The sequence below is a fragment of the Solea solea genome, chromosome 8 (assembly GCF_958295425.1).
Source record: "Solea solea chromosome 8, fSolSol10.1, whole genome shotgun sequence".
NCBI classification, from domain to species: domain Eukaryota; kingdom Metazoa; phylum Chordata; class Actinopteri; order Pleuronectiformes; family Soleidae; genus Solea; species Solea solea.
Genome location: NC_081141.1, coordinates 7,772,257 through 7,844,345, shown reverse-complemented (window position 1 = coordinate 7,844,345; position 72,089 = coordinate 7,772,257). Strand labels below are relative to the sequence as shown.

The 72,089-nt window shown below is 37.4% G+C and overlaps 1 protein-coding gene across 1 annotated transcript; it reads right to left on the bottom strand.

Moving 5' to 3' along the window:
• Positions 1-14,298: 14,298 nt before the first annotated feature.
• On the bottom strand, positions 14,299-68,648 carry LOC131463470 (protein Niban 2-like). The gene is made up of 6 exons (XM_058635200.1): positions 68,529-68,648; positions 64,945-65,100; positions 64,427-64,519; positions 26,767-26,922; positions 26,249-26,341; positions 14,299-14,600 (listed from the first exon to the last, which is right to left on the bottom strand). The coding sequence occupies exons 1-6, from the start codon at positions 68,544-68,546 to the stop codon at positions 14,562-14,564; spliced, it is 555 nt and encodes a 184-aa protein (XP_058491183.1). The 5' UTR covers positions 68,547-68,648; the 3' UTR covers positions 14,299-14,561.
• Between the last annotated feature and the right edge of the window lie 3,441 nt (positions 68,649-72,089).

The window sequence follows — 72,089 nt, the reverse complement described above, 5'->3', positions numbered from 1 at the left end:
AGAAAAATGAAAAAAATCCGAAAACAGCCGTATCCCTGCTGAATGCGCACAAAAACAGACACAAATAGAAAAACACATCCAAACAGTGAAATCATTATAAATTCAAACACTGAGGGTACATCAATATACCTTATAAGATGTTAACTTCATATTATAGGACAGTAGAAAAAAGATTAAAATACCCTCGATCAGCCTTAGTCCCTGATACACATACGGAAAAATCAGACACCTGGCTTAATGCCTTTAGGAATTATTACAAAAAACACACCTAAACGGCTGACCGTTGACCTTTCCGAAGGTTACACAGGTCTGAAACTCGGCACCCTAGATTAGCCTTAGTCCCTGATACACATACGGAAAAATCAGACTCCTGGCTCAATGCCTTTAGGAATTATTACAAAAAACACACCCGAACGGCTGACCATTGACCTTTCCGAAGGTTGCACAGGTCTGAAACTCGGCACCCTGGATCAGCCTTAGTCCCTGATACACACATGGGAAAATCAGACTCCTGGCTCAATGCCTTTATGAATTATTACAAAAAACACACCAGAGCGGCTGACCTTTGACCTTTCCAAAGGTTGCACAGGTCTGAAACTCGGCACCCTAGATCAGCCTTAGTCCCTGATACACATAAGGAAAACTCAGACTCCTGGCTTAATGCCTTTAGGAATTATTACAAAAAACACACCTAAACGGCTGACCTTTGACCTTTCCGAAGGTTACACAGGTCTGAAACTCGGGACCCTAGATTAACCTTAGTCCCTGATACACATACGGAAAAATCAGACTCCTGGCTCAATGCTTTTAGGAATTATTACAAAAAACACACCCGAACGGCTGACCATTGACCTTTCCGAAGGTTGCACAGGTCGAAACTCTGCACCCGGGATAAGCCTAAATCCCTGATACACATACGGAAAAATCAGACTCCTGGCTCAATGCCTTTAGGAATTATTACAAAAAACACACCCGAACGGCTGACCTTTGACCTTTACGAAGGTTGCACAGGTCTGAAACTCGGCACCCTGGATCAGCCAGGAGTCCCTGATACTCATACGGAGAAATCAGCATCCGGGCTCATTGCCTTTAGGAATTATTGAAGAAAAGACCGTTTCCCACCTGTCTTACGTTTGAATTTTACAGACTGTGTTTTGGCAGTTTTTTTTGGCCAGGGGGAAAAAAGCCCAAAGTCCTGTGTCCAAAAACCGAAAAATCAGGTCATGTCAGACTCTATACAGTCTTAGACTCTTTGGCCAGAGTGGAAGTTTTGGAGGGACTACATTTCTACAGGTGGCAGCAGTGTGAATATTTCATATGTCGTTTGGGGTCCCAAGACGAGCGGAACGACGAGGGTACATTAGTATATCTTATAAGATGTTAACTTTATTTGTGAGGTTTATGTTATGGGACAGTAGAAAATTTAAAAAAATCAGAAAACAGTCGTATTCCAGCTGAATGCGCACAAAAACAGACACGAATAGAAAAACACATTCAAACAGTGAAATCATTGCAAAATCAAACACTGAAGGTATATAACTATATCTTATAAGATTTTAACTTTATTTGTGAGGTTTATGTTATGGGACAGTAGAAAAATGAAAAAAATCCGAAAACAGCCGTATGCCTGCTGAATCCGCACAAAAACAGACACAAATAGAAAAACACATCCAAACAGTGAAATCATTATAAATTCAAACACTGAGGGTACATCAATATACCTTATAAGATGTTAACTTCATATTATAGGACAGTAGAAAAAAGATTAAAATACCCTCGATCAGCCTTAGTCCCTGATACACATACGGAAAAATCAGACTCCTGGCTCAATGCCTTTAGGAATTATTACAAAAAACACACCAGAGCGGCTGACCTTTGACCTTTCCAAAGGTTGCACCGGTCTGAAACTCGGCACCCTGGATCAGCCAGGAGTCCCTGATACACATACGGAGAAATCAGCATCCGGGCTCATTGCCTTTAGGAATTATTGAAGAAAAGACAGTTTCCCACCTTTCTTACGTTTGAATTTTACAGACTGTGTTTTTGGCAGTTTTTTTTGGCCAGGGGGAAAAAATCCCAAAGTCCTGTGTCCAAAAACTGAAAATCAGGTCATGTCAGACTCTATACAGTCTTAGACTCTTTGGCCAGAGTGAAAGTTTTGGAGGGACTACATTTCCACAGGTCGCAGGAGTGTGAATATTTCATATGTCGTTTGGGGTCCCAAGACGAGCAGAACGACGAGGGTACATTAGTATATCTTATGAGATGTTAATTTTATTTGTGAGGTTTATGTTATGGGACAATAAAAAAATGAAAAAAATCCGAAAACAGCCGTATCCCTGCTGAATGCGCACAAAAACAGAGACAAATAGAAAAACACATCCAAACAGTGACATCATTGCAAAATATAACACTGAAGGTATATAACTATATCTTATAAGATTTTAACTTTATTTGTGAGGTTTATGTTATGGGACAGTAGAAAAATGAAAAAAAATCAGAAAACAGTCGTATTCCAGCTGAATGCGCACAAAAACAGACACAAATAGAAAAACACATCCAAACAGTGAAATCATTGCAAAATCAAACACTGAGGGTACCGAAGAATATCTTATAAGATGTTAACTTTATTTGTGAGGTTTAGGTTATGGGACAGTAGAAAAATGAAAAAAATCCGAAAACAGCCGTATCCCTGCTGAATGCGCACAAAAACAGACACAAATAGAAAAACACATCCAAACAGTGAAATCATTATAAATTCAAACACTGAGGGTACATCAATATACCTTATAAGATGTTAACTTCATATTATAGGACAGTAGAAAAAAGATTAAAATACCCTCGATCAGCCTTACTCCCTGATACACATACGGAAATATCAGACTCCTGGCTTAATGCCTTTAGGAATTATTACAAAAAACACACCTAAACGGCTGACCTTTGACCTTTCCGAAGGTTGCACAGGTCTGAAACTCGGCACCCTGGATCAACCTTAGTCCCTGATACACACACGGAAAAATCAGACTCCTGGCTCAATGCCTTTAGGAATTATTACAAAAAACACACCAGAGCGGCTGACCTTTGACCCTTCCAAAGGTTGCACCATTCTGAAACTCGGCACCCTGGATCAGCCAGGAGTCCCTGATACACATACGGAGAAATCAGCATCCGGGCTCATTGCCTTTAGGAATTATTGAAGAAAAGACAGTTTCCCACCTGTCTTACGTTTGAATTTTACAGACTGTGTTTTTGGCAGTTTTTTTTGGCCAGGGGGAAAAAAGCCCAAAGTCCTGTGTCCAAAAACTGAAAATCAGGTCATGTCAGACTCTGTACAGTCTTAGACTCTTTGACCAGAGTGGAAGTTTGGAGGGACTACATTTCTACAGGTCGCAGGAGTGTGAATATTTCATATGTCGTTTGGGGTCCCAAGACGAGCGGAACGACGAGGGTACATTAGTATATCTTATAAGATGTTAACTTTATTTGTGAGGTTTATGTTATGGGACAGTAGAAAATGAAAAAAAATCAGAAAACAGTCGTATTCCAGGTGAATGCGCACAAAAACAGACAAAAATAGAAAAACACATTCAAACAGTGAAATCATTGCAAAATCAAACACTGAAGGTATATAACTATATCTCAAGAGATGTTAACTTTATTTGTGAGGTTTATGTTATGGGACAGTAGAAAAATGAAAAAAAATCAGAAAACAGCAGTATCCCTGCTGAATGCGCACAAAAACAGACACAAATAGAAAAACACATCCAAACAGTGAAATCATTGCAAAATCAAACACTGAAGGTATATAACTATATCTTATGAGATGTTAACTTTATTTGTGAGGTTTATGTTATGGGACAATAAAAAAATGAAAAAAATCAGAAAACAGCCGTATCCCTGCTGAATGCGAACAAAAACAGACACAAATAGAAAAACACATCCAAACAGTGAAATCATTATAAATTCAAACACTGAGGGTAAATCAATATACCTTATAAGATGTTAACTTCATATTATAGGACAGTAGAAAAAAGATTAAAATACCCTCGATCAGCCTTATTTCCTGATACACATACGGAAGACTCAGACTCCTGGCTTAATGCCTTTAGGAATTATTACAAAAAACACACCTAAACGGCTGACCTTTGACCTTTCCGAAGGTTACACAGGTCTGAAACTCAGCACCCTAGATTAGCCTTAGTCCCTGATACACATACGGAAAAATCAGACTCCTGGCTCAATGCCTTTAGGAATTATTACAAAAACACACCAGAGCGGCTGACCTTTGACCTTTCCAAAGGTTGCACCGGTCTGAAACTCGGCACCCTGGATCAGCCAGGAGTCCCTGATACACATACGGAGAAATCAGCATCCGGGCTCATTGCCTTTAGGAATTATTGAAGAAAAGACAGTTTCCCACCTTTCTTACGTTTGAATTTTACAGACTGTGTTTTTGGCAGTTTTTTTTGGCCAGGGGGAAAAAAGCCCAAAGTCCTGTGTCCAAAAACTGAAAAATCAGGTCATGTCAGACTCTATACAGTCTTAGACTCTTTGGCCAGAGTGGAAGTTTTGGAGGGACTACATTTCTACAGGTCGCAGGAGTGTGAATATTTCATATGTCGTTTGGGGTCCCAAGACGAGAGGAACGACGAGGGTACATCAGTATATCTTATAAGATGTTACCTTTATTTGTGAGGTTTATGTTATGGGACAGTAGAAAATTTAAAAAAATCAGAAAACAGTCGTATTCCAGCTGAATGCGCACAAAAACAGACACAAATAGAAAAACACATCCAAACAGTGAAATCATTGCAAAATCAAACACTGAGGGTACCGAAGAATATCTTATAAGATGTTAACTTTATTTGTGAGGTTTATGTTATGGGACAGTAGAAAAATGAAAAAAATCCGAAAACAGCCGTATCCCTGCTGAATGCGCACAAAAACAGACACAAATAGAAAAACACATCCAAACAGTGAAATCATTATAAATTCAAACACTGAGGGTACATCAATATACCTTATAAGATGTTAACCTCATATTATAGGATAGTAGAAAAAAGATTAAAATACCCTCGATCAGCCTTACTCCCTGATACACATACGGAAAAATCAGACTCCTGGCTTAATGCCTTTAGGAATTATTACAAAAAACAAACCTAAACGGCTGACCTTTGACCTTTCCGAAGGTTGCACAGGTCTGAAACTCGGCACCCTGGATCAACCTTAGTCCCTGATACACACATGGAAAAATCAGACTCCTGGCTCAATGCCTTTAGGAATTATTACAAAAAACACACCAGAGCGGCTGACCTTTGACCCTTCCAAAGGTTGCACCAGTCTGAAACTCGGCACCCTGGATCAGCCAGGAGTCCCTGATACACATACGGAGAAATCAGCATCCGGGCTCATTGCCTTTAGGAATTATTGAAGAAAAGACAGTTTCCCACCTGTCTTACGTTTGAATTTTACAGACTGTGTTTTTGGCAGTTTTTTTTGGCCAGGCGGAAAAAAGCCCAAAGTCCTGTGTCCAAAAACTGAAAATCAGGTCATGTCAGACTCTATACAGTCTTAGACTCTTTGGCCAGAGTGGAAGTTTTGGAGGGACTACATTTCTACAGGTCGCAGGAGTGTGAATATTTCATATGTCGTTTGGGGTCCCAAGACGAGCGGAACGACGAGGGTACATTAGTATATCTTATAAGATGTTAACTTTATTTGTGAGGTTTATGTTATGGGACAGTAGAAAATGAAAAAAAATTAGAAAACAGTCGTATTCCAGCTGAATGCGCACAAAAACAGACACAAATAGAAAAACACATCCAAACAGTGAAATCATTGCAAAATCAAACACTGAGGGTACCGAAGAATATCTTATAAGATGTTAACTTTATTTGTGAGGTTTAGGTTATGGGACAGTAGAAAAATGAAAAAAATCCGAAAACAGCCGTATCCCTGCTGAATGCGCACAAAAACAGACACAAATAGAAAAACACATCCAAACAGTGAAATCATTATAAATTCAAACACTGAGGGTACATCAATATACCTTATAAGATGTTAACTTCATATTATAGGACAGTAGAAAAAAGATTAAAATACCCTCGATCAGCCTTACTCCCTGATACACATACGGAAAAATCAGACTCCTGGCTTAATGCCTTTAGGAATTATTACAAAAAACACACCTAAACGGCTGACCTTTGACCTTTCCGAAAGTTGCACAGGTCTGAAACTCGGCACCCTGGATCAACCTTAGTCCCTGATACACACACGGAAAAATCAGACTCCTGGCTCAATGCCTTTAGGAATTATTACAAAAAACACACCAGAGCGGCTGACCTTTGACCTTTCCAAAGGTTGCACCGGTCTGAAACTCGGCACCCTGGATCAGCCAGGAGTCCCTGATACACATACGGAGAAATCAGCATCCGGGCTCATTGCCTTTAGGAATTATTGAAGAAAAGACAGTTTCCCACCTGTCTTACGTTTGAATTTTACAGACTGTGTTTTTGGCAGTTTTTTTTGGCCAGGGGGAAAAAAGCCCAAAGTCCTGTGTCCAAAAACTGAAAATCAGGTCATGTCAGACTCTATACAGTCTTAGACTCTTTGGCCAGAGTGGAAGTTTTGGAGGGACTACATTTCTACAGGTCGCAGGAGTGTGAATATTTCATATGTCGTTTGGGGTCCCAAGACGAGCGGAACGACGAGGGTACATTAGTATATCTTATAAGATGTTAACTTTATTTGTGAGGTTTATGTTATGGGACAGTAGAAAATGAAAAAAAATCAGAAAACAGTCGTATTCCAGCTGAATGCGCACAAAAAACAGACACAAATAGAAAAACACATCCAAACAGTGAAATCATTGCAAAATCAAACACTGAGGGTACCGAAGAATATCTTATAAGATGTTAACTTTATTTGTGAGGTTTATGTTATGGGACAGTAGAAAAATGAAAAAAATCCGAAAACAGCCGTATCCCTGCTGAATGCGCACAAAAACAGACACAAATAGAAAAACACATCCAAACAGTGAAATCATTATAAATTCAAACACTGAGGGTACATCAATATACCTTATAAGATGTTAACTTCATATTATAGGACAGTAGAAAAAAGATTAAAATACCCTCGATCAGCCTTAGTCCCTGATACACATACGGAAAAATCAGACTCCTGGCTTAATGCCTTTAGGAATTATTACAAAAAACACACCTAAACGGCTGACCGTTGACCTTTCCGAAGGTTACACAGGTCTGAAACTCGGCACCCTAGATTAGCCTTAGTCCCTGATACACATACGGAAAAATCAGACTCCTGGCTCAATGCCTTTAGGAATTATTACAAAAAAACACCAGAGCGGCTGACCTTTGACCTTTCCAAAGGTTGCACAGGTCTGAAACTCGGCACCCTAGATCAGCCTTAGTCCCTGATACACATAAGGAAAACTCAGACTCCTGGCTTAATGCCTTTAGGAATTATTACAAAAAACAAACCTAAACGGCTGACCTTTGACCTTTCCGAAGGTTACACAGGTCTGAAACTCGGGACCCTAGATCAGCCTTAGTCCCTGATACACATACGGAAAAATCAGACTCCTGGCTTAATGCCTTTAGGAATTATTACAAAAAACACACCCGAACGGCTGACCTTTGACCTTTACGAAGGTTGCACAGGTCTGAAACTCGGCACCCTGGATCAGCCAGGAGTCCCTGATACACATACGGAGAAATCAGCATCCGGGCTCATTGCCTTTAGGAATTATTGAAGAAAAGACAGTTTCCCACCTTTCTTACGTTTGAATTTACAGACTGTGTTTTTGGCAGTTTTTTTTGGCCAGGGGGAAAAAAGCCCAAAGTCCTGTGTCCAAAAACTGAAAATCAGGTCATGTCAGACTCTATACAGTCTTAGACTCTTTGGCCAGAGTGGAAGTTTTGGAGGGACTACATTTCTACAGGTCTCAGGTGTGTGAATATTTCATATGTCGTTTGGGGTCCCAAGACGAGCGGAACGACGAGGGTACATTAGTATATCTTATAAGATGTTAACTTTATTTGTGAGGTTTATGTTATGGGACAGTAGAAAATTTAAAAAAATCAGAAAACAGTCGTATTCCAGCTGAATGCGCACAAAAACAGACACAAATAGAAAAACACATCCAAACAGTGAAATCATTGCAAAATCAAACACTGAGGGTACCGAAGAATATCTTATAAGATGTTAACTTTATTTGTGAGGTTTATGTTATGGGACAGTAGAAAAATGAAAAAAAATCAGAAAACAGTCGTATTCCAGGTGAATGCGCACAAAAACAGACAAAAATAGAAAAACACATTCAAACAGTTGAAATAAACTGCCCCTTTGTTTCACCATACATGCATGGCAGAAATGTTCGCTTCCAAGATTTTTTGTAATAAAAACATTACAGATTAATCCTCTGCATTCTTTGTGCTTTTGGATTTTCTTTTGAGGATCTCTTTGGCTGTGTTGATGCAAATTGCTTCAAATTTGGTGTAAGTTATTTTTTTATGTAATATAAATCTACCACTGTCAGGGAATATCAACATTTTTCATTATCATATAACACAGCCAATTCAATCAATATCTGAAGCTAAAATTATGTTAGTGTATTTTAGGGATATCATAATGAATGTTTGTGTGTGTGTGTGTGCTGATTGAGTAATATGAACTTTTAAAACAGCAATGAAAGGCTGGTTCATTCATCTTTTACATGTCATTTAGCAGACGTTTCATCAAAGCGACTTACACCTTCATATTTATGAACATCAGCTTGTGTTCCTTTCTGTCTGTAGATGAGTGGGAGCCACTGATATCACAGCACCTCCACACAAAGTGTTTGGCACCGTCAGTTTGACTGGAAACACTGCTCTTATTGAACCCCATCAGCTTTTTGAAATGTTGGCTCCTGATTGGAGTTTCTCGCAGACTGACAGCAGCCGTTTCCTTTTTGTTTTTAAATAAATGTCCTAAAATGGTGACAAATTCCCTTAATCATTTTTAAGAACACTAAATCACAGTGGAAAGATTAGAAATGCTGCCTGTGGTACCTGTAAACGTGGTAACATGGTGAACTGTGCCCTGGCAACAATCTAATATTTATGCACTTTGAAGCCTTCGCCATGTGAAACTGCTGCACAGCTCTGATCTCAGCTGCTGCCGAGGTCAACACCTCGCTTGTTTACTGAAACTTTAAAAAAAGAAAAAGTGCCACCAAATCATAAAGCGACTGCACTTTCTTCAAGTCCACATTGATTCATTTTCTCCACACATTGGACTTAAATGAGCCTGGAAGGGTCTGCTGTGCGAGGACCATTATCCATTTGGAGCTAATGAAACTCATTTTTACCAGAGACAGATAGACTGAGTCTCCACCTTTTTTTCCACACATAAAAAAACATGCACTGTAGTTGACTTGAATGTTCAGACATATCTACCTTCATTTCAACCAGCTAGTCAGTGAGTGAACATTTGTTTGTCAAAGGATTTTCTTGTGGCGTTTTTTTTTTTCGATGACACATTGTTAAGTTATTGTTGTATGTGTTCTAATCCATATGTATGTGCATATCATTTCTAATGTATAGATTATCATGCTTATCTTTTATGATCTGTTTTATGTTCTTTCTTTTACATGCACTTCAAGAAGTCTTACTTTCCTTTACGTTGTCAGTGCCCTTTTTATGTGAAGGCTTCTTTTCTATAAACGTGAGAGCGTCATTGTCAGAAGGCACTGATGATATGAGAATAGAATAAACAAAACCTGTCAGTGTGACGGATTGAATTGTCTCTGTATTACCAGCTGTTATTTTATTTAATAATTTGTTCAAAATGCCATTTTAATATCAGTATTTTTGTATTTTCTTATGCTTTGTTGTAATTACCTGAGGGCAACAGTAGGGGAAGCGTAGCACTGTTGAGCTACTTTACGCTGCACTCCTTTCTCTCAGTCATTAACATCCGTGATCTGAGGAAAGTGTGTGTCTGTGTATTCTTCACTCATTATTCCCCTTTTCAGGGCTTTTACATCAACATTCAAGGTGGTATTGTTTGAATTATGGCAGATGAAGTAAGAAACGCGACACACATTCACGGTGCATTAAGAAGTCACAGTGACCTGTCCAGGGTGCACCCCGTCTGACATCCTACGGTTCGTGTTCACACTGAATGAGACACATTGTAATACAAGACCAGAACTGGATGATTGGATATTTCAGAGAGCAGCAATCTGAGAAACTTAAGTGATGGAAAAATAAATAACCACTCTTGCTCTCTTTTTTTGAAAAATGCGGGCTTCTGGAAATCACTTCACACATGCAACAGACGTGACTTACACAGAAATTACAGCTCCTTCAGGTAAATGTTTTGGTACTTTGTTATCCCTGAATGAATGGATATGATGTTTCACTGATCAATGCATCTGTATGATAAATATTACAGCACCTTGTGATTTTTTTTTTTGGATTTCAAATGATATCGTAAAACAACAATATTTCTTATTCTTATCACCATCAGACAACACTTCATCTGTAGCTGAGATGGAAACAGGGTCGTCAGATCAAGAGGCACAGACATGTCAGGAGGATGCTGCTCCAATGGACAACACAGGTGGACAGCAGGGTGCCACACTGAAAATCCCTGCATTCACCAGGGGCCACAGCCAACTGGATGCAAAAGATGTGGAACAGAACAGCAAACTAGCTCACGTCAGGATCCACGTGGAACGAGTTATTGGTTGTATGCACACCAAGTTTAACATTAAAGGGACCATGCGCCTGGGTGTTGTGGTCAAATACGAAGGCGAGGAAAAGACTTTACTTGATAAGATTGTTGTTATATGCTCTGACCAATATGTGCCCAAGTGTTGTTCTGAAGCTACCTAACACCCAAGACACCTAACACCTAACAAAAAGAGCTAAGTTACAGTCAAAAAGTGTCAACCATATTAACAGTTTAAGGACCAATTGTGGTTCAGGTCAAATGGGATTCAGAGTCAGATTCAGATTTGCCATTGTCGTAGTCGTCAATCCAGTCAGAAGGAGAATATAAATCAGGGAGCTCCTAATTGGGAAGGGTGGAATAATTCATCATTTGGACAGACTTATCAATTGCACTTTTCAGAGTCATCATAATCACTTTTTAACATGTGGAAATGAGCATTTCGTGGGTTGTATTCCACAGTACAAATGACTGGGTGAGGTATAATCTGTCAAATATTAGCCTCATGAATGAACTTTTCAGGCAAAATAATGACATAACAGGACAAGAACACAACGAGACACTGCGACTTGGGCTAGCTACGGTAAGTAAAGACATTAAAGACCTTAAAGAGCTATGACACAAACTAACCACACTAAAAGACGAACTGAAAAAGGAAATTAAAGAAGAAATGATCAATCTACAACAAGAGATTGAGCATAAACTAACAGATAATATAAATGAACTACAGACACAGAAGGGAAATCTTGCTGAAGCCCAAGCCCACGACAGATGCAAGAAAAGATCGAAGGGAGGTCGAGGAGGAACAACATACTAATACGTCATACTACATGTGATGTCCACAGACTGTCGGCAACTGATTGGCAGGGTGTCCGCACTGGAAGAGTCGAGTGGCATATTTCAGTTCATTGACTGTGTTACAGGGAGTCTGCACTCCAGTCATGCAGAAAGATTCTGTGAACAAATCTTTTTTAACCCTCTGCATTCTTCGTGCATTTGGATTTTTTTGTGGATATCTTTGGCTGTGTTGATGTAAATTGCTTGAAATTTGGTGTAGGTGAAGTTAATTTTTATGTAATATAAAGCTACCACTGTCAGGGAATATCAACATTTTTCATTTTCATATAACATACAGCAGGCCATTTTAATCAATATCTGAAGCTAAAATTATTTGGGTGTATTTTAGGGCTATCATAGTATGGTGTGAATGTGGGTTTAGGAATGAATGTGTGTGTGTGTGTGTGTGTGTGTGTGTGTGTGTGTGTATGTGTGTGTGTGTGTGTGTGTATGTGTATGTGTAACTCCAGGCACTCACATCAAGTTCAACTCGACATGATACACAGGCACCTACACCTACAAAGAGGCTCATACACACATTCACTCCTTTGAGTAAAAAAAACAAACAGGCATCTTGAGGGACTTCAAAGACTTGCCCTCTACGTGAACCCAAACAAAAGTCTGGTTTTGTTTACACAGGTGCAGTTACAGGTAAACAAAATGTTTCACTTTGTTTGGGGCTCAATTCATCCTGACTGTCAAAGACACAGCCTCAGACGCTGAAGCCCTCGACCTCATCAACCATCAGTCACAATGTACTGAAAAAGAAAAAGGTTAAATAATTTATCAAAACTAACCCTAACCCTATCATATTATAGTGATTACATGTAAAATAATTAAATCAAATCAAACATAAGCTAAATGTTTTGTATGACCTGTGTGATCATCCGTTTTTGATGAAGTTTAAAATCCATAATTTGTATTAGTAGTGTATGATTTCACTTTCACTGAACTCAGTACCACTTATACTTCATATACTAGTAGTATGGAGTACTTTTACTGTATACGTTTTGGAGGAATATAGGGTCAAAGTTCACTTTTTGAAACAAACAATAGGGTAATCATTTTTGATGAAGTATAAAATCCTTATTTTTTTTTTATCACTAGTTTATGATTTTACTTTCCCTGGATTCAGTACCTCTTGTACTTCATATGCTGTGAATATGAAGTACTTTTAATGTATACTTTTGGAGTAACCTGGGCTCCCTTCACACCAAGCAGTCTTATTTCTGGTTTTCAAAATAAAGTCCTATCGGATGCGATTACAACATACTGAAAAATAAATGTTCAAATTATATGTCAATTTAATTTATTATATAACAATTATATCACATTATAGTGATTACATGTAAAATAATTGTTGAATATTTTCTAGTTTCTGTCATTTTTCAGCTTCTTAAATGTGAATATTTTTGACTTTCGGTTGCAATTATAGGTAAACACAATACTTTGTTTAGGGGCTCAATTCATCCTGACGGTCAAGACACAGCCTGAGATGCTGTGAAGCCCTCGACCTCATCAACCATCAGTCACAATGTACTGATTATATATTAATTATACATCAAAACAAACCCCAAGCCTATCACATTATAGTGATTACATGTAAAATAATTACATCAAATCAAGCATAAGGTAGATGTATTGTATGACCTGTGTAATCATCTGTTTTAAGTATAAAATTAATTCATATATTAGTAGTATGGAGTACTTTTACTGTATACTTATTGAGTAATCCTGGGTCAAATTTCCCTTCTTTTTTTTTTTACACTTGCACAATGATAACAATGTTCTTCTTGGTGCCAGTGATTTTATTGTGCAAGAAACACTGTGAATCTGTGAATATAGTAGAGAAGACGTTCATGAATAACCATCCATAATCTGTGTGGCGCTGTCTTTACTGTGAACTTCAAGTGGCAGTCACTCATTCATCATCCTCACGCTGACACCTTTTACAAATGACACAAGGCCTTTGAAATGATATAAGCAAGAAAAATAATGGGGGGCGTACCTCATGAGTAGTAGTAGTATGAAATACTTTTACTGTATATGTTTTGGAGGAATATAGGGCCACACTTCACTTTTTGCAACAAATAACAAGGTAATCATTTTTTGGCAACTGTAATTTCACAGTATTGTTTTGTCAGCTGCCTAAATTATGTAAAATCCGATTAATGCTATGCTATTTATTTAAATCAAGTCTCTAACACAACAAAGTGTGTAATAAATGAGGGTTAGGGTTAGGGTTATTACATGAAAGCCAGTGCATCTGAATACTTGATTTGATTACACTGAAATTATTTTCTTCACACATTTTGAATTTGAAAATGATCAGTGGGACCTGAGGAAGTGGACCTGAGGTGTTGCCAAGGGGGAAGTAATCCTCACAGCAGGCTCCGTGCTAAGTGAAATTCATTTTTGTGTTGGGGATACAACTGCTCAAATGGATCAAATACCTGAAACTGTGTGAGAATTCCAAGCATCAATAAACCGTTGGATTCCGATGCTCCACCAGGTGAACCAAGGCGGCCTTCAGTGGAAGTGTGGTTCACTTCCTGTGGTTCTGTAAAAATGCAGAGCAGAAGGGAATTAAAAAAAAGTTTTATGTTGCTTTTAGGTTTCAAGTCCAGTCAATGGAACACATTTTAGGAAATATTAATGTTATTCCAAGATTATCTTTTACTTTTCATGCCATATAACTCAGAAAAGATTTGTGGGAAAAAGAAAGGCAAATAATTTCATGACCACTGTCTGATATAATCTAGTAACATGTATCGATATAGACACACAGGAGCTATATACACAACCACCCAGACACTCCACTGTCCAAGTACTGAAAAATACATACCCACACACACATCACATATGGTGTTGAGAGAAATAATGTTTAGAAACACTTTTAAATACCCTTGTTAATGCTGTCTCTGTGTATCCTGACAGTTTTTCTTGCACATACGGTGAGAGATAAAATTCTCCTCCATGGTCCACCCTCACTTGGTCCACAAAGGCCATAGGTCACGACAACATTCCTGCTTAAGCAATGAAAAGGGAAATAAAAAATAAAAAGACATTAACCGGCTCATTCTGTCATAAGGCCGTGTTTCAAATTCCACATCCTATCACAAGTTAATAAGACATATTTCACATATATACGGGGTAGAGTGGCTGAGTGGTTAAGACCGGTACCCTGTGTGCGAAAGACAGCATGGTCGTAATGGTCGCAAGTTCGACTCCGCCCCTGGCTGATTGTACTCAATTCCATTGTTAGTCGCTTTGGATAAAAGTGTCTGCTAAATGACATGTTATGGAATATTTTAATGGGTTCATCAACTGGCCGTCGCTTATTACAGTGCTGCTTCACAGTATGTATCCTTTCATTTATAAGACCACCTAAATACATAAAATACAAATACAATACAAACAATAGAAGAGAAGGGATGGAAACAACCATAGTTAGTGGAGAAGCGTTTTTTTTACATTGTGGACATGCAGCTCTACTGAAGAGGAACTAAGACCATAAACCCTTTAGAACAATGTTTGGAGGGCATCAGACTAATGTTTTACAAGGAGCACAGTAACCCCTAACTGAACATTTTAGGAGAGCAAGCAAAACATTTAGGGGCGCACACCTTAAATTGACTTGCAAAGCAAATATTCATATTTCCTCTCATTTTCACTGTATTACTGATCAATACTTTTATAATAATTGCAGAAATTGCAATGTGCTGTTTAGAATTCTAAGTGAATTATATTGTGCACTTGTTTGTTGAAGAATAAGATCACATAAGAGACATTAAGTGTACAGAAAATGCAATCACTGTCATTACAGCACAATTATTAACTAGTGCTTGAAGTGGCCCGGTACTTTCCAGTACACAGAACCGGCACTTTTATTTCCGTACTGGGACTTTTCACAAAATGCTGGTAATCTCTTGAGATTATCAGTCCAATTCATGATTATGGTCCAGAGCAATAATGTCTCAGGGTACACTATGTGACGTTCACCTGTTCTCGCAAAATTCCTTGAGTTTAGAGTTTTTATTTTCTATCTAATCTCTATCTGGAAGATGACCGCTGTGGCGACCATCATCATGCTTCAAAAGCATGAGTTAGCTCATCCACACACTCATACTTTCTGATATAATAAAAATAAACATGGAGCTGGCAAATTGAGGCTTGAAAATATCAGAGGACCGTGCACAGAAGGGATTAAGCTGTCCAGTATCCTGAACTATTTTGCTCAAAACAAGATCAATTGATAAAGTTAGGTTACCATGGAGATTTATTCTCTGAAGCTCTGCCAGACCAGGGTAAGAGCCAGTAGAGATTAAAACTACTGATGCTTCCATTTGGTTAGCTGTCACTCTTATTGGTAAATAATTGAATTAACCCCCATGAAAATATTATGCTGTATGTCAATCAATTTTACAATCATTCATGCCTACGGTGGTCATTATTAGAGGTTTGATAATATTCTACATATATTATTGCATTATTTTGTCAACATGAGGAGTTAAAGGCTCCAGAAGAAAAAAAAAACACTGAATGCTGACATTGTGAAAGGTCAACTGTTAAGAAACCGGTAAAGATCCGAAAACAGCCTTATCTCAGAGTATTGCGCACACGAACAGACACCGATAGAAAAACACATCCAAATTGTAAAATCATTGCAAAATCAAACAATGGGGGTACAGAAGTATATCTTTTAAGATGTTAACTTTATTTGTGAGGTTTATGTTATGGGACAGTAGAAAAATGAAAAAAATCAGAAAACAGCCGTATCCCAGCTGAATGCGCACAAAAACAGACACAACTGGAGAAACACATCCAAACAGTGAAATCATTGCAAAATTGAACACTGAGGGTACAGAAGTATATCTTATAAGATTTTAACTGTATTTGTGAGGTTAATGTTATGGGACAGTAGAAAAATGAAAAAAATCAGGAAACAGCTGTATCCTTGCTGAATGCGCACAAAAACAGAAACAAATAGAAAAACACATCCAAACAGTAAAATCATTGCAAAATCAAACACTGAGGGTATATAACTATATCTTATAAGATTGTAACTTTATTTGTGAGGTTTATGTTATGGTACAGTAGAAAACCTTTCCAAAGGTTACACAGGTCTGAAACTTGGCACCCTAGATCAACCTTAGTTCCTGATACACATAAGAAAAAATCAGACTCCTGGCTCAATGCCTTTAGGAATTATTGAAGAAAAGATAGTTTCCCAAGCTATTTTACAGACTGGGAGTCTTTTTTGGCCGGGGGAAAAAAGCCCCAAGTCCTGTTTGTCCTGTGTCCAAAAACTGAAAATCAGGTCGTGTTATAGACTCTAATCTCAGCTGAATGCGCACACAAACAGACACCAATAGATAAACACATCCAAACAGTGAAATCATTGCAAAATCAAACACTGAGGGTACGAACTAAATATTTTAAGATGTTTAACTTCATTTGTGAGGTTTATGTTATGGGACAGCAGAAAAATTTAAAAAATCCGGAAACAGCCTTATCTCAGCTGAATGCGCACACAAACAGACACCAATAGATAAACACATCCAAACAGTGAAATCATTGCAAAATCAAACACTGAGGGTACGAACTAAATATTTTAAGATGTTTAACTTCATTTGTGAGGTTTATGTTATGGGACAGCAGAAAAATTTAAAAAATCCGGAAACAGCCTTATCTCAGCTGAATGCGCACACAAACAGACACCAATAGAAAAACACATCCAAACAGTGAAATCATTGCAAAATCAAACACTGAGGGTACAGAACTAAATATTTAAGGGTTGTTAACTTCATTTGTGAGGTTTATGTTATGGGACAGCAGAAAAATGAAAAAAATCCGGAAACAGCCTTATCTCAGCTGAATGCGCACACAAACAGACACTTATAGAAAAACACATCCCAACAGTGAAATCATTGCAAAATCAAACACTAAGGGTACATATGTATATATTCTAAGATGTTAACTTCATTTGTGAGGTTTATGTTATGGGACAGCAGAAAAATTAAAAAAATCCGGAAACAGCCTTATCTCAGCTGAATGCGCAAACAAACAGAAACCAATAGAAAAACACATCCAAACAGTGAAATCATTGCAAAATCAAACACTGAGGGTACAGAACTAAATCTTTTAAGATGTTAACTTCATTTGTGAGGTTTATGTTATGGGACAGCAGAAAAATTAAAAAAATCCGAAAACAGCCTTATCTCAGCTGAATACGCACACAAACAGACACCAATAGAAAAACACATCCAAACAGTGAAATCATTGCAAAATCAAACACTGAGGGTACAGAACTAAATATTTTAGGTTGTTAACTTCATTTGTGAGGTTTATGTTATGGGACAGCAGAAAAATGAAAAAAATCCGGAAACAGCCTTATCTCAGCTGAATGCGCACACAAACAGACACTTATAGAAAAACACATCCCAACGGTGAAATCATTGCAAAATCAAACACTGAGGGTACGAACTAAATATTTTAAGATGTTTAACTTCATTTGTGAGGTTTATGTTATGGGACAGCAGAAAAATTTAAAAAATCCGGAAACAGCCTTATCTCAGCTGAATGCGCACACAAACAGACACTTATAGAAAAACACATCCCAACAGTGAAATCATTGCAAAATCAAACACTAAGGGTACATATGTATATATTCTAAGATGTTAACTTCATTTGTGAGGTTTATGTTATGGGACAGCAGAAAAATTAAAAAAATCCGGAAACAGCCTTATCTCAGGTCAATAGGGCAGAAACAGACACTTATAGAAAAACACATCCCAACAGTGAAATCATTGCAAAATCAAACACTGAGGGTACAGAACTAAAACTTTTAAGATGTTAACTTCATTTGTGAGTTTAATGTTATGGGACAGCAGAAAAATTAAAAAAATCCGGAAACAGCCTTATCTCAGCTGAATGCGCAAACAAACAGACACCAATAGAAAAACACATCCAAACAGTGAAATCATTGCAAAATCAAACACTGAGGGTACAGAACTAAATATTTTAAGTTGTTAACTTCATTTGTGAGGTTTATGTTATGGGACAGCAGAAAAATGAAAAAAATCCGGAAACAGCCTTATCTCAGCTGAATGCGCACACAAACAGACACTTATAGAAAAACACATCCCAATAGTGAAATCATTGCAAAATTGAACACTAAGGGTACATATGTATATATTCTAAGATGTTAACTTCATTTGTGAGGTTTATGTTATGGGACAGCAGAAAAATTAAAAAAATCCAGAAACAGCCTTATCTCAGCTGAATGCGCAAACAAACAGACACCAATAGAAAAACACATCCAAACAGTGAAATCATTGCAAAATCAAACACTGAGGGTACGAACTAAATATTTTAAGATGTTTAACTTCATTTGTGAGGTTAATGTTATGGGAAAGTTGAAAATTAAAAAAAATCCGGAAACAGCCATATCTCAGCAGAATGCGCACACAAACAGACACCAATAGAAAAACACATCCAAACAGTGAAATCATTGCAAAATCAAACACTGAGGGTACGAACTAAATATTTTAAGATGTTTAACTTCATTTGTGAGGTTTATGTTATGGGACAGCAGAAAAATTTAAAAAATCCGGAAACAGCCTTATCTCAGCTGAATGCGCACACAAACAGACACCAATAGAAAAACACATCCAAACAGTGAAATCATTGCAAAATCAAACACTGAGGGTACAGAACTAAATATTTTAGGTTGTTAACTTCATTTGTGAGGTTTATGTTATGGGACAGCAGAAAATTAAAAAAAATCCGGAAACAGCCTTATCTCGCTCAATAGGGCAGAAACAGACACTTATAGAAAAACACATCCCAACAGTGAAATCATTGCAAAATCAAACACTGAGGGTACAGAACTAAATCTTTTAAGATGTTTAACTTCATTTGTGAGGTTTATGTTATGGGACAGCAGAAAAATTTAAAAAAATCCGGAAACAGCCATATCTCAGCAGAATGCGCACACAAACAGACACCAATAGAAAAACACATCCAAACAGTGAAATCATTGCAAAATCAAACACTAAGGGTACATATGTATATCTTCTAAGATCTTAACTTCATTTGTGAGGTTTATGTTATGGGACAGCAGAAAATTTAAAAAAATCCGGAAACAGCCTTATCTCAGCTCAATAGGGCAGAAACAGACACTTATAGAAAAACACATCCCAACAGTGAAATCATTGCAAAATCAAACACTGAGGGCACAGAACTAAAACTTTTAAGATGTTAACTTCATTTGTGAGTTTAATGTTATGGGACAGCAGAAAAATTTAAAAAATCCGGAAACAGCCTTATCTCAGCTGAATGCGCACACAAACAGACACCCATGGAAAAACACATCCAAACAGTGAAATATTTGCAAAATCAAACACTGAGGGTACAGAACTAAAACTCTTAAGATGTTAACTTCATTTGTGAGTTTAATGTTATGGGACAGCAGAAAAATTTAAAAAATCCGGAAACAGCCTTATCTCAGCTGAATGCGCACACAAACAGACACCCATGGAAAAACACATCCCAACAGTGAAATCATTGCAAAATCAAACAGTGAGTGTACAGAACTAAATCTTTTAAGATGTGAACTTCATTTGTGAGGTTTATGTTATGGGACAGCAGGAAATTTAAAAAAATCCGGAAACAGCCTTATCTCAGCTCAATAGGGCAGAAAAAGACACTTATAGAAAAACACATCCCAACAGTGAAATCATTGCAAAATCAAACACTGAGGGTACAGAACAAAATCTTTTAAGATGTTAACTTCATTTGTGAGGTTAATGTTATGGGAAAGTTGAAAATTAAAAAAAATCCGGAAACAGCCATATCTCAGCAGAATGCGCACACAAACAGACACCAATAGAAAAACACATCCAAACAGTGAAATCATTTCAAAATCAAACACTGAGGGTACAGAACTAAAACTTTTAAGATGTTAACTTCATTTGTGAGTTTAATGTTATGGGACAGCAGAAAAATTAAAAAAATCCGGAAACAGCCTTATCTCAGCTGATTGCGCACACAAACAGACACCAATAGAAAAACACATCCAAACAGTGAAATCATTGCAAAATCAAACACTGAGGGTACAGAACAAAATCTTTTAAGTTGTTAACTTCATTTGTGAGGTTTATGTTATGGGAAAGTAGAAAAATGAAAAAAAATCGTGAAACAGCCTTATCTCAGCTGAATGCGCAAACAAACAGACACCAATAGAAAAACACATCCAAACAGTGAAATCATTGCAAAATCAAACACTGAGGGTACAGAACTAAATATTTTAGGTTGTTAACTTCATTTGTGAGGTTTATGTTATGGGACAGCAGAAAAATGAAAAAAATCCGGAAACAGCCTTATCTCAGCTGAATGCGCACACAAACAGACACTTATAGAAAAACACATCCCAACAGTGAAATCATTGCAAAATCAAACACTAAGGGTACATATGTATATATTCTAAGATGTTAACTTCATTTGTGAGGTTTATGTTATGGGACAGCAGAAAAATTAAAAAAATCCGGAAACAGCCTTATCTCAGGTCAATAGGGCAGAAACAGACACTTATAGAAAAACACATCCCAACAGTGAAATCATTGCAAAATCAAACACTGAGGGTACAGAACTAAAACTTTTAAGATGTTAACTTCATTTGTGAGTTTAATGTTATGGGACAGCAGAAAAATTAAAAAAATCCGGAAACAGCCTTATCTCAGCTGAATGCGCAAACAAACAGACACCAATAGAAAAACACATCCAAACAGTGAAATCATTGCAAAATCAAACACTGAGGGTACAGAACTAAATATTTTAAGTTGTTAACTTCATTTGTGAGGTTTATGTTATGGGACAGCAGAAAAATGAAAAAAATCCGGAAACAGCCTTATCTCAGCTGAATGCGCACACAAACAGACACTTATAGAAAAACACATCCCAATAGTGAAATCATTGCAAAATTGAACACTAAGGGTACATATGTATATATTCTAAGATGTTAACTTCATTTGTGAGGTTTATGTTATGGGACAGCAGAAAAATTAAAAAAATCCAGAAACAGCCTTATCTCAGCTGAATGCGCAAACAAACAGACACCAATAGAAAAACACATCCAAACAGTGAAATCATTGCAAAATCAAACACTGAGGGTACGAACTAAATATTTTAAGATGTTTAACTTCATTTGTGAGGTTTATGTTATGGGACAGCAGAAAAATGAAAAAAATCCGGAAACAGCCTTATCTCAGCTGAATGCGCACACAAACAGACACTTATAGAAAAACACATCCCAACAGTGAAATCATTGCAAAATCAAACACTAAGGGTACATATGTATATATTCTAAGATGTTAACTTCATTTGTGAGGTTTATGTTATGGGACAGCAGAAAAATTAAAAAAATCCGGAAACAGCCTTATCTCAGCTGAATGCGCAAACAAACAGACACCAATAGAAAAACACATCCAAACAGTGAAATCATTGCAAAATCAAACACTGAGGGTACAGAACTAAATCTTTTAAGATGTTAACTTCATTTGTGAGGTTTATGTTATGGGACAGCAGAAAAATAAAAAAAATCCGGAAACAGCCTTATCTCAGCTGAATGCGCAAACAAACAGACACCAATAGAAAAACACATCCAAACAGTGAAATCATTGCAAAATCAAACACTGAGGGTACAGAACTAAATATTTTAGGTTGTTAACTTCATTTGTGAGGTTTATGTTATGGGACAGCAGAAAAATGAAAAAAATCCGGAAACAGCCTTATCTCAGCTGAATGCGCACACAAACAGACACTTATAGAAAAACACATCCCAACAGTGAAATCATTGCAAAATCAAACACTAAGGGTACATATGTATATATTCTAAGATGTTAACTTCATTTGTGAGGTTAATGTTATGGGAAAGTTGAAAATTAAAAAAAATCCGGAAACAGCCATATCTCAGCAGAATGCGCACACAAACAGACACCAATAGAAAAACACATCCAAACAGTGAAATCATTTCAAAATCAAACACTGAGGGTACAGAACTAAAACTTTTAAGATGTTAACTTCATTTGTGAGTTTAATGTTATGGGACAGCAGAAAAATTAAAAAAATCCGGAAACAGCCTTATCTCAGCTGAATGCGCACACAAACAGACACCCATGGAAAAACACATCCAAACAGTGAAATATTTGCAAAATCAAACACTGAGGGTACATAACTAAATCTTTTAAGTTGTTAACTTCATTTGTGAGGTTTATGTTATGGGAAAGTAGAAAAATAAAAAAAATCCGGAAACAGCCTTATCTCAGCTGAATGCGCACACAAACAGACACCAATAGAAAAACACATCCAAACAGTGAAATCATTGCAAAATCCAACACTGAGAGTACTGAAGTATTTCTTATAAGGTGTACATTTCATTTGTTTAGTTAACTGTATGGTTATTTGTCATAATAAAACTTTTTTTCAACAAATGTTGCTTTCACAGCACACATTATTGTTGTAATCATATCATTATTATTAATATTATTATTATTATTGCTGTTAGTATTATTATTGTTATCATCACCATCATTATATTTATATCATTAATACATTGACATTAAAAAAAAAAAAAACTCGCGCATTCATTCTATTGGGAACAATGACATGATGAAGCCACCTTCAGCATTCGCTTCCGATTTTCATTAAGTTTCGATTCCACCTTAAAAAAAAATGCACGTTTCGGCCAGTAGGGAGAAGTGCAAATTCAGGAATGGTTTGCAATAGAATTCAGTCAGCATTCATATTTGAGATGGACTTTCTCCTATAGTCCAAAGTAGATATGGACATATAGCGGATCACTGGAAAAATAAGGAGCTGTAGTATGCAAAGCAGGTGACATATTTCATGGGAAATCATATTAGGCCACTAGAGGGCAGTGCAAAGTCACAAATTGTTGCAAAGTAATTGTCAAAATCTTGACTTTTGAGCTTGATTTTCTCCAAAATTCTCAAACCAGGAACATTCATCACAAATAACCATGGGAAAGTTGAAAATTAAAAAAAATCCGGAAACAGCCTTATCTCAGCTCAATAGGGCAGAAACAGACACTTATAGAAAAACACATCCCAAAAGTGAAATCATTGCAAAATCAAACACTGAGGGCACAGAACTAAAACTTTTAAGATGTTAACTTCATTTGTGAGTTTAATGTTATGGGACAGCAGAAAAATTTAAAAAATCCGGAAACAGCCTTATCTCAGCTGAATGCGCACACAAACTGACACCCATGGAAAAACACATCCAAACAGTGAAATATTTGCAAAATCAAACACTGAGGGTACAGAACTAAAACTCTTAAGATGTTAACTTCATTTGTGAGGTTAATGTTATGGGAAAGGAGAAAAATGAAAAAAATCCGGAAACAGCCTTATCTCAGCTGAATGCGCACACAAACAGACACCAATAGAAAAACACATCCCAACAGTGAAATCATTGCAAAATCAAACAGTGAGTGTACAGAACTAAATCTTTTAAGATGTGAACTTCATTTGTGAGGTTTATGTTATGGGAAAGTAGAAAAATAAAAAAAATCCGGAAACAGCCTTATCTCAGCTGAATGCGCACACAAACAGACACCAATAGAAAAACACATCCAAACAGTGAAATCATTGCAAAATCAAACACTGAGAGTACTGAAGTATATCTTATAAGGTGTACATTTCATTTGTTCAGTTAACTGTATGGTTATTTGTCATAATAAAACTTTTTTTCAACAAATGTTGCTTTCACAGCACACATTATTGTTGTAATCATATCATTATTATTAATATTATTATTATTATTGCTGTTAATATTATTATTGTTATCATCACCATCATTATATTTATATCATTAATACATTGACATTAAAAAAAAAACAAACTCGCGCATTCATTCTATTGGGAACAATGACATGATGATGATGAAGCCACCTTCAGCATTCGCTTCCGATTTTCATTAAGTTTCGATTCCACCTTAAAAAAAAATGCACGTTTCGGCCAGTAGGGAGAAGTGCAAATTCAGGAATGGTTGCAATAGAATTCAGTCAGCATTCATATTTGAGATGGACTTTCTCCTATAGTCCAAAGTAGATATGGACATATAGCGGATAAATTGGAAAAATAAGGAGCTGTAGTATGCAAAGCAGGTGACATATTTCATGGGAAATCATATTAGGCCACTAGAGGGCAGTGCAAAGTCACAAATTGTTGCAAAATAATTGTCAAAATCTTGACTTTTGAGCTTGATTTTCTCCAAAATTCTCAAACCAGGAAAATTCATCACAAATAACCCGATCACGATATGACAATATCAAAATTCTAAGATCATATCTTGTCTCATGTCATGATATAGCTATAATATTGTCATGCCTTCCTCATCATAGTTCACATTCCATTTGTCAGAGATAAAATATGAATCCATAACCCATTTTGAGAGGCAGGTTCTCATAAGGTTGGGAAGTGTCAACTAACTGGGTTGCCACTGATGGGTAGACTCCCCTGTTCAAATGTTGGAGTTTAGTATTTTGGGCAACACCATGTTAGTTTTTGAAACCAGAAACAACCATAGTTATAAGAGAAGGGATGGATACTGATAGCTTGTCCACTACAAATCCACCTATAACTGCAACTTTGCAAACATGAAATGCAGAGCTGTCAATCACACACGGTGGGACTGACAGCTCTGCATTTAAATGTAAAATTAAATTTACATTGTGGACATGCAGCTCTACTGAAGAGGAACTAAGACCATAAACCCTTTAGAACAATGTATGCAGGGCACCAGACTAACTTTTTACTAGGAGCACAGTAGCCCCCCCTATAACTGAATGTTTTAGGAGAGCAAGCAGAACATTTAGGGGCGCACACCTTAAACATTTCCTCTCATTTTCACTGTATTACTGATCAATACTTCGATAATAATTGAATAAATTGCAATGGGCTGTTTAGAATTCCCAGTGAATTTTATTGTGCACTTGTTTGTTGAAGAATAAGATCACATAAGAGACATTAAGTTCACATAAAATACCATCACTGTCACTACAGTACAATTATTAACTAGAAGTGGCCCGGTACTGTCCAGTACACAGAACCGGCACTTTTATTTGTGTACTGGCACATTTCACAAGATGCCGGTAATCTCTTATCAGTCCACTTGATTATGGTCCAGAGCAATAATGTCTCAGGGTACACTATGTGACATTCACCTGTTCTCGCAAAAGTCAAGTGTTTATTCCTTGAGTTTGGAGTTTTTATTTTCTATCTAATCTCTATCTGGAAGACGACCGCTGTGGCGACCATCATCATGCTTCAAAAGCATGAGTTAGCTCATCCACACACTCATACTTTCTGATATAATAAAAATAAACATGGAGCTGGCAAGTTGAGGCTTGAAAATATCAGAGGACGATGCACAGAAGGGATTAAGCTGGGCAATAGCCCGGTATCCTGGACTCTTGCTCAAAAATTAATAAATTGATAAAGTTGAACCTGAATTTTCCTTAACACTAAAACAAGGCCAGACCAAAAGTTTCACTCCCAGGGCTGGAGTATGCCAGGTGTAATATTATTAGATATTAATGTAGATGTTATGCAAGAATTTGATGCACAAGCCTGTTTTCTTTGTGTATTACCTTAATGACTCTGTCCTGGCAGTGCTGGATGATCTTACACAGCTCCTCTGTACCCTGAGACTCGAGACTCTGATGAAGGATCTGCTCAAACATCTAGTAAAACACAATTTGTAGTTTTGTACCTAACTTTGTGACATACATGCATGTAACACCAGACAAACTGACTCATATAGGAATATCCCATGAAATAATGTGATAATGTACTACACCCAGTTCCACAGTCTGTATTGTGGCATGTCTGTAGACAACTATATCTATTTAACTGTCCACTGAGTTATCAAACTGCCAAAAGATGTTCGCCTTTAGTTCTACTGTGTCCTTGATCAATGCCACAGTCAGAACCTCATCATTCAACTATTTGACAAACTCTAGTCAAACAGGAGCTACAGTGTAGGAAAATGATCAAGAAATAAAACGAGTGTCAACAAAATGATTAGCTCTCATAGAAACTTCCCATTGTGTTAACCAGTTAACCAATAACCTATATTAGACTGGTTAGTCAGTAGTTGAGGTTTCACCTCTCTCATGGGGATCTGGGCCCTTTGGACAAACACTGACGGGCTGCTCACGTTAAACTGTTGCTGCAGACCCTCAAGGCTCAGGTTCACCACCTTCTCATAGCAGCTGTGCATCTTAACTGGATGGAAAGCCAGCATGGAGATCTTCTCCATGTGCTGAGGAGGAAGACAATAAGGGAGAGGAAGAGATGGATGAGGCATGGACAGATTTGGGAAAAATGTATAATTGTGTCTCACAATAAATATACTACTGCAAAAGTATCACTAATGTTATACTAGACAAATGCTGTTTAAATCACAAACATATTTGGAATAGGAGTATAGGAATTGCGGATAGATAACATTTGTTTTGTAAAGATCCAGATTCTTGTGCTTCAACTGCGAAAATCAGAGTGCATTTTCTATATATAATCATTATATATTGTGCTTCAATTTATTTTCTCATGTTATGGGTTTTATTTAAAGCGACACAATTTTCAACCTTCACGTAATGTCTCTAAGCAGGGATGGGAAGTATTTCTGATACATGTATTAAAAAAAATACATATTTAAAATACAAAATATGCTCTTTTCTGGAGATGATGAAAAATTCCTTCAGATTTTGTACCAATATATTTCCATTATGTGTATTTTATTTAAAATACTGTAACATACATCCTTTGAAAAAAAGTGATGACATAAGAAGACAAATTGCAGGATGCTGCTTCAGATTGGACGTCATGGTGCTTGTGCCTACTTTAATTTGCCAGGACTTGTTAAGATCACAATTAGTCTACATAAGAATTGAATTGAGTCAAGCAATTACCATCAGAGCTGAGTTTCAAGACTTTAGAGCTCACTCTGTCGTTTACATCGATGACAGTGTTAAAGTCGCCACTTAAAATAATTTTGTATCCGACCAATAGCGGTTCTTCCAAGTCTTTTAAAAAGTTGAAAAATGTTTGTTCTCTCATGAGAGGTGTACATGTGTATCGTTCGTATTTTTTCTCCTCGGTAAAAACAATCCAACATGAGCAATCTACAAGGAATTAAATTAGGAAATCATTCGTTTTACGAATAATAGTGACATCACCAGTTTTAGAAAAAAGATCCCACCATCAGCTTTACTTTCGCCAATAGAAATTACACTTAGACCTTTGTTCCACATGCTGGATACCTTTACTCTTTACTTGTGTTCAGTCTCAGTTCTTGACAACATAATATGTCAAAGTCAGTTTTCAACAAGAATTTAATTTGTTGGGCTCTAAAAGAATTTGATTGGATGCCATGGGCATTCCAAGATGAAACTTTGGGGAAGGTCATAAATGTTTGGGGGGGAAGCTATGGTGTGGGTTTGTCGTCATTTTATAATATATATATATATTTATATATATTTATTTTATAACAAGCTTTTCTTTTCTTTTTCTGTACCTCTACAAAAGGTGTTTCCTGATCATCATCAGGCTCTGGAGCGGGGAATTCAGGAGTGGGAGAGAAAGAGCCAAAGTTGTTGCTGTAAGGGGGGCTCTCTGCTACAGCCTGCGGATAAAGCGGGGTGCTGCCGACTCGCTGACCCTGACCCTTATACCTATTCCAAGCCCTACCAGTAGAGGTCCCCCAAACCCCAATTTATGAGCTGGAATAAAATGATATCAAAGTTTAGTTGGGGTGGCAAAAGACCCACGATAAGACTGGAAACTCTCCAGCTGCCAAAAGAAGGAGGGATGAGACTTCCAAAATTAAAGGAATACTACCATGCGGCCCAATTGAGATATATTGTAGGTTGGTGCAAACCAGACACAGTGAAATGAAATAGAAAAAGAGTTTGGAGAAAACCCAGTACAGAATATAATTGGGGATAAAGAAACATACAAGAAGATTCAAAACCAAATAGACACAATCACGATGTTCACATACAAAATATGGTTCAGCATAATAAAAAAATATAAGATACAGAAAGACACTAATTTATTGAATATGATAGCAATCTTACACCGACTAGGTACGATATAGGATTTAAACAGTGGACAACCAAGGGAATCACAGCATGGTGTGTTTTGGTGAAAGATGGACAGCTTGAGAGTTTCCAAAAATATGACAGAAAAAAAGGATTTAGATAATCAATCATGAATTCTGTGGATTCCTGCAACTTAGAGACTACTATATGAAAGAGATCAGGATGGCCCCTCCTGAGAAGTGAATAGTGTGATCCAGATCATCATAATCAACGCATACCACAAACCACAATTAGAATTATATTGGGACTATATAAAAAAATGCTACAAAATACATAAAAAAAAAGATGGGAATCAGGATTTAACATAAAACTTAGTGATGAAGATTGGCTAAGATTGGTATAATCTGCCAGACATTAGCCTCATGTATGAAACAAAGTGATTTTGAAGCAGAAACATATTTAGGTTACAAGGTCAGAGCTGCAGTGACTTCCTGACAAGTACAAATGAGCATTTCATGGGTTGTACTGGCAACAGATATGACAAATGTTGGGTGGCTGGGAGATTATGTCAAAGATTACCCACAATATTAACTTTGAAGCATTGTTAGTTTTGTGTAGCATCAGATAAAACATGTACTCCCGCCCCTCTTAATTTGAAAAGAGGACATTTGTAATATGGAAATGATTGAATATTTGGTGGTTTTTGAGGAGGACTGATGCAGGACAAAAGTATTAATCTTTTATGACAACAATTCTTGGGAGTGAACATTCCTGCCATATACTCAAGTGTATGGTGAAAACAATGTTCAGTGTTCTATTGATCTATTAATAAAATGTTTTCATTTGAATTCCAATTTGCCAAAGAGACCTTCTTACAAGAAAGTGTGCCATATGCACTAACACAGTGGAAATGAATCATAATGAAGCCTGAGGGTTAAGGAAACAGTTTGTCATCAACTAAATACTGTAGGTGTCCAAAGCCTGAGGGTCAACCTCTTTCCCCGGATGAAGCAGAATCCAGTCACGTTAACTGTGCGTTGTAAGAATGGAAAAGACTGTCATAAAAAAAAAAAAATAATTACAACACCCACACTGTATCAACATTCAGAGTGGACCTAATTTTTAAGAATAGAGGGATAGATTTAGTGTATAGCCTACTTGTTAAATAGACAGGATACCTGCAGCAGCAGCACCAGCGAAGCTCTCTGAACAGATCAGCAATGTGACCGACAGTCCTCACAACCGAAGACGCAGCCGAAACACAGCAAGCGGTTCCGCGAAAACGGGAGCTTTGCAGCTGCGGGTCCGGGTGAGAGGACATCGGTTCTCACAGTGGAACTGTTCAGACAGAAAGTCTGGCTCCCGTGTAACGTCGCAGACAACACCATCTCAGAGATAGGATACTGACTGCATTTAAACACTAAACTTTCGCAAAAAACAGCAAAGCGAAAAAGAAAAAAAAGAGCATGGAACATTTACATGTGCATATATTATGATTAACTACATTTCGATTAATGCGTGTGTGTTTAAATGCATGTGTATGTATGTATTTTCAATGAGTGAAAAGACGTAGTTACTGTAATTAACGAACACATTTTAGCAATGGCCTGCTGTTCAGCTCATTATAATAATGTAAAATTTCACTTACCTCTACATTTTTGAGCATCTTCCTGTGACATGTCAATAGCCTCCCTCTACCACCAACTTCCCCAGTAATTCCTTGGTCAGCGACTGATGCTGCAACTCCATTACATGTTCATCCACCTGCTGAGCAGACACTAACCTGTTCACGTTTTGGATATTAATCCGCTGCTGCTGTGGTGGGGAACTACGTTGCGTTGGAGTGTGATGATGGTCGATAATTATCTTAAAGCTACAGTAGTCGTTGAAATAAACTGCCCCTTTGTTTCACCATACATGCATGGCAGAAATGTTCGCTTCCAAGATTTTTTGTAATAAAAACATTACAGATTAATCCTCTGCATTCTTTGTGCTTTTGGATTTTTTTTTGAGGATATCTTTGGCTGTGTTGATGCAAATTGCTTCAAATTTGGTGTAGGTGAAGTTATTTTCCACTGTCAGGGAATATCAACATTTTTCATTATCATATAACACACTATTCAATCAATATCTGAAGCTAAAATGATGTGGGTGTATTTTAGGATTTTAGGGATATCACGTGTGAATGTGGGTTTAGGAATAAATGTGTGTGTGTGTGTGTGTGTGTGTGTGTGTGTGTGTGTGTGTGTGTTTGTGTGTGTGTCTGTGTGTCTGTGTGTATGTGCAACTCCAGGCACTTCTTGTTCTCACATCAAGTTCGAATCGACATGATACACAGGCACCTACACCTACAAAGAGGCTCATACACACATTCACTCCTTTGAGTAAAAAAAACAAACAGGCATCTTGAGGGACTTCAAAGACTTGCCCTCTATGTGAACCCAAACAAAAGTCTGGTTTTGTTTACACAGGTGCAATTACAGGTAAACACAATGTTTCACTTTGTTTGGGGCTCAATTCATCCTGACTGTCAAAGACACAGCCTCAGACGCTGAAGACCTCGACCTCATCAACATCAGTCACAATGTACTGAAAAGAAAAAGGTTAAATAATTTATCAAAACTAACCCTAACCCTATCATATTATAGTGATTACATGTAAAATAATTACATCAAATCAAACATAAGCTAGATGTTTTGTATGACCTGTTTAAAATCCATAATTTGTATTAGTAGTGTATGATTTCACTTTCACTGAACTCAGTACCACTTATACTTCATATACTAGTAGTATGGAGTACTTTTACTGTATACGTTTTGGAGGAAAATAGGGTCAAAGTTCACTTTTTGCAACAAACAATAGGGTAACATTTTTTGATGAAGTATAAAATCCTTATTTTTTATCAGTAGTTTATGATTTTACTTTCACTGGACGTATTCAGCTGAGGTAAGGCTGTTTTTCGAATTTTTTTCTTTTTTCTACTGTCCCATAATATAAACCTCACTAATGAAGTTAACATCATATAAGATATACTTCTGTACCCTCAGTGTTTGATTTTGCAATGATTTCACTGTTGGGATGTGTTTTTCTATTGGTGTCTGTTTGTGTGCGCATCCAGCCGAGATAAGGCTGTTTTCGTATTTTTGCTTTAAACAAAGAATGCTTTCAAAAATGGAAGTGTTAATCATTTATTTTCATCAATCAACAAATTGCAGTGAATAAACAAAAGAGAAATCTAAATCACCCTTTGTGAGGTTTATGTTATGGGACAGTAGAAAAATGAAAAAAATCCGAAAACAGCCGTATCCCTGCTGAATGCGCACAAAAACAGACTCAAATAGAAAAACACATCCAAACAGTGAAATCATTATAAATTCAAACACTGAGGGTACATTAATATACCTTATAAGATGTTAACTTCATATTATAGGACAGTAGAAAAAAGATTAAAATACCCTCGATCAGCCTTAGTCCCTGATACACATAAGGAAAAATCAGACTCCTGGCTTAATGCCTTTAGGAATTATTACAAAAAACACACCTAAACGGTTGACCTTTGACCTTTCCGAAGGTTACACAGGTCTGAAACTCGGCACCCTAGATAAGCCTTAGTCCCTGATACACATACGGAAAAATCAGACTCCTGGCTTAATGCCTTTAGGAATTATTACAAAAAACACACCCGAACGGCTGACCATTGACCTTTTCCGAAAGTTGCACAGGTCTGAAACTCGGCAACCGGGATAAGCTTTAGTTCCTGATACACATACGGAGAAATCAGCATCCGGGCTCATTGCCTTTAGGAATTATTGAAGAAAAGACAGTTTCCCAACTTTCTTAAGTTTGAATTTTACAGACTGAGTTTTTGGCAGTTTTTTTTGGCCAGGGGGAAAAAAGCCCAAAGTCCTGTGTTCAAAAACTGAAAAGCCGGTCATGTCAGACTCTATACAGTCTTAGACTCTTTGGCCAGAGTGGAAGTTTTGGAGGGACTACATTTCTACAGGTCGCAGGAGTGTGAATATTTCATATGTCGTTTGGGGTCCCAAGACAAGTGGAACGGCGAGGGTACATTAGTATATCTTATAAGATGTTAACTTTATTTGTGAGGTTTATGTTATGGGACAGTAGAAAATGAAAAAAAATCAGAAAACAGTCATATTCCAGCTGAATGCGCACAAAAACAGACACAACTAGAAAAACACATCCAAACAGTGAAATCATTGCAAAATCAAACACTGAGGGTACCGAAGAATATCTTATAAGATGTTAACTTTATTTGTGAGGTTTATGTTATGGGACAGTAGAAAAATGAAAAAAAATCAGAAAACAGTCGTATCCCTGCTGAATGCGCACAAAAAAAGACACAAATAGAAAAACACATCCAAACAGTGAAATCATTGCAAAATCAAACACTGAAGGTATATTACTATATCTTATAAGATTTTAACTTTATTTGTGAGGTTTATGTTATGGGACAGTAGAAAAATGAAAAAAATCCGAAAACAGCCGTATCCCTGCTGAATGCGCACAAAAACAGACACAAATAGAAAAACACATCCAAACAGTGAAATCATTATAAATTCAAACACTGAGGGTACATCAATATACCTTATAAGATGTTAACTTCATATTATAGGACAGTAGAAAAAAGATTAAAATACCCTCGATCAGCCTTAGTCCCTAATACACATACGGAAAAATCAGACTCCTGGCTAATGCCTTTAGGAATTATTACAAAAAACACACCCGAACGGCTGCACAGGTCTGAAACTCTGCACCTGTGATAAGCCTAAATCCCTGATACACATACGGAAAAATCAGACTCCTGGCTCAATGCCTTTAGGAATTATTACAAAAAACACACCCGAACGGCTGACCTTTGACCTTTCCGAAGGTTGCACAGGTCTGAAACTTGGCACCCTAGATCAGCCTTAGTCCCTGATACACATAAGGAAAAATCAGACTCCTGGCTTAATGCCTTTAGGAATTATTACAAAAAACACACCTAAACGGTTGACCTTTGACCTTTCCGAAGGTTACACAGGTCTGAAACTCGGCACCCTAGATAAGCCTTAGTCCCTGATACACATACGGAAAAATCAGACTCCTGGCTTAATGCCTTTAGGAATTATTACAAAAAACACACCCGAACGGCTGACCATTGACCTTTCCGAAGGTTGCACAGGTCTGAAACTCGGCAACCGAGATAAGCTTTAGTCCCTGATACACATACGGAAAAATCAGACTCCTGACTCAATGCCTTCAGAAATTATTACAAAAAACACACCAGAGCGGCTGACCTTTGACCTTTCCAAAGGTTGCACAGGTCTGAAACTCAGCACCCTAGATCAGCCTTAGTCCCTGATACACCTAAGGAAAACTCAGACTCCTGGCTTAATGCCTTTAGGAATTATTACAAAAAACACACCTAAACGGCTGACCTTTGACCTTTCCGAAGTTTACACAGGTCTGAAACTCGGCACCCTAGATTAGCCTTAGTCCCTGATACACATACGGAAAATCAGACTCCTGGCTCAATGCCTTTAGGAATTATTACAAAAAACACACCCGAACGGCTGACCATTGACCTTTCCGAAGGTTGCACAGGTCTGAAACTCGGCACCCTGGATCAGCCTTAGTCCCTGATACACACACGGAAAAATCAGACTCCTGGCTCAATGCCTTTAGGAATTATTACAAAAAACACACCAGAGCGGCTGACCTTTGACCTTTCCAAAGGTTGCACGGGTCTGAAACTCGGCACCCTGGATCAGCCAGGAGTCCCTGATACACATACGGAGAAATCAGCATCCGGGCTCATTGCCTTTAGGAATTATTGAAGAAAATACCGTTTCCCACCTTTCTTACGTTTGAATTTTACAGACTGTGTTTTTGGCAGTTTTTTTTGGCCAGGGGGAAAAAAGCCCAAAGTCCTGTGTTCAAAAACTGAAAATCAGGTCATGTCAGACTCTATACAGTCTTAGACTCTTTGGCCAGAGTGGAAGTTTTGGAGGGAATACATTTCTACAGGTCGCAAGGAGTGTGAATATTTCATATGTCGTTTGGGGTCCCAAGACGAGCGGAACGACGAGGGTACATTAGTATATCTTATAAGATGTTAACTTTATTTGTGAGGTTTATGTTGTGGGACAGTAGAAAATGAAAAAAAAATCAGAAAACAGTCATATTCCAGCTGAATGCGCACAAAAACAGACACAAATAGAAAAACACATCCAAACAGTGAAATCATTGCAAAATCAAACACTGAGGGTGCCGAAGAAGATCTTATAACATGTTAACTTTATTTGTGAGGTTTATGTTATGGGACAGTAGAAAAATGAAAAAAAATCAGAAAACAGTCGTATCCCTGCTGAATGCACACAAAAACAGACACAAATAAAAAAACACATCCAAACAGTGAAATCATTGCAAAATCAAACACTGAAGGTATATAACTATATCTTATAAGATTTTAACTTTATTTGTGAGGTTTATGTTATGGGACAGTAGAAAAATGAAAAAAATCCGAAAACAGCCGTATCCCTGCTGAATGTGCATAAAAACAGACAAAAATAGAAAAACACATCCAAACAGTGAAATCATTATAAATTCAAACAGTGAGGGTACATCAATATACCTTATAAGATGTTAACTTCATATTATAGGACAGTAGAAAAAAGATTAAAATACCCTCGATCAGCCTTAGTCCCTGATACACATACGGAAAAATCAGACTCCTGGCTTAATGCCTTTAGGAATTATTACAAAAAACACACCCGAACGGCTGCACAGGTCTGAAACTCTGCACCTGTGATAAGCCTAAATCCCTGATACACATACGGAAAAATCAGACTCCTGGCTCAATGCCTTTAGGACTTATTACAAAAAACACACCCGAACGGCTGACCTTTGACCTTTCCGAAGGTTGCACAGGTCTGAAACTTGGCACCCTAGATCAGCCTTAGTCCCTGATACACATAAGGAAAAATCAGACTCCTGGCTTAATGCCTTTAGGAATTATTACAAAAAACACACCCGAACGGCTGACCATTGACCTTTCCGAAGGTTGCACAGGTCTGAAACTCGGCAACTGGGATAAGCTTTAGTCCCTGATACACATACGGAAAAATCAGACTCCTGACCCAATGCCTTCAGGAATTATTACAAAAAACACACCAGAGCGGCTGACCTTTGACCTTTCCAAAGGTTGCACAGGTCTGAAACTCAGCACCCTAGATCAGCCTTAGTCCCTGATACACATAAGGAAAACTCAGACTCCTGGCTTAATGCCTTTAGGAATTATTACAAAAAACACACCTAAACAGCTGACCTTTGACCTTTCCGAAGGTTACACAGGTCTGAAACTCGGCACCCTGGATCAGCCTTAGTCCCTGATACACACACGGAAAAATCAGACTCCTGGCTCAATGCCTTTAGGAATTATTACAAAAAACACACCAGAGCGGCTGACCTTTGACCTTTCCAAAGGTTACACGGGTCTGAAACTCGGCACCCTGGATCAGCCAGGAGTCCCTGATACACATACGGAGAAATCAGCATCCGGGCTCATTGCCTTTAGGAATTATTGAAGAAAAGACAGTTTCCCACCTTTCTTACGTTTGAATTTTACAGACTGTGTTTTTGGCAGTTTTTTTTGGCCAGGGGGAAAAAAGCCCAAAGTCCTGTGTTCAAAAACAGAAAATCAGGTCATGTCAGACTCTATACAGTCTTAGACTCTTTGGCCAGAGTGGAAGTTTTGGAGGGACTACAATTCTACAGGTCGCAAGGAGTGTGAATATTTCATATGTCGTTTGGGGTCCCAAGACGAGCGGAACGACGAGGGTACATTAGTATATCTTATAAGATGTTAACTTTATTTGTGAGGTTTATGTTATGGGACTGTAGAAAAATGAAAAAAAATCAGAAAACAGTCGTATTCCAGGTGAATGCGCACAAAAACAGACAAAAATAGAAAAACACATTCAAACAGTGAAATCATTGCAAAATCAAACACTGAAGGTATATAACTATATCTTATGAGATGTTAACTTTATTTGTGAGGTTTATGTTATGGGACAGTAGAAAAATGAAAAAAAATCAGAAAACAGTCGTATCCCTGCTGAATGCGCACAAAAACAGACACAAATAGAAAAACACATCCAAACAGTGAAATCATTGCAAAATCAAACACTGAAGGTATATAACTATATCTTATGAGATGTTAACTTTATTTGTGAGGTTTATGTTATGGGACAGTAGAAAATGAAAAAAAATCAGAAAACAGTCGTATTCCAGCTGAAAGCGCACAAAAACAGACACAAATAGAAAAACACATCCACACAGTGAAATCATGCAAAATCAAACACTGAGGGTACCGAAGAATATCTTATAAGATGTTAACTTTATTTGTGAGGTTTATGTTATGGGACAGTAGAAAAATGAAAAAAAATCAGAAAACAGTCGTATCCCTGCTGAATGCGCACAAAAAACAGACACAAATAGAAAAACACATCCAAACAGTGAAATCATTGCAAAATCAAACACTGAAGGTATATAACTATATCTTATGAGATGTTAACTTTATTTGTGAGGTTTATGTTATGGGACAGTAGAAAAATGAAAAAAAATCAGAAAACAGTCGTATTCCAGGTGAATGCGCACAAAACCAGACAAAAATAGAAAAACACATTGAAACAGTGAAATCATTGCAAAATCAAACACTGAAGGTATATAACTATATCTTATGAGATGTTAACTTTATTTGTGAGGTTTATGTTATGGGACAGTAGAAAAATGAAAAAAATCCGAAAACAGCCGTATCCCTGCTGAATGCGCACAAAAACAGACACAAATAGAAAAACACATCCAAACAGTGAAATCATTATAAATTCAAACACTGAGGGTACATCAATATACCTTATAAGATGTTAACTTCATATTATAGGACAGTAGAAAAAAGATTAAAATACCCTCGATCAGCCTTAGTCCCTGATACACATACGGAAGACTCAGACTCCTGGCTTAATGCCTTTAGGAATTATTACAAAAAACACACCTAAACGGCTGACCTTTGACCTTTCCGAAGGTTACACAGGTCTGAAACTCGGCACCCTAGATTAGCCTTAGTCCCTGATACACATACGGAAAAATCAGACTCCTGGCTCAATGCCTTTAGGAATTATTACAAAAAACACACCAGAGCGGCTGACCTTTGACCTTTCCAAAGGTTGCACGGGTCTGAAACTCGGCACCCTGGATCAGCCAGGAGTCCCTGATACACATACGGAGAAATCAGCATCCGGGCTCATTGCCTTTAGGAATTATTGAAGAAAAGACAGTTTCCCACCTTTCTTACGTTTGATTTTTACAGACTGTGTTTTTGGCAGTTTTTTTTGGCCAGGGGGAAAAAAGCCCAAAGTCCTGTGTTCAAAAACTGAAAATCAGGTCATGTCAGACTCTATACAGTCTTAGACTCTTTGGCCAGAGTGGAAGTTTTGGAGGGACTACATTTCTACAGGTCGCAAGGAGTGTGAATATTTCATATGTCGTTTGGGGTCCCAAGACGAGCGGAACGACGAGGGTACATTAGTATATCTTATAAGATGTTAACTTTATTTGTGAGGTTTATGTTATGGGACAGTAGAAAAATGAAAAAAAATCAGAAAACAGTCGTATTCCAGGTGAATGCGCACAAAAACAGACAAAAATAGAAAAACACATTCAAACAGTGAAATCATTGCAAAATCAAACACTGAAGGTATATAACTATATCTTATGAGATGTTAACTTTATTTGTGAGGTTTATGTTATGGGACAGTAGAAAAATGAAAAAAAATCAGAAAACAGTCGTATCCCTGCTGAATGCGCACAAAAACAGACACAAATAGAAAAACACATCCAAACAGTGAAATCATTGCAAAATCAAACACTGAAGGTATATAACTATATCTTATGAGATGTTAACTTTATTTGTGAGGTTTATGTTATGGGACAGTAGAAAATGAAAAAAAATCAGAAAACAGTCGTATTCCAGCTGAATGCGCACAAAAACAGACACAAATAGAAAAACACATCCAAACAGTGAAATCATGCAAAATCAAACACTGAGGGTACCGAAGAATATCTTATAAGATGTTAACTTTATTTGTGAGGTTTATGTTATGGGACAGTAGAAAAATGAAAAAAAATCAGAAAACAGTCGTATCCCTGCTGAATGCGCACAAAAAACAGACACAAATAGAAAAACACATCCAAACAGTGAAATCATTGCAAAATCAAACACTGAAGGTATATAACTATATCTTATGAGATGTTAACTTTATTTGTGAGGTTTATGTTATGGGACAGTAGAAAAATGAAAAAAAATCAGAAAACAGTCGTATGCCAGGTGAATGCACACAAAACCAGACAAAAATAGAAAAACACATTGAAACAGTGAAATCATTGCAAAATCAAACACTGAAGGTATATAACTATATCTTATGAGATGTTAACTTTATTTGTGAGGTTTATGTTATGGGACAATAAAAAAATGAAAAAAATCAGAAAACAGCCGTATCCCTGCTGAATGCACACAAAAACAGAGACAAATAGAAAAACACATCCAAACAGTGACATCATTGCAAAATATAACACTGAAGGTATATAACTATATCTTATAAGATTTTAACTTTATTTGTGAGGTTTATGTTATGGGACAGTAGAAAAATGAAAAAAATCCGAAAACAGCCGTATCCCTGCTGAATGCGCACAAAAACAGACACAAATAGAAAAACACATCCAAACAGTGAAATCATTATAAATTCAAACGCTGAGGGTACATCAATATACCTTATAAGATGTTAACTTCATATTATAGGACAGTAGAAAAAAGATTAAAATACCCTCGATCAGACTTAGTCCCTGATACACATACGGAAGACTCAGACTCCTGGCTTAATGCCTTTAGGAATTATTACAAAAAACACACCTAAACGGCTGACCTTTGACCTTTCCGAAGGTTACACAGGTCTGAAACTCGGCACCCTAGATTAGCCTTAGTCCCTGATACACATACGGAAAAATCAGACTCCTGGCTCAATGCCTTTAGGAATTATTACAAAAAACACACCCGAACGGCTGACCATTGACCTTTCCGAAGGTTGCACAGGTCTGAAACTCGGCACCCTGGATCAGCCTTAGTCCCTGATACACACACGGAAAAATCAGACTCCTGGCTCAATGCCTTTAGGAATTATTACAAAAAACACACCAGAGCGGCTGACCTTTGACCTTTCCAAAGGTTGCACGGGTCTGAAACTCGGCACCCTGGATCAGCCAGGAGTCCCTGATACACATACGGAGAAATCAGCATCCGGGCTCATTGCCTTTAGGAATTATTGAAGAAAAGACAGTTTCCCACCTTTCTTACGTTTGAATTTTACAGACTGTGTTTTTGGCAGTTTTTTTTGGCCAGGGGGAAAAAAGCCCAAAGTCCTGTGTTCAAAAACTGAAAATCAGGTCATGTCAGACTCTATACAGTCTTAGACTCTTTGGCCAGAGTGGAAGTTTTGGAGGGACTACATTTCTACAGGTCGCAAGGAGTGTGAATATTTCATATGTCGTTTGGGGTCCCAAGACTAGCGGAACGACGAGGGTACATTAGTATATCTTATAAGACGTTAACTTTATTTGTGAGGTTTATGTTATGGGACAGTAGAAAATGAAAAAAAATCAGAAAACAGTCATATTCCAGCTGAATGCGCACAAAAACAGACACAAATAGAAAAACACATCCAAACAGTGAAATCATTGCAAAATCAAACACTGAGGGTACCGGAGAAGATCTTATAACATGTTAACTTTATTTGTGAGGTTTATGTTATGGGACAGTAGAAAAATGAAAAAAAATCAGAAAACAGTCGTATCCCTGCTGAATGCACACAAAAACAGACACAAATAGAAAAACACATCCAAACAGTGAAATCATTGCAAAATCAAACACTGAAGGTATATAACTATATCTTATAAGATTTTTACTTTATTTGTGAGGTTTATGTTATGGGACAGTAGAAAAATGAAAAAAATCCGAAAACAGCCGTATCCCTGCTGAATGTGCACAAAAACAGACAAAAATAGAAAAACACATCCAAACAGTGAAATCATTATAAATTCAAACACTGAGGGTACATCAATATACCTTATAAGATGTTAACTTCATATTATAGGACAGTAGAAAAAAGATTAAAATACCCTCGATCAGCCTTAGTCCCTGATACGCATACGGAAAAATCAGACTCCTGGCTTAATGCCTTTAGGAATTATTACAAAAAACACACCCGAACGGCTGACCTTTGACCTTTCCGAAGGTTACACAGGTCTGAAACTCTGCACCTGTGATAAGCCTAAATCCCTGATACACATACGGAAAAATCAGACTCCTGGCTCAATGCCTTTAGGAATTATTACAAAAAACACACCCGAACGGCTGACCTTTGACCTTTCCGAAGGTTGCACAGGTCTGAAACTTGGCACCCTAGATCAGCCTTAGTCCCTGATACACATAAGGAAAAATCAGACTCCTGGCTTAATGCCTTTAGGAATTATTACAAAAAACACACCAGAGCGGCTGACCTTTGACCTTTACAAAGGTTGCACAGGTCTGAAACTCGGCACCCTAGATCAACCTTAGTCCCTGATACACATAAGGAAAACTCAGACTCCTGGCTTAATGCCTTTAGGAATTATTACAAAAAACACACCTAAACGGCTGACCTTTGACCTTTCCGAAGGTTACACAGGTCTGAAACTCGGGACCCTAGATTAACCTTAGTCCCTGATACACATACGGTAAAAATCAGACTCCTGGCTCAATGCTTTTAGGAATTATTACAAAAAACACACCCGAACGGCTGACCATTGACTTTTCCGAAGGTTGCACAGGTCGAAACTCTGCACCCGGGATAAGCCTAAATCCCTGATACACATACGGAAAAATCAGACTCCTGGCTCAATGCCTTTAGGAATTATTACAAAAAACACACCCGAACGGCTGACCATTGACCTTTCCGAAGGTTGCACAGGTCTGAAACTCGGCATCCAGGATCAGCCTTAGTCCCTGATACACACACGGAAAAATCAGACTCCTGGCTCAATGCCTTTAGGAATTATTACAAAAAAACACACCAGAGCGGCTGACCTTTGACCTTTCCAAAGGTTGCACCGGTCTGAAACTCGGCACCCTGGATCAGCCAGGAGTCCCTGATACACATACGGAGAAATCAGCATCCGGGCTCATTGCCTTTAGGAATTATTGAATAAAAGACAGTTTCCCACCTTTCTTACGTTTGAATTTTACAGACTGTGTTTTTGGCAGTTTTTTTTGGCCAGGGGGAAAAAAGCCCAAAGTCCTGTGTCCAAAAACTGAAAATCAGGTCATGTCAGACTCTATACAGTCTTAGACTCTTTGGCCAGAGTGGAAGTTTTGGAGGGACTACATTTCTACAGGTCGCAGGAGTGTGAATATTTCATATGTCGTTTGGGGTCCCAAGACGAGCGGAACGACGAGAAATCAGAAAACAGTCATATTCCAGCTGAATGCGCACAAAAACAGACACAAATAGAAAAACACATCCAAACAGTGAAATCATTGCAAAATCAAACACTGAGGGTACCGAAGAAGATCTTATAACATGTTAACTTTATTTAACATGTTATCAGATCAGCCTTAGTCCCTGATACACATAAGGAAAACTCAGACTCCTGGCTTAATGCCTTTAGGAATTATTACAAAAAACACACCTAAACGGCTGACCTTTGATCTTTCCGAAGGTTACACAGGTCTGAAACTCGGGACCCTAGATTAACCTTAGTCCCTGATACACATACGGAAAAATCAGACTCCTGGCTCAATGCTTTTAGGAATTATTACAAAAAACACACCCGAACGGCTGACCATTGACCTTTCCGAAGGTTGAATAGGTCTGAAACTCGGCATCCAGGATCAGCCTTAGTCCCTGATACACACACGGAAAAATCAGACTCCTGGCTCAATGCCTTTAGGAATTATTACAAAAAAACACACCAGAGCGGCTGACCTTTGACCTTTCCAAAGGTTGCACCGGTCTGAAACTCGGCACCCTGGATCAGCCAGGAGTCCCTGATACACATACGGAGAAATCAGCATCCGGGCTCATTGCCTTTAGGAATTATTGAAGAAAAGACAGTTTCCCACCTTTCTTACGTTTGAATTTTACAGACTGTGTTTTTGGCAGTTTTTTTTGGCCAGGGGGAAAAAAGCCCAAAGTCCTGTGTCCAAAAACTGAAAATCAGGTCATGTCAGACTCTATACAGTCTTAGACTCTTTGGCCAGAGTGGAAGTTTTGGAGGGACTACATTTCTACAGGTCGCAGGAGTGTGAATATTTCATATGTCGTTTGGGGTCCCAAGACGAGCGGAACGACGAGGGTACATTAGTATATCTTATAAGATGTTAACTTTATTTGTGAGGTTTATGTTATGGGACAGTAGAAAATGAAAAAAAATCAGAAAACAGTCGTATTCCAGCTGAATGCGCACAAAAACAGACACAAATAGAAAAACACATCCAAACAGTGAAATCATTGCAAAATCAAACACTGAGGGTACCGAAGAATATCTTATAAGATGTTAACTTTATTTGTGAGGTTTATGTTATGGGACAGTAGAAAAATGAAAAAAAATCAGAAAACAGTCGTATTCCAGGTGAATGCGCACAAAAACAGACAAAAATAGAAAAACACATTCAAACAGTGAAATCATTGCAGAATCAAACACTGAAGGTATATAACTATATCTTATGAGATGTTAACTTTATTTGTGAGGTTTATGTTATGGGACAGTAGAAAAATGAAAAAAAATCAGAAAACAGTCGTATCCCTGCTGAATGCGCACAAAAACAGACACAAATAGAAAAACACATCCAAACAGTGAAATCATTGCAAAATCAAACACTGAAGGTATATAACTATATCTTATGAGATGTTAACTTTATTTGTGAGGTTTATGTTATGGGACAGTAGAAAACTGAAAAAAAATCAGAAAACAGTCGTATCCCTGCTGAATGCGCACAAAAACAGACACAAATAGAAAAACACATCCAAACAGTGAAATCATTGCAAAATCAAACACTGAAGGTATATAACTATATCTTATGAGATGTTAACTTTATTTGTGAGGTTTATGTTATGGGACAGTAGAAAATGAAAAAAAATCAGAAAACAGTCATATTCCAGCTGAATGTGCACAAAAACAGACACAAATAGAAAAACACATCCAAACCGTGAAATCATTGCAAAATCAAACACTGAGGGTACCGAAGAATATCTTATAAGATGTTAACTTTATTTGTGAGGTTTATGTTATGGGACAGTAGAAAAATGAAAATAATCCGAAAACAGCCGTATCCCTACTGAATGCGCACAAAAACAGACACAAATAGAAAAACACATCCAAACAGTGAAATCATTATAAATTCAAACACTGAGGGTACATCAATATACCTTATAAGATGTTAACTTCATATTATAGGACAGTAGAAAAAAGATTAAAATACCCTCAATCAGCCTTAGTCCCTGATACACATACGGAAGACTCAGACTCCTGGCTTAATGCCTTTAGGAATTATTACAAAAAACACACCTAAACGGCTGACCTTTGACCTTTCCGAAGTTTACACAGGTCTGAAACTCGGCACCCTAGATTAGCCTTAGTCCCTGATACACATACGGAAAAATCAGACTCCTGGCTCAATGCCTTTAGGAATTATTACAAAAAACACACCCGAACGGCTGACCATTGACCTTTCCGAAGGTTGCACAGGTCTGAAACTCGGCACCCTGGATTAGCCTTAGTCCCTGATACACACACGGAAAAATCAGACTCCTGGCTCAATGCCTTTAGGAATTATTACAAAAAACACACCAGAGCGGCTGACCTTTGACCTTTCCAAAGGTTGCACGGGTCTGAAACTCGGCACCCTGGATCAGCCAGGAGTCCCTGATACTCATACGGAGAAATCAGCATCCGGGCTCATTGCCTTTAGGAATTATTGAAGAAAAAACCGTTTCCCACCTGTCTTATGTTTGAATTTTACAGACTGTGTTTTTGGCAGTTTTTTTTGGCCAGGGGGAAAAAAGCCCAAAGTCCTGTGTCCAAAAACCGAAAAATCAGGTCATGTCAGACTCTATACAGTCTTAGACTCTTTGGCCAGAGTGGAAGTTTTGGAGGGACTACATTTCTACAGGTGGCAGGAGTGTGAATATTTCATATGTCGTTTGGGGTCCCAAGACGAGCGGAACGACGAGGGTACATTAGTATATCTTATAAGATGTTAACTTTATTTGTGAGGTTTATGTTATGGGACAGTAGAAAATTTAAAAAAATCAGAAAACAGTCGTATTCCAGCTGAATGCGCACAAAAACAGACACGAATAGAAAAACACATTCAAACAGTGAAATCATTGCAAAATCAAACACTGAAGGTATATAACTATATCTTACAAGATTTTAACTTTATTTGTGAGGTTTATGTTATGGGACAGTAGAAAAATGAAAAAAATCCGAAAACAGCCGTATGCCTGCTGAATCCGCACAAAAACAGACACAAATAGAAAAACACATCCAAACAGTGAAATCATTATAAATTCAAACACTGAGGGTACATCAATATACCTTATAAGATGTTAACTTCATATTATAGGACAGTAGAAAAAAGATTAAAATACCCTCGATCAGCCTTAGTCCCTGATACACATACGGAAAAATCAGACTCCTGGCTCAATGCCTTTAGGAATTATTACAAAAAACACACCCGAACGGCTGACCATTGACCTTTCCGAAGGTTGCACGGGTCTGAAACTCGGCACCCTGGATCAACCTTAGTCCCTGATACACACACGGAAAAATCAGACTCCTGGCTCAATGCCTTTAGGAATTATTACAAAAAACACACCAGAGCGGCTGACCTTTGACCTTTCCAAAGGTTGCACCGGTTTGAAACTCTGCACCCTGGATCAGCCAGGAGTCCCTGATACACATACGGAGAAATCAGCATCCGGGCTCATTGCCTTTAGGAATTATTGAAGAAAAGACAGTTTCCCACCTTTCTTACGTTTGAATTTTACAGACTGTGTTTTTGGCAGTTTTTTTTGGCAAGGGGGAAAAAATCCCAAAGTCCTGTGTCCAAAAACTGAAAAATCAGGTCATGTCAGACTCTATACAGTCTTAGACTCTTTGGCCAGAGTGGAAGTTTTGGAGGGACTACATTTCTACAGGTCGCAGGAAGTGTGAATATTTCATATGTCGTTTGGGGTCCCAAGACGAGCGGAACGACGAGGGTACATTAGTATATCTTATAAGATGTTAACTTTATTTGTAAGGTTTATGTTATGGGACAGTAGAAAATGAAAAAAAATCAGAAAACAGTCGTATTCCAGCTGAATGCGCACAAAAACAGACACAAATAGAAAAACACATTCAAACAGTGAAATCATTGCAAAATCAAACACTGAAGGTATATAACTATATCTTATGAGATGTTAACTTTATTTGTGAGGTTTATGTTATGGGACAATAAAAAAATGAAAAAAATCCGAAACAGCCGTATCCCTGCTGAATGCGCACAAAAACAGAGACAAATAGAAAAACACATCCAAACAGTGACATCATTGCAAAATATAACACTGAAGGTATATAACTATATCTTATAAGATTTTAACTTTATTTGTGAGGTTTATGTTATGGGACAGTAGAAAAATGAAAAAAATCCGAAAACAGCTGTATCCCTGCTGAATCCGCACAAAAACAGACACAAATAGAAAAACACATCCAAACAGTGAAATCATTATAAATTCAAACACTGAGGGTACATCAATATACCTTATAAGATGTTAACTTCATATTATAGGACAGTAGAAAAAAGACTAAAATACCCTCGATCTGCCTTAGTCCCTGATACACATACGGAAAAATCAGACTCCTGGCTCAATGCCTTTAGGAATTATTACAAAAAACACACCAGAGCGGCTGACCTTTGACCTTTCCAAAGGTTGCACCGGTCTGAAACTCGGCACCCTGGATCAGCCAGGAGTCCCTGATACACATACGGAGAAATGAGCATCCGGGCTCATTGCCTTTAGGAATTATTGAAGAAAAGACAGTTTCCCACCTTTCTTACGTTTGAATTTTACAGACTGTGTTTTTGGCAGTTTTTTTTGGCCAGGGGGAAAAAATCCCAAAGTCCTGTGTCCAAAAACTGAAAATCAGGTCATGTCAGACTCTATACAGTCTTAGACTCTTTGGCCAGAGTGGAAGTTTTGGAGGGACTACATTTCTACAGGTCGCAGGAGTGTGAATATTTCATATGTCGTTTGGGGTCCCAAGACCAGCGGAACGACGAGGGTACATTAGTATATCTTAAGAGATGTTAACTTTATTTGTGAGGTTTATGTTATGGGACAGTAGAAAATGAAAAAAAATCAGAAAACAGTCGTATTCCAGCTGAATGCGCACAAAAACAGACACAAATAGAAAAACACATCCAAACAGTGAAATCATTGCAAAATCAAACACTGAGGGTACCGAAGAATATCTTATAAGATGTTAACTTTATTTGTGAGGTTTATGTTATGGGACAGTAGAAAAATGAAAAAAATCCGAAAACAGCCGTATCCCTGCTGAATGCGCACAAAAACAGACACAAATAGAAAAACACATCCAAACAGTGAAATCATTATAAATTCAAACACTGAGGGTACATCAATATACCTTATAAGATGTTAACCTCATATTATAGGACAGTAGAAAAAAGATTAAAATACCCTCGATCAGCCTTACTCCCTGATACACATACGGAAAAATCAGACTCCTGGCTTAATGCCTTTAGGAATTATTACAAAAAACAAACCTAAACGGCTGACCTTTGACCTTTCCGAAGGTTGCACAGGTCTGAAACTCGGCACCCTGGATCAACCTTAGTCCCTGATACACACACGGAAAAATCAGACTCCTGGCTCAATGCCTTTAGGAATTATTACAAAGAACACACCAGAGTGGCTGACCTTTGACCCTTCCAAAGGTTGCACCAGTCTGAAACTCGGCACCCTGGATCAGCCAGGAGTCCCTGATACACATACGGAGAAATCAGCATCCGGGCTCATTGCCTATAGGAATTATTGAAGAAAAGACAGTTTCCCACCTGTCTTACGTTTGAATTTTACAGACTGTGTTTTTGGCAGTTTTTTTTGGCCAGGCGGATAAAAGCCCAAAGTCCTGTGTCCAAAAACTGAAAATCAGGTCATGTCAGACTCTATACAGTCTTAGACTCTTTGGCCAGAGTGGAAGTTTTGGAGGGACTACATTTCTACAGGTCGCAGGAAGTGTGAATATTTCATATGTCGTTTGGGGTCCCAAGCATGCGGAACGACGAGGGTACATTAGTATATCTTATAAGATGTTAACTTTATTTGTGAGGTTTATGTTATGGGACAGTAGAAAATGAAAAAAAATCAGAAAACAGTCGTATTCCAGCTGAATGCGCACAAAAACAGACACAAATAGAAAAACACATTCAAACAGTGAAATCATTGCAAAATCAAACACTGAAGGTATATAACTATATCTCAAGAGATGTTAACTTTATTTGTGAGGTTTATGTTATGGGACAGTAGAAAAATGAAAAAAAAAAGAAAACAGCAGTATCCCTGCTGAATGCGCACAAAAACAGACACAAATAGAAAAACACATCCAAACAGTGAAATCATTGCAAAATCAAACACTGAAGGTATATAACTATATCTTATGAGATGTTAACTTTATTTGTGAGGTTTATGTTATGGGACAATAAAAAAATGAAAAAAATCAGAAAACAGCCGTATCCCTGCTGAATGCGCACAAAAACAGACACAAATAGAAAAACACATCCAAACAGTGAAATCATTATAAATTCAAACACTGAGGGTAAATCAATATACCTTATAAGATGTTAACTTCATATTATAGGACAGTAGAAAAAAGATTAAAATACCCTCGATCAGCCTTAGTCCCTGATACACATACGGAAAAATCAGACTCCTGGCTTAATGCCTTTAGGAATTATTACAAAAAACACACCTAAACGGCTGACCGTTGACCTTTCCGAAGGTTACACAGGTCTGAAACTCGGCACCCTAGATTAGCCTTAGTCCCTGATACACATACGGAAAAATCAGACTCCTGGCTCAATGCCTTTAGGAATTATTACAAAAAACACACCCGAACGGCTGACCATTGACCTTTCCGAAGGTTGCACAGGTCTGAAACTCGGCACCCTGGATCAGCCTTAGTCCCTGATACACACATGTGAAAATCAGACTCCTGGCTCAATGCCTTTAGGAATTATTACAAAAAACACACCAGAGCGGCTGACCTTTGACCTTTCCGAAGGTTGCACAGGTCTGAAACTCGGCACCCTAGATCAGCCTTAGTCCCTGATACACATAAGGAAAACTCAGACTCCTGGCTTAATGCCTTTAGGAATTATTACAAAAAACACACCTAAACGGCTGACCTTTGACCTTTCCGAAGGTTGCACAGGTCTGAAACTCGGCACCCTGGATCAACCTTAGTCCCTGATACACACACGGAAAAATCAGACTCCTGGCTCAATGCCTTTAGGAATTATTACAAAAAACACACCCGAACGGCTGACCTTTGACCTTTACGAAGGTTGCACAGGTCTGAAACTCGGCACCCTGGATCAGCCAGGAGTCCCTGATACACATACGGAGAAATCAGCATCCGGGCTCATTGCCTTTAGGAATTATTGAAGAAAAGACAGTTTCCCACCTTTCTTACGTTTGAATTTTACAGACTGTGTTTTTGGCAGTTTTTTTTGGCCAGGGGGAAAAAAGCCCAAAGTCCTGTGTCCAAAAACTGAAAATCAGGTCATGTCAGACTCTATACAGTCTTAGACTCTTTGGCCAGAGTGGAAGTTTTGGAGGGACTACATTTCTACAGGTCGCAGGTGTGTGAATATTTCATATGTCGTTTGGGGTCCCAAGACGAGCGGAACGACGAGGGTACATTAGTATATCTTATAAGATGTTAACTTTATTTGTGAGGTTTATGTTATGGGACAGTAGAAAATTTAAAAAAATCAGAAAACAGTCGTATTCCAGCTGAATGCGCATAAAACAGACACAAATAGAAAAACACATCCAAACAGTGAAATCATTGCAAAATCAAACACTGAGGGTACCGAAGAATATCTTATAAGATGTTAACTTTATTTGTGAGGTTTATGTTATGGGACAGTAGAAAAATGAAAAAAAATCAGAAAACAGTCGTATTCCAGGTGAATGCGCACAAAAACAGACAAAAATAGAAAAACACATTCAAACAGTTGAAATAAACTGCCCCTTTGTTTCACCATACATGCATGGCAGAAATGTTCGCTTCCAAGATTTTTTGTAATAAAAACATTACAGATTAATCCTCTGCATTCTTTGTGCTTTTGGATTTTCTTTTGAGGATCTCTTTGGCTGTGTTGATGCAAATTGCTTCAAATTTGGTGTAAGTTATTTTTTTATGTAATATAAATCTACCACTGTCAGGGAATATCAACATTTTTCATTATCATATAACACAGCCAATTCAATCAATATCTGAAGCTAAAATTATGTTAGTGTATTTTAGGGATATCATAATGAATGTTTGTGTGTGTGTGTGTGCTGATTGAGTAATATGAACTTTTAAAACAGCAATGAAAGGCTGGTTCATTCATCTTTTACATGTCATTTAGCAGACGTTTCATCAAAGCGACTTACACCTTCATATTTATGAACATCAGCTTGTGTTCCTTTCTGTCTGTAGATGAGTGGGAGCCACTGATATCACAGCACCTCCACACAAAGTGTTTGGCACCGTCAGTTTGACTGGAAACACTGCTCTTATTGAACCCCATCAGCTTTTTGAAATGTTGGCTCCTGATTGGAGTTTCTCGCAGATTTACAGTGACTGACAGCAGCCGTTTCCTTTTTGTTTTTAAATAAATGTCCTAAAATGGTGACAAATTCCCATAATCAGTTTTAAGAACACTAAATCACAGTGGAAAGATTAGAAATGCTGCCTGTGGTACCTGTAAACGTGGTAACATGGTGAACTGTGCCCTGGCAACAATCTAATATTTATGCACTTTGAAGCCTTCGCCATGTGAAACTGCTGCACAGCTCTGATCTCAGCTGCTGCCGAGGTCAACACCTCGCTTGTTTACTGAAACTTTAAAAAAAGAAAAAGTGCCACCAAATCATAAAGCGACTGCACTTTCTTCAAGTCCACATTGATTCATTTTCTCCACACATTGGACTTAAATGAGCCTGGAAGGGTCTGCTGTGCGAGGACCATTATCCATTTGGAGCTAATGAAACTCATTTTTACCAGAGACAGATAGACTGAGTCTCCACCTTTTTTTCCACACATAAAAAAACATGCACTGTAGTTGACTTGAATGTTCAGACATATCTACCTTCATTTCAACCAGCTAGTCAGTGAGTGAACATTTGTTTGTCAAAGGATTTTCTTGTGGCGTTTTTTTTTTTCGATGACACATTGTTAAGTTATTGTTGTATGTGTTCTAATCCATATGTATGTGCATATCATTTCTAATGTATAGATTATCATGCTTATCTTTTATGATCTGTTTTATGTTCTTTCTTTTACATGCACTTCAAGAAGTCTTACTTTCCTTTACGTTGTCAGTGCCCTTTTTATGTGAAGGCTTCTTTTCTATAAACGTGAGAGCGTCATTGTCAGAAGGCACTGATGATATGAGAATAGAATAAACAAAACCTGTCAGTGTGACGGATTGAATTGTCTCTGTATTACCAGCTGTTATTTTATTTAATAATTTGTTCAAAATGCCATTTTAATATCAGTATTTTTGTATTTTCTTATGCTTTGTTGTAATTACCTGAGGGCAACAGTAGGGGAAGCGTAGCACTGTTGAGCTACTTTACGCTGCACTCCTTTCTCTCAGTCATTAACATCCGTGATCTGAGGAAAGTGTGTGTCTGTGTATTCTTCACTCATTATTCCCCTTTTCAGGGCTTTTACATCAACATTCAAGGTGGTATTGTTTGAATTATGGCAGATGAAGTAAGAAACGCGACACACATTCACGGTGCATTAAGAAGTCACAGTGACCTGTCCAGGGTGCACCCCGTCTGACATCCTACGGTTCGTGTTCACACTGAATGAGACACATTGTAATACAAGACCAGAACTGGATGATTGGATATTTCAGAGAGCAGCAATCTGAGAAACTTAAGTGATGGAAAAATAAATAACCACTCTTGCTCTCTTTTTTTGAAAAATGCGGGCTTCTGGAAATCACTTCACACATGCAACAGACGTGACTTACACAGAAATTACAGCTCCTTCAGGTAAATGTTTTGGTACTTTGTTATCCCTGAATGAATGGATATGATGTTTCACTGATCAATGCATCTGTATGATAAATATTACAGCACCTTGTGATTTTTTTTTTTGGATTTCAAATGATATTGTATAACAACAATATTTCTTATTCTTATCACCATCAGACAACACTTCATCTGTAGCTGAGATGGAAACAGGGTCGTCAGATCAAGAGGCACAGACATGTCAGGAGGATGCTGCTCCAATGGACAACACAGGTGGACAGCAGGGTGCCACACTGAAAATCCCTGCATTCACCAGGGGCCACAGCCAACTGGATGCAAAAGATGTGGAACAGAACAGCAAACTAGCTCACGTCAGGATCCACGTGGAACGAGTTATTGGTTGTATGCACACCAAGTTTAACATTAAAGGGACCATGCGCCTGGGTGTTGTGGTCAAATACGAAGGCGAGGAAAAGACTTTACTTGATAAGATTGTTGTTATATGCTCTGACCAATATGTGCCCAAGTGTTGTTCTGAAGCTACCTAACACCCAAGACACCTAACACCTAACAAAAAGAGCTAAGTTACAGTCAAAAAGTGTCAACCATATTAACAGTTTAAGGACCAATTGTGGTTCAGGTCAAATGGGATTCAGAGTCAGATTCAGATTTGCCATTGTCGTAGTCGTCAATCCAGTCAGAAGGAGAATATAAATCAGGGAGCTCCTAATTGGGAAGGGTGGAATAATTCATCATTTGGACAGACTTATCAATTGCACTTTTCAGAGTCATCATAATCACTTTTTAACATGTGGAAATGAGCATTTCGTGGGTTGTATTCCACAGTACAAATGACTGGGTGAGGTATAATCTGTCAAATATTAGCCTCATGAATGAACTTTTCAGGCAAAATAATGACATAACAGGACAAGAACACAACGAGACACTGCGACTTGGGCTAGCTACGGTAAGTAAAGACATTAAAGACCTTAAAGAGCTATGACACAAACTAACCACACTAAAAGACGAACTGAAAAAGGAAATTAAAGAAGAAATGATCAATCTACAACAAGAGATTGAGCGTAAACTAACAGATAATATAAATGAACTACAGACACAGAAGGGAAATCTTGCTGAAGCCCAAGCCCACGACAGATGCAAGAAAAGATCGAAGGGAGGTCGAGGAGGAACAACATACTAATACGTCATACTACATGTGATGTCCACAGACTGTCGGCAACTGATTGGCAGGGTGTCCGCACTGGAAGAGTCGAGTGGCATATTTCAGTTCATTGACTGTGTTACAGGGAGTCTGCACTCCAGTCATGCAGAAAGATTCTGTGAACAAATCTTTTTTAACCCTCTGCATTCTTCGTGCATTTGGATTTTTTTGTGGATATCTTTGGCTGTGTTGATGTAAATTGCTTGAAATTTGGTGTAGGTGAAGTTAATTTTTATGTAATATAAAGCTACCACTGTCAGGGAATATCAACATTTTTCATTTTCATATAACATACAGCAGGCCATTTTAATCAATATCTGAAGCTAAAATTATTTGGGTGTATTTTAGGGCTATCATAGTATGGTGTGAATGTGGGTTTAGGAATGAATGTGTGTGTGTGTGTGTGTGTGTGTGTGTGTGTGTGTATGTGTGTGTGTGTGTGTGTGTATGTGTATGTGTAACTCCAGGCACTCACATCAAGTTCAACTCGACATGATACACAGGCACCTACACCTACAAAGAGGCTCATACACACATTCACTCCTTTGAGCAAAAAAAACAAACAGGCATCTTGAGGGACTTCAAAGACTTGCCCTCTACGTGAACCCAAACAAAAGTCTGGTTTTGTTTACACAGGTGCAGTTACAGGTAAACAAAATGTTTCACTTTGTTTGGGGCTCAATTCATCCTGACTGTCAAAGACACAGCCTCAGACGCTGAAGCCCTCGACCTCATCAACCATCAGTCACAATGTACTGAAAAAGAAAAAGGTTAAATAATTTATCAAAACTAACCCTAACCCTATCATATTATAGTGATTACATGTAAAATAATTAAATCAAATCAAACATAAGCTAAATGTTTTGTATGACCTGTGTGATCATCCGTTTTTGATGAAGTTTAAAATCCATAATTTGTATTAGTAGTGTATGATTTCACTTTCACTGAACTCAGTACCACTTATACTTCATATACTAGTAGTATGGAGTACTTTTACTGTATACGTTTTGGAGGAATATAGGGTCAAAGTTCACTTTTTGAAACAAACAATAGGGTAATCATTTTTGATGAAGTATAAAATCCTTATTTTTTTTTTTATCACTAGTTTATGATTTTACTTTCCCTGGATTCAGTACCTCTTGTACTTCATATGCTGTGAATATGAAGTACTTTTAATGTATACTTTTGGAGTAACCTGGGCTCCCTTCACACCAAGCAGTCTTATTTCTGGTTTTCAAAATAAAGTCCTATCGGATGCGATTACAACATACTGAAAAATAAATGTTCAAATTATATGTCAATTTAATTTATTATATAACAATTATATCACATTATAGTGATTACATGTAAAATAATTGTTGAATATTTTCTAGTTTCTGTCATTTTTCAGCTTCTTAAATGTGAATATTTTTGACTTTCGGTTGCAATTATAGGTAAACACAATACTTTGTTTAGGGGCTCAATTCATCCTGACGGTCAAGACACAGCCTGAGATGCTGTGAAGCCCTCGACCTCATCAACCATCAGTCACAATGTACTGATTATATATTAATTATACATCAAAACAAACCCCAAGCCTATCACATTATAGTGATTACATGTAAAATAATTACATCAAATCAAGCATAAGGTAGATGTATTGTATGACCTGTGTAATCATCTGTTTTAAGTATAAAATTAATTCATATATTAGTAGTATGGAGTACTTTTACTGTATACTTATTGAGTAATCCTGGGTCAAATTTCCCTTCTTTTTTTTTTTACACTTGCACAATGATAACAATGTTCTTCTTGGTGCCAGTGATTTTATTGTGCAAGAAACACTGTGAATCTGTGAATATAGTAGAGAAGACGTTCATGAATAACCATCCATAATCTGTGTGGCGCTGTCTTTACTGTGAACTTCAAGTGGCAGTCACTCATTCATCATCCTCACGCTGACACCTTTTACAAATGACACAAGGCCTTTGAAATGATATAAGCAAGAAAAATAATGGGGGGCGTACCTCATATACTAGTAGTATGAAATACTTTTACTGTATATGTTTTGGAGGAATATAGGGTCACACTTCACTTTTTGCAACAAATAACAAGGTAATCATTTTTTGGCAACTGTAATTTCACAGTATTGTTTTGTCAGCTGCCTAAATTATGTAAAATCCGATTAATGCTATGCTATTTATTTAAATCAAGTCTCTAACACAACAAAGTGTGTAATAAATGAGGGTTAGGGTTAGGGTTATTACATGAAAGCCAGTGCATCTGAATACTTGATTTGATTACACTGAAATTATTTTCTTCACACATTTTGAATTTGAAAATGATCAGTGGGACCTGAGGAAGTGGACCTGAGGTGTTGCCAAGGGGGAAATAATCCTCACAGCAGGCTCCGTGCTAAGTGAAATTCATTTTTGTGTTGGGGATACAACTGCTCAAATGGATCAAATACCTGAAACTGTGTGAGAATTCCAAGCATCAATAAACCGTTGGATTCCGATGCTCCACCAGGTGAACCAAGGCGGCCTTCAGTGGAAGTGTGGTTCACTTCCTGTGGTTCTGTAAAAATGCAGAGCAGAAGGGAATTAAAAAAAAGTTTTATGTTGCTTTTAGGTTTCAAGTCCAGTCAATGGAACACATTTTAGGAAATATTAATGTTATTCCAAGATTATCTTTTACTTTTCATGCCATATAACTCAGAAAAGATTTGTGGGAAAAAGAAAGGCAAATAATTTCATGACCACTGTCTGATATAATCTAGTAACATGTATCGATATAGACACACAGGAGCTATATACACAACCACCCAGACACTCCACTGTCCAAGTACTGAAAAATACATACCCACACACACATCACATATGGTGTTGAGAGAAATAATGTTTAGAAACACTTTTAAATACCCTTGTTAATGCTGTCTCTGTGTATCCTGACAGTTTTTCTTGCACATACGGTGAGAGATAAAATTCTCCTCCATGGTCCACCCTCACTTGGTCCACAAAGGCCATAGGTCACGACAACATTCCTGCTTAAGCAATGAAAAGGGAAATAAAAAATAAAAAGACATTAACCGGCTCATTCTGTCATAAGGCCGTGTCTCAAATTCCACATCCTATCACAAGTTAATAAGACATATTTCACATATATACGGGGTAGAGTGGCTGAGTGGTTAAGACCGGTACCCTGTGTGCGAAAGACAGCATGGTCGTAATGGTCGCAAGTTCGACTCCGCCCCTGGCTGATTGTACTCAATTCCATTGTTAGTCGCTTTGGATAAAAGTGTCTGCTAAATGACATGTTATGGAATATTTTAATGGGTTCATCAACTGGCCGTCGCTTATTACAGTGCTGCTTCACAGTATGTATCCTTTCATTTATAAGACCACCTAAATACATAAAATACAAATACAATACAAACAATAGAAGAGAAGGGATGGAAACAACCATAGTTAGTGGAGAAGCGTTTTTTTTACATTGTGGACATGCAGCTCTACTGAAGAGGAACTAAGACCATAAACCCTTTAGAACAATGTTTGGAGGGCATCAGACTAATGTTTTACAAGGAGCACAGTAACCCCTAACTGAACATTTTAGGAGAGCAAGCAAAACATTTAGGGGTGCACACCTTAAATTGACTTGCAAAGCAAATATTCATATTTCCTCTCATTTTCACTGTATTACTGATCAATACTTTTATAATAATTGCAGAAATTGCAATGTGCTGTTTAGAATTCTAAGTGAATTATATTGTGCCCTTGTTTGTTGAAGAATAAGATCACATAAGAGACATTAAGTGTACAGAAAATGCAATCACTGTCATTACAGTACAATTATTAACTAGTGCTTGAAGTGGCCCGGTACTTTCCAGTACACAGAACCGGCACTTTTATTTCCGTACTGGGACTTTTCACAAGATGCTGGTAATCTCTTGAGATTATCAGTCCAATTCATGATTATGGTCCAGAGCAATAATATCTCAGGGTACACTATGTGACGTTCACCTGTTCTCGCAAAATTCCTTGAGTTTAGAGTTTTTATTTTCTATCTAATCTCTATCTGGAAGATGACCGCTGTGGCGACCATCATCATGCTTCAAAAGCATGAGTTAGCTCATCCACACACTCATACTTTCTGATATAATAAAAATAAACATGGAGCTGGCAAATTGAGGCTTGAAAATATCAGAGGACCGTGCACAGAAGGGATTAAGCTGTCCAGTATCCTGAACTATTTTGCTCAAAACAAGATCAATTGATAAAGTTAGGTTACCATGGAGATTTATTCTCTGAAGCTCTGCCAGACCAGGGTAAGAGCCAGTAGAGATTAAAACTACTGATGCTTCCATTTGGTTAGCTGTCACTCTTATTGGTAAATAATTGAATTAACCCCCATGAAAATATTATGCTGTATGTCAATCAATTTTACAATCATTCATGCCTACGGTGGTCATTATTAGAGGTTTGATAATATTCTACATATATTATTGCATTATTTTGTCAACATGAGGAGTTAAAGGCTCCAGAAGAAAAAAAAAACACTGAATGCTGACATTGTGAAAGGTCAACTGTTAAGAAACCGGTAAAGATCCGAAAACAGCCTTATCTCAGAGTATTGCGCACACGAACAGACACCGATAGAAAAACACATCCAAATTGTAAAATCATTGCAAAATCAAACAATGGGGGTACAGAAGTATATCTTTTAAGATGTTAACTTTATTTGTGAGGTTTATGTTATGGGACAGTAGAAAAATGAAAAAAATCAGAAAACAGCCGTATCCCAGCTGAATGCGCACAAAAACAGACACAACTGGAAAAACACATCCAAACAGTGAAATCATTGCAAAATTGAACACGTAGGGTACAGAAGTATATCTTATAAGATTTTAACTGTATTTGTGAGGTTAATGTTATGGGACAGTAGAAAAATGAAAAAAATCAGGAAACAGCTGTATCCTTGCTGAATGCGCACAAAAACAGAAACAAATAGAAAAACACATCCAAACAGTAAAATCATTGCAAAATCAAACACTGAGGGTATATAACTATATCTTATAAGATTGTAACTTTATTTGTGAGGTTTATGTTATGGGACAGTAGAAAACCTTTCCAAAGGTTACACAGGTCTGAAACTTGGCACCCTAGTTCAACCTTAGTCCCTGATACACATAAGAAAAAATCAGACTCCTGGCTCAATGCCTTTAGGAATTATTGAAGAAAAGATAGTTTCCCAAGCTATTTTACAGACTGGGAGTCTTTTTTGGCCGGGGGAAAAAAGCCCCAAGTCCTGTTTGTCCTGTGTCCAAAAACTGAAAATCAGGTCGTGTTATAGACTCTAATCTCAGCTGAATGCGCACACAAACAGACACCAATAGATAAACACATCCAAACAGTGAAATCATTGCAAAATCAAACACTGAGGGTACGAACTAAATATTTTAAGATGTTAACTTCATTTGTGAGTTTAATGTTATGGGACAGCAGAAAAATTTAAAAAATCCGGAAACAGCCTTATCTCAGCTGAATGCGCACACAAACAGACACCCATGGAAAAACACATCCAAACAGTGAAATATTTGCAAAATCAAACACTGAGGGTACAGAACTAAAACTATTAAGATGTTAACTTCATTTGTGAGTTTAATGTTATGGGACAGCAGAAAAATTTAAAAAATCCGGAAACAGCCTTATCTCAGCTGAATGCGCACACAAACAGACACCCATGGAAAAACACATCCAAACAGTGAAATATTTGCAAAATCAAACACTAAGGGTACATATGTATATCTTCTAAGATCTTAACTTCATTTGTGAGGTTTATGTTATGGGACAGCAGAAAATTTAAAAAAATCCGGAAACAGCCTTATCTCAGCTCAATAGGGCAGAAACAGACACTTATAGAAAAACACATCCCAACAGTGAAATCATTGCAAAATCAAACACTGAGGGCACAGAACTAAAACTTTTAAGATGTTATCTTCATTTGTGAGTTTAATGTTATGGGACAGCAGAAAAATTTAAAAAATCCGGAAACAGCCTTATCTCAGCTGAATGCGCACACAAACAGACACCCATGGAAAAACACATCCAAACAGTGAAATATTTGCAAAATCAAACACTGAGGGTACAGAACTAAAACTCTTAAGATGTTAACTTCATTTGTGAGTTTAATGTTATGGGACAGCAGAAAAATTTAAAAAATCCGGAAACAGCCTTATCTCAGCTGAATGCGCACACAAACAGACACCCATGGAAAAACACATCCAAACAGTGAAATATTTGCAAAATCAAACACTGAGGGTACAGAACTAAATCTTTTAAGTTGTTAACTTCATTTGTGAGGTTTATGTTATGGGACAGCAGAAAAATGAAAAAAATCCGGAAACAGCCTTATCTCAGCTGAATGCGCACACAAACAGACACTTATAGAAAAACACATCCCAACAGTGAAATCATTGCAAAATCAAACACTGAGGGTACAGAACTAAATCTTTTAAGATGTTAACTTCATTTGTGAGGTTAATGTTATGGGAAAGGAGAAAAATGAAAAAAATCCGGAAACAGCCTTATCTCAGCTGAATGCGCACACAAACAGACACCAATAGAAAAACACATCCCAACAGTGAAATCATTGCAAAATCAAACAGTGAGTGTACAGAACTAAATCTTTTAAGATGTGAACTTCATTTGTGAGGTTTATGTTATGGGACAGCAGGAAATTTAAAAAAATCCGGAAACAGCCTTATCTCAGCTCAATAGGGCAGAAACAGACACTTATAGAAAAACACATCCAAACAGTGAAATCATTGCAAAATCAAACACTGAGGGTACAGAACTAAATATTTTAGGTTGTTAACTTCATTTGTGAGGTTTATGTTATGGGACAGCAGAAAAATGAAAAAAATCCGGAAACAGCCTTATCTCAGCTGAATGCGCACACAAACAGACACTTATAGAAAAACACATCCCAATAGTGAAATCATTGCAAAATCAAACACTAAGGGTACATATGTATATATTCTAAGATGTTAACTTCATTTGTGAGGTTAATGTTATGGGAAAGTTGAAAATTAAAAAAAATCCGGAAACAGCCATATCTCAGCAGAATGCGCACACAAACAGACACCAATAGAAAAACACATCCAAACAGTGAAATCATTGCAAAATCAAACACTGAGGGTACAGAATTAAAACTTTTAAGATGTTAACTTCATTTGTGAGTTTAATGTTATGGGACAGCAGAAAAATTACAAAAATCCGGAAACAGCCTTATCTCGCTCAATAGGGCAGAAACAGACACTTATAGAAAAACACATCCCAACACTGAAATCATTGCAAAATCAAACACTGAGGTTAGAGAACTAAATCTTTTAAGATGTTAACTTCATTTGTGAGGTTAATGTTATGGGAAAGTTGAAAATTAAAAAAAATCCGGAAACAGCCATATCTCAGCAGAATGCGCACACAAACAGACACCAATAGAAAAACACATCCAAACAGTGAAATCATTGCAAAATCAAACACTAAGGGTACATATGTATATCTTCTAAGATCTTAACTTCATTTGTGAGGTTTATGTTATGGGACAGCAGAAAATTTAAAAAAATCCGGAAACAGCCTTATCTCAGCTCAATAGGGCAGAAACAGACACTTATAGAAAAACACATCCCAACAGTGAAATCATTGCAAAATCAAACACTGAGGGCACAGAACTAAAACTTTTAAGATGTTAACTTCATTTGTGAGTTTAATGTTATGGGACAGCAGAAAAATTTAAAAAATCCGGAAACAGCCTTATCTCAGCTGAATGCGCACACAAACAGACACCCATGGAAAAACACATCCAAACAGTGAAATATTTGCAAAATCAAACACTGAGGGTACAGAACTAAAACTCTTAAGATGTTAACTTCATTTGTGAGTTTAATGTTATGGGACAGCAGAAAAATTTAAAAAATCCGGAAACAGCCTTATCTCAGCTGAATGCGCACACAAACAGACACCCATGGAAAAACACATCCAAACAGTGAAATATTTGCAAAATCAAACACTGAGGGTACAGAACTAAATCTTTTAAGTTGTTAACTTCATTTGTGAGGTTTATGTTATGGGACAGCAGAAAAATGAAAAAAATCCGGAAACAGCCTTATCTCAGCTGAATGCGCACACAAACAGACACTTATAGAAAAACACATCCCAACAGTGAAATCATTGCAAAATCAAACACTGAGGGTACAGAACTAAATCTTTTAAGATGTTAACTTCATTTGTGAGGTTAATGTTATGGGAAAGGAGAAAAATGAAAAAAATCCGGAAACAGCCTTATCTCAGCTGAATGCGCACACAAACAGACACCAATAGAAAAACACATCCCAACAGTGAAATCATTGCAAAATCAAACAGTGAGTGTACAGAACTAAATCTTTTAAGATGTGAACTTCATTTGTGAGGTTTATGTTATGGGACAGCAGGAAATTTAAAAAAATCCGGAAACAGCCTTATCTCAGCTCAATAGGGCAGAAACAGACACTTATAGAAAAACACATCCCAACAGTGAAATCATTGCAAAATCAAACACTGAGGGTACAGAACAAAATCTTTTAAGATGTTAACTTCATTTGTGAGGTTAATGTTATGGGAAAGTTGAAAATTAAAAAAAATCCGGAAACAGCCATATCTCAGCAGAATGCGCACACAAACAGACACCTATAGAAAAACACATCCAAACAGTGAAATCATTTCAAAATCAAACACTGAGGGTACAGAACTAAAACTGTTAAGATGTTAAGTTCATTTGTGAGTTTAATGTTATGGGACAGCAGAAAAATTAAAAAAATCCGGAAACAGCCTTATCTCAGCTGAATGCGCACACAAACAGACACCCATGGAAAAACACATCCAAACAGTGAAATATTTGCAAAATCAAACACTGAGGGTACATAACTAAATCTTTTAAGTTGTTAACTTCATTTGTGAGGTTTATGTTATGGGAATGTAGAAAAATAAATAAAATCCGGAAACAGCCTTATCTCAGCTGAATGCGCACACAAACAGACACCAATAGAAAAACACATCCAAACAGTGAAATCATTGCAAAATCAAACACTGAGAGTACTGAAGTATATCTTATAAGGTGTACATTTCATTTGTTCAGTTAACTGTATGGTTATTTGTCATAATAAAACTTTTTTTCAACAAATGTTGCTTTCACAGCACACATTATTGTTGTAATCATATCATTATTATTAATATTATTATTATTATTGCTGTTAATATTATTATTGTTATCATCACCATCATTATATTTATATCATTAATACATTGACATTAAAAAAAAAACAAACTCGCGCATTCATTCTATTGGGAACAATGACATGATGATGCTGAAGCCACCTTCAGCATTCGCTTCCGATTTTCATTAAGTTTCGATTCCACCTTAAAAAAAAATGCACGTTTCGGCCAGTAGGGAGAAGTGCAAATTCAGGAATGGTTGCAATAGAATTCAGTCAGCATTCATATTTGAGATGGACTTTCTCCTATAGTCCAAAGTAGATATGGACATATAGCGGATCACTGGAAAAATAAGGAGCTGTAGTATGCAAAGCAGGTGACATATTTCATGGGAAATCATATTAGGCCACTAGAGGGCAGTGCAAAGTCACAAATTGTTGCAAAATAATTGTCAAAATCTTGACTTTTGAGCTTGATTTTCTCCAAAATTCTCAAACCAGGAAAATTCATCACAAATAACCCGATCACGATATGACAATATCAAAATTCTAAGATCATATCTTGTCTCATGTCATGATATAGCTATAATATTGTCATGCCTTCCTCATCATAGTTCACATTCCATTTGTCAGAGATAAAATATGAATCCATAACCCATTTTGAGAGGCAGGTTCTCATAAGGTTGGGAAGTGTCAACTAACTGGGTTGCCACTGATGGGTAGACTCCCCTGTTCAAATGTTGGAGTTTAGTATTTTGGGCAACACCATGTTAGTTTTTGAAACCAGAAACAACCATAGTTATAAGAGAAGGGATGGATACTGATAGCTTGTCCACTACAAATCCACCTATAACTGCAACTTTGCAAACATGAAATGCAGAGCTGTCAATCACACACGGTGGGACTGACAGCTCTGCATTTAAATGTAAAATTAAATTTACATTGTGGACATGCAGCTCTACTGAAGAGGAACTAAGACCATAAACCCTTTAGAACAATGTATGCAGGGCACCAGACTAACTTTTTACTAGGAGCACAGTAGCCCCCCCTATAACTGAATGTTTTAGGAGAGCAAGCAGAACATTTAGGGGCGCACACCTTAAACATTTCCTCTCATTTTCACTGTATTACTGATCAATACTTCGATAATAATTGAATAAATCGCAATGTGCTGTTTAGAATTCCCAGTGAATTTTATTGTGCACTTGTTTGTTGAAGAATAAGATCACATAAGAGACATTAAGTGTACATAAAATACCATCACTGTCACTACAGTACAATTATTAACTAGAAGTGGCCCGGTACTGTCCAGTACACAGAACCGGCACTTTTATTTGTGTACTGGCACATTTCACAAGATGCCGGTAATCTCTTATCAGTCCACTTGATTATGGTCCAGAGCAATAATGTCTCAGGGTACACTATGTGACATTCACCTGTTCTCGCAAAAGTCAAGTGTTTATTCCTTGAGTTTGGAGTTTTTATTTTCTATCTAATCTCTATATCTCTAAGACGACCGCTGTGGCGACCATCATCATGCTTCAAAAGCATGAGTTAGCTCATCCACACACTCATACTTTCTGATATAATAAAAATAAACATGGAGCTGGCAAGTTGAGGCTTGAAAATATCAGAGGACGATGCAGAAGGGATTAAGCTGGGCAATAGCCCGGTATCCTGGACTCTTGCTCAAAAATTAATAAATTGATAAAGTTGAACCTGAATTTTCCTTAACACTAAAACAAGGCCAGACCAAAAGTTTCACTCCCAGGGCTGGAGTATGCCAGGTGTAATATTATTAGATATTAATGTAGATGTTATGCAAGAATTTGATGCACAAGCCTGTTTTCTTTGTGTATTACCTTAATGACTCTGTCCTGGCAGTGCTGGATGATCTTACACAGCTCCTCTGTACCCTGAGACTCGAGACTCTGATGAAGGATCTGCTCAAACATCTAGTAAAACACAATTTGTAGTTTTGTACCTAACTTTGTGACATACATGCATGTAACACCAGACAAACTGACTCATATAGGAATATCCCATGAAATAATGTGATAATGTACTACACCCAGTTCCACAGTCTGTATTGTGGCATGTCTGTAGACAACTATATCTATTTAACTGTCCACTGAGTTATCAAACTGCCAAAAGATGTTCGCCTTTAGTTCTACTGTGTCCTTGATCAATGCCACAGTCAGAACCTCATCATTCAACTATTTGACAAACTCTAGTCAAACAGGAGCTACAGTGTAGGAAAATGATCAAGAAATAAAACGAGTGTCAACAAAATGATTAGCTCTCATAGAAACTTCCCATTGTGTTAACCAGTTAACCAATAACCTATATTAGACTGGTTAGTCAGTAGTTGAGGTTTCACCTCTCTCATGGGGATCTGGGCCCTTTGGACAAACACTGACGGGCTGCTCACGTTAAACTGTTGCTGCAGACCCTCAAGGCTCAGGTTCACCACCTTCTCATAGCAGCTGTGCATCTTAACTGGATGGAAAGCCAGCATAGAGATCTTCTCCATGTGCTGAGGAGGAGGACAAGAAGGGAGAGGAAGAGATGGATGAGGCATGGACAGATTTGGGAAAAATGTATAATTGTGTCTCACAATAAATATACTACTGCAAAAGTATCACTAATGTTATACTAGACAAATGCTGTTTAAATCACAAACATATTTGGAATAGGAGTATAGGAATTGCGGATAGATAACATTTGTTTTGTAAAGATCCAGATTCTTGTGCTTCAACTGCGAAAATCAGAGTGCATTTTCTATATATAATCATTATATATTGTGCTTCAATTTATTTTCTCATGTTATGGGTTTTATTTAAAGCGACACAATTTTCAACCTTCACGTAATGTCTCTAAGCAGGGATGGGAAGTATTTCTGATACATGTATTAAAAAAAATACATATTTAAAATACAAAATATGCTCTTTTCTGGAGATGATGAAAAATTCCTTCAGATTTTGTACCAATATATTTCCATTATGTGTATTTTATTTAAAATACTGTAACATACATCCTTTGAAAAAAAGTGATGACATAAGAAGACAAATTGCAGGATGCTGCTTCAGATTGGACGTCATGGTGCTTGTGCCTACTTTAATTTGCCAGGACTTGTTAAGATCACAATTAGTCTACATAAGAATTGAATTGAGTCAAGCAATTACCATCAGAGCTGAGTTTCAAGACTTTAGAGCTCACTCTGTCGTTTACATCGATGACAGTGTTAAAGTCGCCACATAAAATAATTTTGTATCCGACCAATAGCGGTTCTTCCAAGTCTTTTAAAAAGTTGAAAAATGTTTGTTCTCTCATGAGAGGTGTACACGTGTATTGTTCGTATTTTTTCTCCTCGGTAAAAACAATCCAACATGAGCAATCTACAAGGAATTAAATTAGGAAATCATTCGTTTTACGAATAATAGTGACATCACCAGTTTTAGAAAAAAGATCCCACCATCAGCTTTACTTTCGCCAATAGAAATTACACTTAGACCTTTGTTCCACATGCTGGATACCTTTACTCTTTACTTGTGTTCAGTCTCAGTTCTTGACAACATAATATGTCAAAGTCAGTTTTCAACAAGAATTTAATTTGTTGGGCTCTAAAAGAATTTGATTGGATGCCATGGGCATTCCAAGATGAAACTTTGGGGAAGGTCATAAATGTTTGGGGGGGAAGCTATGGTGTGGGTTTGTCGTCATTTTATAATATATATATATATTTATATATATTTATTTTATAACAAGCTTTTCTTTTCTTTTTCTCTACCTCTACAAAAGGTGTTTCATGATCATCATCAGGCTCTGGAGCGGGGAATTCAGGAGTGGGAGAGAAAGAGCCAAAGTTGTTGCTGTAAGGGGGGCTCTCTGCTACAGCCTGCGGATAAAGCGGGGTGCTGCCGACTCGCTGACCCTGACCCTTATACCTATTCCAAGCCCTACCAGTAGAGGTCCCCCAAACCCCAATTTATGAGCTGGAATAAAATGATATCAAAGTTTAGTTGGGGTGGCAAAAGACCCACGATAAGACTGGAAACTCTCCAGCTGCCAAAAGAAGGAGGGATGAGACTTCCAAAATTAAAGGAATACTACCATGCGGCCCAATTGAGATATATTGTAGGTTGGTGCAAACCAGACACAGTGAAATGAAATAGAAAAAGAGTTTGGAGAAAACCCAGTACAGAATATAATTGGGGATAAAGAAACATACAAGAAGATTCAAAACCAAATAGACACAATCACGATGTTCACATACAAAATATGGTTCAGCATAATAAAAAAATATAAGATACAGAAAGACACTAATTTATTGAATATGATAGCAATTTTACACCGACTAGGTACGATATAGGATTTAAACAGTGGACAACCAAGGGAATCACAGCATGGTGTGTTTTGGTGAAAGATGGACAGCTTGAGAGTTTCCAAAATATGACAGAAAAAAAGGATTTAGATAATCAATCATGAATTCTGTGGATTCCTGCAACTTAGAGACTACTATATGAAAGCGATCAGGATGGACCCCTCCTGAGAAGTGAATAGTGGGATCCAGATCATCATAATCAACGCATACCACAAACCACAATTAGAATTATATTGGGACTATATAAAAAAATGCTACAAAATACATACAAAAAAAAGATGGGAATCAGGATTTAACATAAAACTTAGTGATGAAGATTGGCTAAGATTGGTATAATCTGCCAGACATTAGCCTCATGTATGAAACAAAGTGATTTTGAAGCAGAAACATATTTAGGTTACAAGGTCAGAGCTGCAGTGACTTCCTGACAAGTACAAATGAGCATTTTATGGGTTGTACTGGCAACAGATATGACAAATGTTGGGTGGCTGGGAGATTATGTCAAAGATTACCCACAATATTAACTTTGAAGCATTGTTAGTTTTGTGTAGCATCAGATAAAACATGTACTCCCTCCCCTCTTAATTTGAAAAGAGGACATTTGTAATATGGAAATGATTGAATATTTGGTGGTTTTGAGGAGGACTGATGCAGGACAAAAGTATTAATCTTTTATGACAACAATTCTTGGGAGTGAACATTCCTGCCATATACTCAAGTGTATGGTGAAAACAATGTTCAGTGTTCTATTGATCTATTAATAAAATGTTTTCATTTGAATTCCAATTTGCCAAAGAGACCTTCTTACAAGAAAGTGTGCCATATGCACTAACACAGTGGAAATGAATCATAATGAAGCCTGAGGGTTAAGGAAACAGTTTGTCATCAACTAAATACTGTAGGTGTCCAAAGCCTGAGGGTCAACCTCTTTCCCCGGATGAAGCAGAATCCAGTCACGTTAACTGTGCGTTGTAAGAATGGAAAAGACTGTCATAAAAAAAAAATAATAATTACAACACCCACACTGTATCAACATTCAGAGTGGACCTAATTTTTAAGAATAGAGGGATAGATTTAGTGTATAGCCTACTTGTTAAATAGACAGGATACCTGCAGCAGCAGCACCAGCGAAGCTCTCTGAACAGATCAGCAATGTGACCGACAGTCCTCACAACCGAAGACGCAGCCGAAACACAGCAAGCGGTTCCGCGAAAACGGGAGCTTTGCAGCTGCGGGTCCGGGTGAGAGGACATCGGTTCTCACAGTGGAACTGTTCAGACAGAAAGTCTGGCTCCCGTGTAACGTCGCAGACAACACCATCTCAGAGATAGGATACTGACTGCATTTAAACACTAAACTTTCGCAAAAAACAGCAAAGCGAAAAAGAAAAAAAAGAGCATGGAACATTTACATGTGCATATATTATGATTAACTACATTTCGATTAATGCGTGTGTGTTTAAATGCATGTGTATGTATGTATTTTCAATGAGTGAAAAGACGTAGTTACTGTAATTAACGAACACATTTTAGCAATGGCCTGCTGTTCAGCTCATTATAATAATGTAAAATTTCACTTACCTCTACATTTTTGAGCATCTTCCTGTGACATGTCAATAGCCTCCCTCTACCACCAACTTCCCCAGTAATTCCTTGGTCAGCGACTGATGCTGCAACTCCATTACATGTTCATCCACCTGCTGAGCAGACACTAACCTGTTCACGTTTTGGATATTAATCCGCTGCTGCTGTGGTGGGGAACTACGTTGCGTTGGAGTGTGATGATGGTCGATAATTATCTTAAAGCTACAGTAGTCGTTGAAATAAACTGCCCCTTTGTTTCACCATACATGCATGGCAGAAATGTTCGCTTCCAAGATTTTTTGTAATAAAAACATTACAGATTAATCCTCTGCATTCTTTGTGCTTTTGGATTTTTTTTTGAGGATATCTTTGGCTGTGTTGATGCAAATTGCTTCAAATTTGGTGTAGGTGAAGTTATTTTCCACTGTCAGGGAATATCAACATTTTTCATGATCACATAACACACTATTCAATCAATATCTGAAGCTAAAATGATGTGGGTGTATTTTAGGATTTTAGGGATATCACGTGTGAATGTGGGTTTAGGAATAAATGTGTGTGTGTGTGTGTGTGTGTGTGTGTGTGTGTTTGTGTGTGTGTCTGTGTGTATGTGCAACTCCAGGCACTTCTTGTTCTCACATCAAGTTCGAATCGACATGATACACAGGCACCTACACCTACAAAGAGGCTCATACACACATTCACTCCTTTGAGTAAAAAAAACAAACAGGCATCTTGAGGGACTTCAAAGACTTGCCCTCTATGTGAACCCAAACAAAAGTCTGGTTTTGTTTACACAGGTGCAATTACAGGTAAACACAATGTTTCACTTTGTTTGGGGCTCAATTCATCCTGACTGTCAAAGACACAGCCTCAGACGCTGAAGACCTCGACCTCATCAACATCAGTCACAATGTACTGAAAAGAAAAAGGTTAAATAATTTATCAAAACTAACCCTAACCCTATCATATTATAGTGATTACATGTAAAATAATTACATCAAATCAAACATAAGCTAGATGTTTTGTATGACCTGTTTAAAATCCATAATTTGTATTAGTAGTGTATGATTTCACTTTCACTGAACTCAGTACCACTTATACTTCATATACTAGTAGTATGGAGTACTTTTACTGTATACGTTTTGGAGGAAAATAGGGTCAAAGTTCACTTTTTGCAACAAACAATAGGGTAACATTTTTTGATGAAGTATAAAATCCTTATTTTTTATCAGTAGTTTATGATTTTACTTTCACTGGACGTATTCAGCTGAGGTAAGGCTGTTTTCGGATTTTTTTCTTTTTTCTACTGTCCCATAATATAAACCTCACTAATGAAGTTAACATCATATAAGATATACTTCTGTACCCTCAGTGTTTGATTTTGCAATGATTTCACTGTTGGGATGTGTTTTTCTATTGGTGTCTGTTTGTGTGCGCATCCAGCCGAGATAAGGCTGTTTTCGTATTTTTGCTTTAAACAAAGAATGCTTTCAAAAATGGAAGTGTTAATCATTTATTTTCATCAATCAACAAATTGCAGTGAATAAACAAAAGAGAAATCTAAATCACCCTTTGTGAGGTTTATGTTATGGGACAGTAGAAAAATGAAAAAAATCCGAAAACAGCCGTATCCCTGCTGAATGCGCACAAAAACAGACACAAATAGAAAAACACATCCAAACAGTGAAATCATTATAAATTCAAACACTGAGGGTACATTAATATACCTTATAAGATGTTAACTTCATATTATAGGACAGTAGAAAAAAGATTAAAATACCCTCGATCAGCCTTAGTCCCTGATACACATAAGGAAAACTCAGACTCCTGGCTTAATGCCTTTAGGAATTATTACAAAAAACACACCTAAACGGCTGACCTTTGATCTTTCCGAAGGTTACACAGGTCTGAAACTCGGGACCCTAGATTAACCTTAGTCCCTGATACACATACGGAAAAATCAGACTCCTGGCTCAATGCTTTTAGGAATTATTACAAAAAACACACCCGAACGGCTGACCATTGACCTTTCCGAAGGTTGCACAGGTCGAAACTCTGCACCCGGGATAAGCCTAAATCCCTGATACACATACGGAAAAATCAGACTCCTGGCTCAATGCCTTTAGGAATTATTACAAAAAACACACCCGAACGGCTGACCATTGACCTTTCCGAAGGTTGCACAGGTCTGAAACTCGGCATCCAGGATCAGCCTTAGTCCCTGATACACACACGGAAAAATCAGACTCCTGGCTCAATGCCTTTAGGAATTATTACAAAAAAACACACCAGAGCGGCTGACCTTTGACCTTTCCAAAGGTTGCACCGGTCTGAAACTCGGCACCCTGGATCAGCCAGGAGTCCCTGATACACATACGGAGAAATCAGCATCCGGGCTCATTGCCTTTAGGAATTATTGAAGAAAAGACAGTTTCCCACCTTTCTTACGTTTGAATTTTACAGACTGTGTTTTTGGCAGTTTTTTTTGGCCAGGGGGAAAAAGGCCAAAGTCCTGTGTCCAAAAACTGAAAATCAGGTCATGTCAGACTCTATACAGTCTTAGACTCTTTGGCCAGAGTGGAAGTTTTGGAGGGACTACATTTCTACAGGTCGCAAGGAGTGTGAATATTTCATATGTCGTTTGGGGTCCCAAGACGAGCGGAACGACGAGGGTACATTAGTATATCTTATAAGATGTTAACTTTATTTGTGAGGTTTATGTTATGGGACAGTAGAAAATGAAAAAAAATCAGAAAACAGTTGTATTCCAGGTGAATGCGCACAAAACCAGACAAAAATAGAAAAACACTTCAAACAGTGAAATCATTGCAAAATCAAACACTGAAGGTATATAACTATATCTTATGAGATGTTAACTTTATTTGTGAGGTTTATGTTATGGAACAATAAAAAAATGAAAAAAATCAGACAACAGCCGTATCCCTGCTGAATGCACACAAAAACAGAGACAAATAGAAAAACACATCCAAACAGTGACATCATTGCAAAATATAACACTGAAGGTATATAACTATATCTTATAAGATTTTAACTTTATTTGTGAGGTTTATGTTATGGGACAGTAGAAAAATGAAAAAAATCAGAATACAGCCGTATCCCTGCTGAATCCGCACAAAAACAGACACAAATAGAAAAACACATCCAAACAGTGAAATCATTGCAAAATCAAACACTGAAGGTATATAACTATATCTTATGAGATGTTAACTTTATTTGTGAGGTTTATGTTATGGGACAGTAGAAAAATGAAAAAAATCAGAAAACAGCCGTATCCCTGCTGAATGCGCACAAAAACAGACACAACTAGAAAAACACATCCAAACAGTGAAATCATTATAAATTCAAACACTGAGGGTACATCAATATACCTTATAAGATGTTAACTTCATATTATAGGACAGTAGAAAAAAGATTAAAATACCCTCGATCAGCCTTAGTCCCTGATACACATACGGAAGACTCAGACTCCTGGCTTAATGCCTTTAGGAATTATTACAAAAAACACACCTAAACGGCTGACCTCTGACCTTTCCG

Bases quoted from the DNA above. Each gene is read 5' to 3' on its own strand.
- LOC131463470 (XM_058635200.1), bottom strand. The intron at 26,923-64,426 runs GTAATACACAAA...CTTCCTCCTCAG, and splicing joins GCCAGGACAGAGTCATTAAG to CACATGGAGAAGATCTCCAT. The intron at 14,601-26,248 runs GTAATACACAAA...TTGCTTAAGCAG, and splicing joins GCCAGGACAGAGTCATTAAG to GAATGTTGTCGTGACCTATG.